The 72089-nt window shown below is 50.0% G+C and overlaps 1 protein-coding gene and 1 pseudogene across 1 annotated transcript; one reads left to right on the plus strand and one right to left on the minus strand.

Moving 5' to 3' along the window:
* The first annotated feature begins 27311 nt into the window (after positions 1–27311).
* Positions 27312–33910, plus strand: LOC147991495 (vesicle-associated membrane protein-associated protein SCS2-like; annotated as a pseudogene).
* An 893-nt stretch (positions 33911–34803) lies between these two features.
* Positions 34804–35439, minus strand: LOC147991496 (uncharacterized). Its single transcript, XM_087538691.1, has one exon. It carries the CDS (start codon positions 35437–35439, stop codon positions 34804–34806), a length of 636 nt encoding a protein of 211 aa, XP_087394817.1.
* Between the last annotated feature and the right edge of the window lie 36650 nt (positions 35440–72089).

A 72089-nucleotide genomic window follows, 5' to 3' on the forward strand; every position in this document is an offset into this window, starting at 1 on the left:
TTACTACACGCTTATCAAAGATGATCCTGAGGCCAGACATCTGCTGGAAGCACATCCGGAGGAACTTCAAGTTCATGATGTCGCTCGCCGTGCCTTCCACCATGATAATGGTGTCATCCACATATTGAAGGAGGGAGATCCCGTTCCCCAACTAGATGCGGGACTATGCCCTTAATGTGGCCCACAACTTTGGCTTTATCTAAGATGGCTGCCAGAGCATCGACAACCATGTTGAAGAGAACGGTGAGAAGGGTTGCCCTGGTGCGCCCCATAGGATGCGGGGAAGTATGGGCCAACCTTGCCATTAATGTTCACCGCGGTCCGTCCCGAGGATACCATTTGCATCACCTGGGAGACCCACCTGTCGTTGAAGCCCTTTCGCAGCAAGCATTCCCAAAGGAAGGGCCAACTGACCGTGTCATACGCCTTGTGGAAATCCAGTTTCAGGAAGACTGCCTTGAGGTGTTTGGAGTGAACCTCATGGAGTGCTTCGTGAAAAACCAGAACTCCGTCAAGGATATACCGACCCTGAATAAATAGCGACTGATCCGGGTGAGTGATCCGGTCGGCAATGGGGCCACCCTAATGGTGTACCCCTTCGCAAGGATGCGGAAGATGACATTAATCACCATAATCGGCCGAAACTGGAGAATATCCGAAGCCCCGGTTACTTTGGGGATGAGGGTAATTATCCCAAAATTCAGCCTAGTAAGGTCAATGGACCCTACAAAGTATTCCTCAAACAGGGCCATCACCTCTCGCTTTATTACCTCCCAGAAGGTCTAGAAGAACTTCACGGAGAGGCCATCCGGACCAGGGGGCGAAGAAGGGTTCATACCGTTAATTGCCGCCCACACTTCCGCCTCAGGGAACGGGGCCGTAAGGGTCGCGTTGTCAGCAGGGGAGACACAGTTGTGGGACGACCAAATATCTTGCGCCAGGGCAAGACCTCCCCGAGGGGAGGAAGAGAATAAGTCTCTCTAAAACTTGTCTACATGGGCTTGGATGTCCTCCGGCCGCTATAGGAGGGTCTCGTTGTCCCAAAGAAGAGGGATGGAGTTACGGCATCGTTGACCATTGGCTATGGCCTGGAAGTAGGCGGTATTGGCATCCCCCTTGAGGACCCAATTATGCGTACCTTGCAAGCGCCAGTAGGCCTCCTCATCCGTGTGGATGACCATGAGCTGGTCTTCCAGGTCGTACCTAAGCATCCACTCCTCGGCTGAGAGGCCTGCAGTATCAACCCGCATATCGAGGGACTGGATGACCTCAAGGAGGGCTTACGCTCGCGTATGTCCCGGCCCATGTTAGCACCCCATCCTTTCATGAATTGCCATGACCGCTTAGCACAAAAGTGCCAATAGTCGACGGCCGAGAGGGCTCGATGGGGGGTATCATGTGCCTCGCGCCACCAGGCGGCCACCACTGCGGTAAACCCAGGTCGGTGTAACCAGAAGGTTTTGAAGCGGAAGCGGGGTGGTAGGGGGGACACTCGTTCTCTGAAGAGAGGAGGAGGGGCATGTGATCGGAACCAATCTGCGTAATCACCCGAAGCGAAGCTAGGGGCAACGAATGTCCCACTCAGGAGAAGTGCAGACCCTGTCTAGGACTGAGAGGGACGGCTCCACTTGTCGGTTGGTCCAAGTGAACCTGGCCCCGACTCTATCGAGCTCGTGAAGACCCATGTCCGTGATGCAGTCGTTGAACATCTGCATCCGGGGGAAGTTGACCAAATTATTGCTCTTTACTTCCTCCGTCTGGATGAGGTTGAAGTCGCCGCCCCCCACTACCGGTTGCTAGGCGGCCACCACCTTCCTACGGAGTTCTGCGAGGAAGGCCTTAGAGCGGCGGTGATCGGCCGGGCCATAAACCGCAATGATCTCCCATTTGAAGTTTAGGGCCCGCTCGAAGATCTCCATGCTAACGAAGAACTCGCCCCGGTCCATGCTTCCGACCTCAAAGGTGGCATCCTTCACTCCTAGAAGGATCCCACCCAAGTGGCCCGTACTCCCACTAGAAGGGAGCCAGTGCCAAGCAAATAGGTCGGAGCTCAGATGCTCGAGCTCTGACAGGGAGAATTCCGTACGCATTGTTTCTTGGATGGCCACTATGTCAATTCACTCGGTCCGCATGTAATCTATCAATTGGCGGCGTCGACCGTCTTGGAGGAAACCGCGGATGTTCCAGAAGAGGGTCCGCATCACGAATCCATCGGGGAGCTACTTGACCCCAAGACTCGTGATGCGCTCTGAGCGCGGAGGGCAGCGGTGCAGGATCGGGTACGACCCTGGATCACCATCGGATCAGCCGCCGCACGCGGCTGGATGCTCGGGGTAGCCCCAGAAGGGGCACCCGAGCAGGACTGCAGGCGGGCGCGGGTCTCGGAAAGACGCCCATCGAGAATATCCCGCATGCAAATTGCCTCAATCTAAACTAACGGGGGCGCGACCTCGCCCCAGAACACAATGGCCGAGTCCGCTACCACCTTTGTGAGGTGGCCAAGTGGAGATGACTCTAGAGCAGAGAACGAACAAGTAGCAGGAGTAGCTGGGATGGATGGAGTACCTGGCTCAAGGTTCCGAGCAGTGGCCCGGAGCTCTGCTCGCTCGGGGATAGGCAGAGCTGGGCTACCCATCGGCCTGGTCGCCTCGATCCGAGCACTGCGCCGAGAGGACGTCACCGGGGATGAGGTCGATCTGCCCCGCCTGGAGTAGGCTATAGTCCGAGGTGGGAGTGGGGGTGCGGCCACAGGGGTGGACACCATAGCTGACTCCCCCCAAGGGCGATGCACAGGGAGTTCAGAGGCAGGGCTGGCAGAGACGTGGGCCTGACGATGACCAGATCCAGCAGGGTCGGCGTCCCATCGGGACTAGGAGGGGGTTCAGTCACCCCCTGGTTCGATGGGGTCGGGATGGCGCGAGGGGTCGCGGGGGCGGGTCCCGGTCCCGCCCCTCCACCTCGGGGCGTGCAGAAGTCACAGGCAAGATCAAGGCGGCGGGGGGGCAAGAGTTGGGGAATGCAGTAATTTCAAAAAATTTCCTACGCACATGCAAGATCTATCATGGTGATGCATAGCAACGAGAGGGGAAGAGTGTTGTCCACGTACCCTCATAGACCGTAAGCGGAAGCGTTATGACAACGCGGTTGATGTAGTCATATGTCTTCACGATCTAACCAATCCTAGTACTGAAAGTACGACACCTCCGTGATGTGCACATGTTCGGCTCGATGATATCCCATGAACTCTCGATCTAGCTGAGTGTCGAGGGAGAGCTTCGTTAGCACGACAGTGTGATGATGAAGCTACCGGCGCAGGGCTTCGTCTAAGCACTACGATGATATGACCGAGGTGGATTATGGTGGAGGGGGGCACCGCACACGGCTAAGACAATGATCAATGTGTGTGTTCTAGGGTGCCCCTGCCCCCGTATATAAAGGAGCAAGGGCAGGGGGGCGGCGGCCTCATAGGGTGCGCCCCAAGGGGGGAATCCTACTCCTACTAGGAGTAGGTTCCCCCTTTCCTAGTCTAACTAGGAGGGGAAGGAAAGAGGAGGAGGGGAGAAGGAAAGATGGGGCCGGTGTCGGATTTCGGGTTCCGGCAGACCCTTGAGGTTCGAACACTGGGGTGCGCACGGAGATTTCGCCTCCTACCTACCTGCACCCCTCCGCCTCGCTAAGATCTAAGCAATGGAAAGAACAACACGAATGACACAGGGTTTATACTGGTTCGGGCCACCATTGTGGTGTAATACCCTAGTCCAGTGTGTGGTGTGGTGGATTGCCTCTTGGGCTGATGATGATGAACAATACAAGGAAGAACAGCCTCGCGAGGGTCTGCTCTTGGCTGGGGCGATGAACTGCTGGGAGGAGTTCAGTCACCCTCCTCCCTCTCTCTCTCCCTTCCTGCTTGCTTTCTCTTGCTTCCTCTTCGCCCCCTTGTTCTATGGGTGGCTGGTCCTATTTATAGAGGCCCTGGTCCTCTTCCCAAATATCGAGCGGGAAGGGAGCCAATAATGGCGGGCTAATTTGAAGGGGGACAGCTAGTACCAGCTATCCTGACAAAAGTAGTCTTCGCCTGCACAAAGCTCCGGTGGTGACTCCGTCTTGGGCTCCACAATGACCTCCGTCTCGCAGTCCTCCTGGTCTTGGTCTTGTTGCACCGAAATGGCAACCTTTGCCTGATGCCTCGGTACTCTGCGGCTACGTTTGCTCCCTTTGCACCAAAGAGGAAAGGAGGACGCTGCGCAGGCTGGCACCCGCCTGGCGCCTTTGGTCATCATGGCTTGCGTCACGGGCACCTCGTGAGGTACCCCTCCTTGATCTCTCCGCCTCCTCGCGAGCCAGCCTGATGAGGCCATGCCTGAGGAAGCTCCGCGTCGTCCGCCCCGCGAGGCTTGGCCCCTCGCGAGGGTCTTGGGTCTGTGTTGATGAAGATGGGCCGTGTTGGGCCCCCCTTTGAGCCACGCCGCAGGACGCAGGCAGGCAAGTCTGGGGACCCCCGTTCCTAGAACGCCGACAGTAGCCCCCGGGCCCAAGGCTCCCGGACTTGGCCGTGTAGGGAGGCGGAAGGGCGAGGGCGAAGCGCCGCGGGCCCTAACAGCCTGTGGCCTTGGGTGCCGCGTGGCGGTTGATTGGACGTGAGCGCCTTAGCAACCGTGCGAGTTGATAAAGGAGCGGCATCTGCTTAGGCTTTGCTTTTTGCTTTCTCCGGTTGCTGCTCAGATCCCCTTTCTTGCGCCTCTCCTTCCTTCCTCCAAAGTTTCTAGATCTACTCCGACCGCGTGACCTAGGAAGCCATGGCGCCTCGTCAGTCCCCGGCCTTAGCTTGGTACTCGCCCGCCCTGGACTCGCCGAACGTGTCGGAGGCGAGCCTTGCCCGGTTGCGCTGGATGGCGGCGGCGCGGGGCATCGACGGGGCGAAAGTGTTCAAGGCCGGCTCCGCCACCCCTGAGGGTCAAGGGAGCACCTTCTATCCGTTCTTCGTAAGTGCCATTGCTGCTGGCCTGGTGCCTCCCTTCTCCGAGTTCTTCTTCTGTGTCCTCCGCCATTACAAGCTACAGGCTCTGCATCTCCACCCCAACTCCGGCCTTCTCCTGGCAATCTTCGCCTATTACTGCGAGGCTCACGTAGGGGTGCGGCCCTTAGTTGCCTTGCTGCGCCACTACTTCTACCTCTGGACTTCTCGCGGTCCTGCTTCCGTGTGCGCGAGCTTCATCGCGTACGGCGGCGCCATTGCCATCTCGAACCCCGGGAAAAGGATTGAGGGCTTCAGGAGCAAGTGGGTCTTGGTGGATGCTGGGCGCATTCACCCTCGGCTGATCTTGCCCACGGAGCAGCCCACGAGCTCCAGCGATTGGGGTCGAGCGGAGCTCGCCAACCCCCGCGCGAAGCTAGTGTTGGAGAAGATGGACGCAGATCTGAGGCCGGCCAACATGGCGGTGGCGAAGCTGACCGGCGCGTCGCTGCTGAGGGAATTCGTGGAGCACCAACTGGCTCCGCTTCGGCTGTACTCACTCCCGATGTGGAGGCCCCATCCGAGCCCCGCGGGCTTGGCCGACGAAGATCTGGCTGCGGTCCTCCAATCTCTGGTCGGGGGCGATGTGGCGAGGTTGGAGGGTGCTCCTACGCCCTTGTTCCTCCGCGACGACTAGGAGCAGGTAGTGGAGTCCATGCCCGCCTTCAACGGGGATGGGCTCGTGCCCATGGAAACTCCCGAGGAACCGGTGGACGTGCCCTCCGACGACTCCAGCGAAGAGGAGGAAGGAGAGGAGCGGGAAAGAGGGCCTGACTCCGAGGCGACTGACGGAGAGTCGAGGGCTCCCCTCCCCCGGCGCAGGTCCCGCATTCTCCGCCTCTCTCCGAGCGATGACGACGAGGATGACGATGAGCAGGACGGTGGGAGCTTGCCCCCGATCCCGAAGAAGGACAGGACCGGGCTGATCTCCCGCGGGCCTGCCCCGGCCCCGGGGCAGACCGCACCTTCTGCTTCCAAGCTTCCCGAGGTTGACCCTTCCAGCCGGCTTTCAGGCTTCAAATTTGGCCGAAGGCCGCTCGAGCTCACTGGCGACGACCCATAAGCATTTGATTCTTGTCTTTACTTCTTATTCTGCTTCTGAAGCTTGATGTCCGCATCTCTTGGACAGGCTGGCGCCCGCAGCAAAGAAGTCGAGGGGAGCTCCTGAGGTTCCATCCATGGCAGCGCCTCTGCCCGCGAAGGAGGGTGACCGCGACGCACGGGCTTCTCCTGCCCGGTCATCCTCGCGAGGCCTGGTTGAGCCAGCTGGGGCGAGCTTGGCCCCCACGGCCCAAGTGACTCCCGAGGTGTCCTTGCCTGCCGCCGCCACTACAGCCGGTGGGGCGCAGCAGACTCCGCCTCAGGATGCTGTGGCCGCGCAGCCGCCTTCTCCTCCTACTCCACCGGCTTCTGTCTCTCCAACTCTTTCTGCCGTTCTGGATCGTGCTGTCACTAAGCTGGACTGACTGCGGCAGGATCTTCTTGGCGCCGACCCTCGCTTGGTGGCCGGGCGCTTGGAGCTGGCTTCCGGATGGCTTCGCTCCGACGCTTCGATTCGGGCGGCGCTGGTCCCGGCCTCGACGGCTTGCGATGAGGAGAAGCGGGCCGTCCTTGAGGCGAAGGCTGCTCGTGACGCAGCCCTGGGGGAGGTGGTCGTCGTCCGTGCTCGCTGCAAGGCGCTGGAGGACGAGCTGCAGGGCCTACGGGACCAGCTCGCGAAAGAGGTCCGCCTTCGCCAGGAGCAGGAAGAAGGTGTGAAGGCTCGCGAGGCGGCCGTCACGGAGAGGGAGGTCAAGCTCAGGAAGCGCCGCGACCGCCTACGCGCGCTGGCGCAGGAGTTGAGGGCGAGGAAGGCCGAGCTGGAAGACAAGGCCCTGGTTCTTGCCGAGGACCGCGTGGCCTTCACGGAGATGGAGGCGAAGGCTCGCTCCTCACTGAGGATGCTTTACGACAGCGGCCAAGAGAGCCCGCTGGCTGGCGCCGAGGACGGCCCCGCCAAGCTGCTTCCCTTCCTGGTTCGCGCTCTTGAAGATGTCGCCCTTGGCCTTGGCCCCACAGCGGAGGCCGAGGCACGTGTCCTGTCTTCTGCAACAATGACGCGGGTGCTCACCCACATCTACCTTTGCGATCCCGACGTCGACCTCGACGTCCTGCTGGAGCCAGTAAGCGGCGAGCGTGCCACTGCCGCTGCCGAGGCTGTGAAGGGTCGCGCGGAGGTTCTGCTGGGGAAGTTCCGGGCCTTCAGCACCAAGCCAAAGCAAGTCGCTGCCGACCCCGCTGCTCCATGAGGCGAAGCCACTCCGCGCTGCTCCACCGCCGACATGTGGCTCCGCTATGGCTCATGTCCTGCTTTTAATTCCTGCACATGTATCATGCCTCGAGGAGGCGTTTAAACTTGCGTTTGGTATCAAGATAACAGTGTGGACTGTAATATTTGCTTTTGAATTCCTTGAATTTACGCTTTTCCTTCCTACTTGCTTATGTTCTACGCCGGCAGAGCCCTGCCCCGGGCATACCTCACCTAGCATTAGCCCCGACCGGAAACTAGGACGGGACCAAAGGAGTGAGGGGCTACGTGACAAGTTAGGCTCCTGAGTCGCGATGCTCAGGAGTCCCCCTTGGCGCACGAACAGCAAGTAGGGAGGTGCGATGTAGGTGGATCTACCGTTCTACGTCTGCAGAGCCCGGCCCCGCGCATACCTCACCCAGCATTAGCCCCGACCGAAAACTAGGACGGGACCAAAGGAGTGAGGGGCTACGTGACCAGTTAGGCTCCTGAGTCGCGGTGCTCAGGAGTGCCCCTTAACGCTCAAACGGCCTTCGTACCTTGGCTCTGCTCGGGGAGAGACGGGCGACGAACCTGGCCCGGGGGGCCTGGCTGGGTGGCGTGCGTCTTGGCGTGACCCAGGCGCAGCCCCCGTGCCCAGCCTCCTCGCGCAGCACTCCCGAGGGGAGGCGTTGCGATGAGGCTAGACACTGAGCTCTGGGCTCCCTGAGGTTGATGCGGCCCAGGGGCCACCCTTAGTTGTTTATCACCAGCGCGGAGCATAGCGCTTCCGTATGTGTACGGGCATAGCCGCTCCTCGGCAGTGTCGTCAGCCAGCGCGGCGCATGGTGCTTCCATTGGTACGTGGGAGGGGGCCCCCTTCAGGAGGAGCCCCCGGGGCGTGTACAGCCCCGCCCTGACACGTGGCTGGCACAGTAGGGCCTGGCGAGGTGTATCTGGGCACCCGTGGGCCAGCGCGGGACTCACGGGGCCCTGCCTCTAGGCGGGTTATGCCTGGCACTGGGCCTTATCTTGTGATGTGTCCCTGCAAATTTTGTTAGATGCCGGCACTCTACGTCCTCGGGTCCCGGCCCTCGAGCTGGTCTCAGCCGTCGCTGGTATGCCAGGTCGCGATGCCGTGGACAAGGCCAGAGGGTGAGGGCTGGAGAGCCAGTAAGAGCCCTGAGTCGCGATGCTCAGGTACCCCCCCTTTAACGTGCAAGCGGTCGGCATGGAGAAGAAGAGGTGCCACGGGCCGGCATCAAATAATCAAGCATGGTGGGTATGACGCATAACCGGAAAGAACTGCAGATGAGATACACGCCGCTGGGCCTGGCCCGGGCGACTTGGGGATCATGCGGCCCGAGGGGCGCCCCCAACAAGGTAAGCTAACAACATGAAATAAACGGGATACATGCCACAGGGACGGACCTACGCGGCCTGGGAATAATACAGCCCTGGGGGGGCGCTCCCAGTTGGAAGTAAAACTTGAAAGATGTCACCTGATGACGTTGAGGACGAAGGGTTGTTGGTGTAGCAGACTCGGTGGGCTGCGGAAGCCGATCCTCACGAGCCCCCAGGCCCAGGGGCCTCAGGAGGCTCCAGAGGCGCTGGTGGCTCCCTGCGGGCCATCTCCGTCTCCGCCAGGGCTGCGAAACGCCTGGCCTCTTGTGCCTCCATGATGCCCCTCATGAGGTAATGGTACGTGACAGTCGCGTTTGGCAAGCCGTAAGGCATGCGAACATAGCTGTGGGGTGGACCTCCGCAGCGCCCCACTCGCGAGGGCCAGAGGCGCTCCAGAGAGGCGACTCGGTTGAGCCCTGGTATGTCGATGCAGACGCGCAGCCCACCATCCTCGCCTGAATGGGGAGCCACTGCTGGTAGAGGGCGGCTGCCTTTCATGACCCTTGACTCCTGTAGCTCCTGAATGGCCTTGCTGACGAACTCCTGAGGGTCTGGCCCTCCTTGCCTTACTCCTTCTTGAGGGAAACATGCTTCGAAACACGCCTCCATGTGGTGCCCAAGCGCCTCCCTCGTGACCCTAGCCAGGTCGGTGGCCCTCCAGGGGAGAGCCCCCGAGCCCTGCCTGAGGAGGACGCCGGGCACGCTTTCCTATGCAATGGAAGGAGGTTCCCCCTGGGCAGGCACGTGCCCAGAGGGGCCTGCCTCCTGAGGGACCGGGCCGGACAATGTCTTCTTCTTGGGGGCAGTCTCGGGAAGCCTCCTGCTTCCGCGATCCGGGTCTTCCAGTGACGCGGCCTGAAAGGCTCGTTCTAGGGAACACACAGCGTCCTTCTCTTCACAAGGCACCGTGATGACTCCACCACTTCCTGGCATCTTGAGGATGTTGTAGCCGTGGTGAGTTACGGCCATGAACTTGGCCAGCGCCGGGTACCCAAGGATGGCGTTGTACGGCAGGCGAATGTGAGCAACGTCGAAGTCGATGTGCTCGGTGCGGTAGTTGTCGCGTGCCCCGAAGGTGACAGGGAGGCGGACCTGCCCAATCGGGACCGTGGAGCCGTCGGTGATTACGGAGAAGGGCTTGGTTGGCTGAAGCTGGCTGTATGGCACTTGGAGATTGTTGAATGTTTCCACGGACAGGACGTTGAGCCCTGCCCCGCCATCGATGAGGGTCCTGGTGACCACCACGTTGCTGATGATTGGGGAACAAAGCATCGGGAGGACTCCGGCTGTAGCCGCACACTTGAGCTGATCTGCTGAGCTGAACGTGATGGCGCATGCCGACCACCTCAGAGGGCGCGTGGCTTCAAGCCCGGGGAGGACTGCATTCAATTCGCAGGCGAACTGCTTGAAGATGCGTTGAGAGGCTGGGGCCTGAGCCCCGCCCAGGATGTAGGCGATCGCGCACGGCTCCTGGAAGCCCTCAGCCCCCTCGTCTTGGTGGCGGTCCTCGTTTCTCCTTTGCCGCGGCAGCAGCGGAGGGAGGCCTGCGTTGCCATGCGGGCGATCCTCGCGAGGCTGATCCCTCCAGTCTCCCTCGCGAGGCGGGTCTTGCCAGCGATCCTCGCGAGGTTGATCACGCCACCCTTGGCGCGGGCCACAGTCTTCCCAGCGTCTTGCGTTCCTTCCTCCTCCTCGTCCGTAGCCCCGGTCACCGCGGTCGGGGTGACGGCCGATCCTTCCTTCTTGCACGGCTCGGAGCTCTTGAGATTCGTTGGTGTTGTGGGTGTGGACGTCGTGGTACACACAGTACCGGCTGCCCTTGGAAGGTTCGGGCTGATCTCTTCCCCACTTGGTGTCTGGTTCTGCCGCGAGCACGGCAGCCCCCTTGCGCTTCACATCCTTGGACTTGGGCTTCTTCTCTTCTGGGTCTGCGGCAGGCAGCTCGAGGAGGGAGAGACGCCCTTCCTCAGCCCTGGCGCACTTGGTCGCCAAGTTGAACAACTCCAAGGAAGTGCACAGGTCTTCATGCATCGCCAGCTCCTCCTTCATCTTGACATCGCACACGCCGTCGGAGAAGGCGGAGATGATGGCCTCCTCAGTCACCTTGGGAATCTTGAGGCGTGCATTGTTGAAGCGCTGGATGTACTTCTGCAGGGTCTCCCCGGGTTGTTGCTTGATGTGGCGCATGTTGCTCACGGCGGGTGGCCGGTCCCGAGTACCTTGGAAGTTGGCGATGAAGCGAGTGCGCATCTCGTCCCAGGAGGAGGTCGTGCCTGGAGCCAAGTGCGGGCCCCATCCTTGAGCGCCATGGGAAACCAGTTCGCCATGACCTTCTCATCTCCGTTGGCAGCTTCGATGCCCAGCTTGTAGAGCTGGAGGAACTCCGCAGGGTCAGCCGTGCCGTCGTAACGAGGAGGCAGGTCTGGCTTGAACTTGCCGGGCCACGCGACGCTGCGTAGCTCGGTGGTGAAGGCACGGCAGCCTACTGTGGCCACGGGAGGCCTTGGGTGATGGAGAGCTGGGTCTTGCATGTCCCCACGCACTGCAGCTGGGTCTTGACGCGCGGGAGCAGGAGCATGGTCGCGACGTGCTGGAGCAGGGAGCACCCTGGCAGCTTCTTGCGGGCGAGGGACTTCTTGGCAGCTCTGCTCTTGCCGCGCTGGCACCTGACGGAGTGGGTTCCGCCAAGGGGCCACGCGCCTTGGAGCCATGGCGCCTTCTTGTGGAGGAGGCGGCTGGGGCGCCGCCGGAGCTTCGTCGCCCGCGCGGGACGGGGTGCGGTGCAGCAGAGCGGACGGCGCAGGAGAGCCCCCTGCGGCGCGGACGAGCTCGGCGACGCGGTCGAGCCATTCTTCATAGACATCGTCGACGGGACGGTAGCGCAGGAGCTCGTTTGCCGCGATGAGCGCAACTCGAGCCTCCATGGGTGCGCGGAGCGCGCGGGACGAAGAACCAACTAGGGTGAGCGAGGGAGTAGCGGTGCGGCCGTCTTGCCGCACGGACGGATGCTGAGACGATGCTTGCTGCTCGTCCCGCGCCGAGCCGGTGGCGGCGTTGACGGCAGGTGATGGGGAACGGCGAGGACACCTGCCGACAGGAGCCATCTGGGCGACGCGGGAAGCGAGAGCGGCCCGGCGCTCGGCGCGGGCCCGACGAGCGTCAGACATGGGCGTGATGGTCGGAGGAGAACGGGGCGGTGGAAGACGAATTCCGGCGCACCCCTACCTGGCGCGCCAAATGTAGGATTTCGGGTTCCGGCAGACCCTTGAGGTTCAAACACTGGGGTGCGCGTGGAGATTTCGCCTCCTACCTACCTGCACCCCTCCGCCTCGCTAAGATCTAAGCAATGGAAAGAACAACACGAATGACACAGGGTTTATACTGGTTCGGGCCACCGTTGTGGTGTAACACCCTACTCCAGTGTGTGGTGTGGTGGATTGCCTCTTAGGCTGATGATGATGAACAATACAAGGAAGAACAGCCTCGCGAGGGTCTGCTCTTGGCTGGGGCGATGAACTGCTGGGAGGAGTTCAGTCACCCTCCTCCCTCTCTCTCTCTCTCCCTTCCTGCTTGCTTTCTCTTGCTTCCTCTTTGCCCCCTTGTTCTACGGGTGGCTGGTCCTATTTATAGAGGCCCTGGTCCTCTTCCCAAATATCGAGCAGGAAGGGAGCCAACAATGGCGGGCTAATTTGAAGGGGGACAGCTAGTACCAGCTATCCTGACAAAAGTAGTCTTCGCCTGCACAAAGCTCTGGTGGTGACGCCGTCTTGGGCTCCACAATGACCTCCGTCTCACAGTCCTCCTGGTCTTGGTCTTGTTGCACCGAAATGGCAACCTTTGCCTGATGCCTCGGTACTCCGCGGCTTCGCTTGCTCCCTTTGCACCAAAGAGGAAAGGAGGATGCTGCGCGGGCTGGCACCCGCCTGGCGCCTTTGGTCGTCATGGCTTGCATCACTGGCACCTCGTGAGGTACCCCGCCTTGATCTCTCTGCCTCCTCGCGAGCCAGCCTGATGAGGCTGTGCCTGAGGAAGCTCTGCGTCGTCCACCCTGCGAGGCTTGGCCCCTCGCGAGGGTCTTGGGTCTGTGTTGATGAAGATGGGCCGTGCTGGGCCCCCCTTTGAGCCACGCCGCAGGACGCAGGCAGGCAAGTCTGGGGACCCCCATTCCAAGAACGCCGACAGTCGGCCCCCAAGCCCTAAACCAATTCGGTTTGGGCCTAGGGGGGCGCGCCCCACAACTCCCTTGCTGCTCTCTATCTTTACCTAATAATAAAGCAAATTGGGTTTCTTTCGTCCGTCATGGCATTTTTCAGAAAACTCCCTCTATTTCAGAGAATTCAACCCATAGTCCTGTTTTAAGTTAAAGCAAATCGTTATTTTCGTATTTACACAAAAGTCCCTATCTTTTCTTGAAATCAAACTGAAAGTGCAACTATCCCTAGGTGGTTTTGGTAATTCATAACAACATACAGCTCATTGAGCTAATGCTATTTCAAGATGATTATTTTAGGAAAGCTCAATGATTGGCATGGCATGGATGTGAAAGTGGAACCCTCAAAATGCTAAGGACAAAGGATTGGCTCAAGCTCAAAAGCTCAAGACTCTTCATTTTATATTTTAGTGATCCAAGATCACATTGAGTCTTTAGGAAAAGCCAATACTATCAAGGAGGGATGAGGTGTTGCTTAATGAGCCTCTTGCTTCATGTGCTTAGTGATATGCTCCAAAACCCTCAACTACTTTCCCATATCCACATATGACCTAAACTCTAAGCCAAACTCGGTCCTACCGATTCTTCCTATCCGGCGCCACTGAGTTTCACTTGTCATAAGCCACTGCCAAACCCTAGCAATTCGGTTCTACCGATAGGGATCTCGGTCTCACCGAGATGGGATTGCAAACTCTCTGTTTCCCTTTCGTAACTTTTCGGTGTCACCGAAAGAGCGAATCGGTCCCACCGAGATTGCAATGTAAATTCAGTGTTTACCCTTTGTAACTTTTCGGTCTCACCGAAAGAGCAAATCGGTCCCACCGAGTTTGCCTGACCAACTCTCTGGTTAGCTAACTACCAAATTCGGTCTCACCGAGTTTGTGTAATCGGTCTCACCGAGATTACGTTATGCCCAAACCCTAACCATATCGGTCCTACCGAGTTGCATGTCTGTCCCACCAAAAATCTCTAACGGTCACTAGGTTTACATTTTCGGTCCGACCGAGTTTGTTGATTCGGTCCCACCGATATTGGAAAACTGTGTGTACCGGTTGGATTTTGTGTGGAGGCTATATATACCCCTCCACCTCCTCTTCATTCAAAGAGAGAGCAATCAGAACACATACACCATTCTAACTCATATGTTCTGAGAGAGAACCACCTACTCATGTGTTGAGACCAAGATATTCCATTCCTACCATATGAATCTTGATCTCTAGCCTTTCCAAGTTGCTTTCCACTCAAATCTTCTTTCCACAAAATCCAAATCCTATGAGAGAGAGTTGAGTGTTGGGGAGACTATCATTTGAAGCACAAGAGCAAGGAGTTCATTACCTACACACCATTTGTTACTTCTTGGAGAGTGGTGTCTCCTAGATTGGCTAGGTGTCACATGGGAGCCTCCGACAAGATTGTGGAGTTGAACCAAGGAGTTTGTAAGGGCAAGGAGATCTCCTACTTCGTGAAGATCTACCGCTAGTGAGGCAAGTCCTGTGTGGGCGATGGTCATGGTGGGATAGACAAGGTTGCTTCTTCGTGGACCCTTCGTGGGTGGAGCCCTGTGTGGACTTGCGCAACCGTTACCCTTTGTGGGTGGAGCCCTCCGTGGACTCTCGCAACCGTTACCCTTTGTGGGTTGAAGTCTCCATCAACGTGGATGTAGGATAGCACCACCTATCCGAACCACGGGAAAAACATCCGTGTCTCCAATTGCGTTTGAATTCTCCAAACCCTTCCCTTTACATTCTTGCAAGTTGCATGCTTTACTTTCTGCTGCCAATATACTCTTTACATGCTTGCTTGAATTGTGTGATGATTGCTTGACTTGTCCTAAAATAGCTAAAATCTGCCAAGAACTAAAATTGGGAAAAGGTTAAGTTTTTATTTGGTCAAGTAGTCTAATCACCCCCTCTCTAGACATACTTTCGATCCTACAAGTGGTATCAGAGCTTTGGTCTCCATTTGCTTTGATCTCCATAGCTTTTGGTGGTCATAGCCTTGGTTGCACAACCTAGGAGAGTATGGCGTCTAGCGAGGGAAATTATCACCGTAGAGGTCCCTACTTTGATGGTACTAATTTTGCTAGTTGGAAGCATAAAATGAAAATGCATATTCTTGGACATAACCCCGCCGTTTGGGCTATTGTGTGTGTTGGTTTGCAAGGTGACTTCTTTGATGGGAAAGAACCAAACCGTGAAGCTAACGCGGATGAGTTGAAGATGTTGCAATACAATGCTCAAGCTTGTGATATTCTCTTCAACGGATTGTGCCCCGAAGAATTCAACAAAATCAGCCGTCTTGAGAATGCGAAGGAAATTTGGGACACTTTGATTGATATGCACGAAGGTACCGACTCCGTCAAGGAATCCAAGTTGGATGTGCTTCAAAGTCAACTTGACAAGTTCAATATGAAGGATGGTGATGGTGTCGCTGAAATGTACTCTAGGCTTGCTCTCATCACAAATGAGATTGCCGGCTTAGGAAGTGAAGAGATGACCGATAGATTCATCATCAAGAAGATTCTAAGAGCCTTGGATGGAAAATATGATACGGTGTGCACATTGATCCAAATGATGCCCAATTACAAAGATCTCAAGCCAACGGAGGTGATTGGAAGAATTGTTGCTCATGAAATGTCACTTAAGGATAAAGAGGAACTTCACAACAAATCAAGTGGTGCCTATAAAGCCTCATGTGAAGCCCCTACATCATCAAGTGAGAAACAAGACTTCAATGAAGAATTGAGCTTAATGGTGAAGAACTTCAAGAAGTTCTACAAGAGTAGAAGCAAAGATAGAAGCTTCAAGTCAAGGTTCTACAATGAAAAAAGATCTTCTAGTCGAGAGCGAAACTGCTACAGTTGTGGAAGACCCGCACACTATTCCAATGAGTGTACGGCTCCCTACAAGAGAATCGAAGATTCTCCAAAAAGAAGAAGCAAAGAATCACCACCAAGAGAGAGAAGGAGTAGAGATGATCGTTATGAACGAAGATACTCATGGAGAAGCAAGGATTCGGAAAGGAAGGAAAAATCATCAAGGAGCTACACAAGACGAAGACATCAAGCTCATGTCGGTGAATGGGTATCCGGCTCTGACTCCGACAGCCACTCCGAGAGAAGTTATCACTTCGACTCCGAAGATACTCAAGATGAAGGTGTTACCGGTTTAGCACTTGTGTCAACCAACTCCTACGACATATTTGACTCACCAAATGAAGGAATTGGAAGATGCTTCATGGCCAAAGGTCCTAAGGTAACACACCCCGAGTATGTTGATTTGAATAGTGATGAAGATGACTTGTTAGGTGATGATTTGATTGTTGACAACTCTAGTGATGAATACTATGATGAAACGTCAATTAATCATGCTAATCAAGATAAAACGAATGACAATGATAAGGAAAAGATTGAGGCTCTAACTGAAGAACTAAACACTCTTAAGTTAGCTCATGAAACTATCTTCGAAGATCATCGAGAACTTTTAAGAGCTCATGAGAAATTACGCTTTGAAAAGCTCAATCTTGAGCAAGAGCATGAGTTCTTAAAAGAAATCATTGATGATCTCCGCAAGAAAAGTTCTTCTGACATTGCCAAGCGTTTACTCTTATACACTTAGATGCCTCAAGTCAAGTCTAGTAACAAGAAAAAGAAAGATTCTTCCTCTAGCAGTAACAATGATCATGCTAAATCCAATATTGTTGCTTCTAGTAGTTCTCTTGATTCCACTAATGATTCTCTTAGCCAAGTTACACTTGAGCAAGAAAATAGCTTATTGAAGGGAATTATAGAGAAATGAGTGTACAAAAGCCTTGCTGGGAGCAAGCAATTCGAGGAAATTGTGCGCAAGCAAGGAATGCACCGGAAGAATCAAGGTGTTGGTTTTGAACAAAAGTTCAATGCCAATGGAGTTGAGTGGGATGAAGATCAATACCCCAAGACAAAGTTTGTTCCTCAACAAGAGAAGTATGATACTTCTTTCAAGGGGACACAAGCTCAAGATAATCTTCCACCACAAGACTACAAGCAAAAAGGCAAGGACAAGCTTCAAGAGGAAATTGACGCATTTGAAGAAGCTCCTAAGACCTTAGTCAAGTGGATTCCCAAGACTACTTCAAGTTCCACTTCATCAAGTACGACTACAACTCCAAGGATTCCCATCAAGATTATGAGGATCCAAAAGAAGAAGAACTAGAGAGTTCTTGAGGGTGACTCCGCCAACATACTTCACTCTTATCATTTTGGCAAGAACAAGTGCAATCAACTTCCACATCCTGCACTAGTTCAAGGAGTCACAAACCCTCTTGTTGTTAAGACAAGGGACAAGGTAACCTAAAAGTTTTCATGGACATCATCTTGTGTGTGCATCACTCTATGTCTATGGATATCCTTGTTTGTTCCTTGTGGGACTAACCCATGTAGGTATTGAAAGTGCAATTCACTCAAATGGATAGCTCCAAGTGATCTACATCAACATTGAGCATCCACATCTTCAACATCTACATGAAGTCATCATCGACAAAACCCAAGGTTAGTTCATCCCTCTTATGGGGGGTATCACATCTAGGGGGAGCTTTACTCTAAGACTTGAGCTAAAGCAACTCTAAAGATGTGAACACAACAATGCTTTATGTAAAAGTGGTAACCCCACTTGAGCTTAAACGATGAGTATGACCTATGATCAAGTGTTCTCACTTGACTCCTAAGTCAATATACTCATATATAGATGACCTAGTCGTCGCAAATTGCTTGATAGTTGCTAGAATTGGTTGTGCATGCCTTGTCACATATTTCATTTGCCATCTTATTGTGTGAGCATGCTGGTTGCATATTTTACTCATTCGAGGACATCCACTTGTTGTTTTGATTGTTTGCTTTTATTTTCTTTTGCCAAGTGGATGGACAAGAATGCCTAAGAACCTCCTCTAGCTATCTATTCTTTTATCATCTCAAACTCTATTCATGGTGCATCACAAAATTTGATCAAGTCAGATTCGAACCACTCTCTGTGAGGAGCGCTCGGAGTCCCCGATTCGTCATAGACTTAAACTTCCAAAACCTCTTTATGATTCTCGGTCTGACCGATACCCCACTTTCGGTCCTACCGAGATCATTAAGTTGATCTAGGTTTTCAATCTCGGTGCAACCGATTTGAACCTTTCGGTCACACCGAGTTTCAGTAACTGCCTGCAGTTATGAATCTCGGTGCCACCGAGTTGTTCCACTCGGTCACACCGACAGGGTCGGGCTATATATAGTCACGGGCAAAATTTTGGAAATTTCTGTGAACCCCTTAGCCCGCGCGAGAGCCTGCTCTGCCAACGTGGTCTCCGGATCGTCTCCTCGCCGCCAGCCGCCTCCAGTCCCTGGTCTCCGTCGCCGTCAATGGGAATTCTACCCTGCCGTTGCCGCCGTAGCGAGTCTCCGCCGAACTAGGGTATGGACTTGATCTTTGTGCTATTCTCCAATCCGATTCTTAGCACATTGTGATCATCATGATTCTTGCCACGATTGAAACACTCCTATCCAGTCAATGCGCTCATAGATTAGGTTTGATTCGAAAATTTTAGGGTTAGGTTTCCGCCGAAACCATCTCGGACCCACCGAGTTGAAAAACTCAGTCCCACCGATTTGGCTTATGCCATTGCACAAGTGAGACTCGGTCTGACCGAGAATTACTTATCGGTGTGACCGATTTTGGAACTCTGTGAAACCCTAGCAGTCTCGGTGCCACCGAACTGTGACTCGGTCTGACCGAGTTCACTAGTTTAGGTTCCAAAACTGCTTCGGCATCATCGAGTTTAAAAATCGATAGATCCGAGATGATTTCAGTGGGAAACTAAAACTAAGTTTTTGGATCATTCTTGTGCAAAAATCTCTGCATTTTGTGATGCTCATCTATTCTACCTCATCTATAAACTATTCACAGGGTCAGCAGTCAGCTTGTTCAACATGTCAGATCAGAGTGACAGCCAGAATGTGTCAGAACAGCAAGTGGTGATGAGTGAGGGCACTAGTCCCTCCAGCTCTTCAGACGATGGCAGCAGAAGTACCCCTAGCAATCTGCCAAAAGCTGCCACTAGACAAAGGAAGAAGAGAACTTCTGATTCTGAAGATGAAGATTATGTGGCAGAGGAAGAGGCCACATCAAAGAGAGTTGAGCCAGCTCAAGGCACAAAGCCAGGACTGAACATCAAAAGGCCAGCAGGCAGGCAGCCTATGTCAAAGGCTAGAGCTTCAACTGAAAAGCCTGCACCCAAAGAGCCAGTTGTTGCTGAAGGCAAGAAGAGGAAGGAAAGGGTCAAGAAGACCGTAGCCAGAGTGCTTGGAAAGGCTTCCATTATGGAAGAGGAAGAGGAAGAAGAGGTTGCTGCACCAGCACCTAAGGCATCCAAGCTAATGGGTGATGCTATCAAATCAGGGGCTACTACATCTAAGCCCAAGGCTGCATCAAAGGTCAAGACAGCACCAAAGAGAAATACAAGGAGCATACCTGCTGCTGAAAAGAACAAGGCCCCAGTGCCTGAAGCTGCTGAAGAAGAGGATGAAGAGAAAGTTCTCAGAAAACTCAAGCCCACGATCCCAGACCACAATGATGCTCATCCTGTGGCTGAGGACATGAAACTCAGGAGAGACTCAGGGCTGAGGAAGTGGAGAGAAGAAGATCCATATGCTTCAAGGAGAAGGACTGCTGTGGATTACAGATTTCACACCAAGGAGCAGCAAGATTTCTATGAGACAGTACTGCTTGACAAGAAGCCCATTGTTTGTGACATGAGATGGGTCGACTGGACCTACATGAAGGAAAATGAGGAACACTACCCTGGAGTGTATGACAGCTTTAGTGCGTGTGGAGTTGCAGACTTTGTTGGGCAGAAGCTCACAAAGTGGAACGAGGAGCTTATCATGCAATTCTACTCCACAGCACACTTCTACCCAGATGGAAGGATCACATGGATGTCTGAAGGTATGAGGTACCAATCAACTGTTGAGGAATGGGCAAAGTTGATCAATGCCCTAGAGGAGCAAGCAGATGACTTGGAAATTTATGCCAAGAAAAAGATGGACCACAACTCAATGTCCAACATGTACAAGGAGATGCCCAATGAAGCTCTTGATACTTTCAAGTTTGGGTCCGTGCACTATCTTCTGTCAGGGTTGCCAACAATCAATTGGATATTGAGGCACACTCTCTTGCCCAAGTCAGGTGATCACAAGATGATCAGAGGCCATGCAATAAACTTGCTACATGTATTTGATGTGCCACAGAAATTCAAGGTCATGAGCCTCATAGTAGAGACTATCAAGAGGACTGCGGCAGATCAGAAGAGGAGCTGTGGTTATGCCCCCCAAATTTAGGAGCTCATTAACTCCAAGATGGGCACGGGCATATACTTGTTGGATAGGAACACTTTCCCATCCGTCTATATTTTGAGGACAATCAAGTAGTCATGACTGAGGATGAGCCATCATCTGCCCAAGCACAAGCCAAGAAGGAGAAGGCAAGGAAGGAGAAAACTACCAAGATGCCAACCCAAGAGGAGGCATCTGAGTATTTCTTGAAAACTAAACAAGAGCAGCTTGGTTAGCTGATTGCATCCACCCTGCGGATTGAGAAAGGACTAGCCACCCTAACTCAGAACCAGGCAAGCTTAGAGAGGATCATGGAACAAAAGTTCTATGACTTGGATGTCAAGGTGACAGAGATTCAGACTGCAGTGGAGCAGCTCCAGGATGACATGCAGGAGAGGAGAGGCAGGACTACCACTGATGCCTTTGCCAGAGTGCCACAAGGTCCGAGGTCGTCTGCCGTGCCAGTTGCTGCCAGCAGAGCCACCACCTTAGCACCAGCTACAGCCTCAGTTCCACCAGCTCCAGCATCTACTTCAGCTCCAACTCCAGCGTCTACTTCAGCATCTACAGAAGCCTTCGTCCTTGGAGTGATCCGGACTCCACCACCACCTGAAGATCAAGCCTGAGCGTCGACTTAGCACTATGCATTTTTCTAGGAACTTTTTGGTAAATTGTTGCCAAAGGGGGAGAAAAATGTATAGATCATAGGCTTCGAGAGAGAGAGTGTTGCTTTTCTCTCTTGCTTTATTTGGTGGTTTTTCGAAGTTGTTTGCTTTTGAGTGCTTGAGATACTATGTCATTGCTTGTGAGACATTGATGATCATGTGTTTGATCATAAGCTACACTTAATGCTTGCTTAATGCTATTATCTTATCTATCTTATGTGATCATTCACTATTCTTGGTGATGAGTGCATGTATTTCATTCTTATCATTTTAAGCGCTCCACCAAGATGTATGTGACATGGAAGAGTAACCCATGACTCTAACTCCTTGTGAATTTGCAGTCCAAAGCAAATTTTAAATATGCACAAACTTAGGGGGAGCTCTTACTTATCACATACTTCTCAAAGCGACAATATATTTCATGCTTATTATCATTTGTCAAAGCTTTGATCTATATGTTGTCATCAATTACCAAAAAGGGGGAGATTCAAAGTGCAACTATCCCTAGGTGGTTTTGGTAATTCATAACAACATATAGCTCATTGAGCTAATGCTATTCCAAGATGATTATTTCAGGAAAGCTCAATGATTGGCATGGCATGGATGTGAAAGTGGAACCCTCAAAATGCTAAGGACAAAGGATTTGCTCAAGCTCAAAAGCTCAAGACTCTTCATTTTATATTTTAGTGATCCAATATCACATTGAGTCTTTAGGAAAAGCCAATACTATCAAGGAGGGATGAGGTGTTGCTTAATGAGCCTCTTGCTTCATGTGCTTAGTGATATGCTCCAAAACCCTCAACTACTTTCCCATATCCACATATGACCTAAACCCTAAGCCAAACTCGGTCCTACCGATTCTTCCTATCCGGCGCCACCGAGTTTCACTTATCATAAGCCACTGCCAAACCCTAGCAATTCGGTTCTACCGATAGGGATCTCGGTCTCACCGAGATGGGATTGCAAACTCTCTGTTTCCCTTTCGTAACTTTTTGGTCTCACCGAAAGAGCGAATCGGTCCCACCGAGATTGCAATGTAAATTCAGTGTTTCCCCTTTGTAACTTTTCGGTCTCACCGAAAGAGCAAATCGGTCCCATCGAGTTTGCCTTACCAACTCTCTGGTTAGCTAATTACCAAATTCAGTCTCACCGAGTTTGTGTAATCAGTCTCACCGAGATTACGTTATGCCCAAACCCTAACCATATCGGTCCTACCGAGTTGCATGTCAGTCCCACCAAAAATCTCTAACGGTCACTAGGTTTACATTTTCGGTCCGACCGAGTTTGTTGATTCGGTCCCACCGAGATTGGAAAACTGTGTGTAACGGTTGGATTTTGTGTGGAGGCTATATATACCCCTCCACCTCCTCTTCATTCACAGATGGAGCAATCAGAACATATACACCATTCCAACTCATATGTTCTGAGAGAGAACCACCTACTCATGTGTTGAGACCAAGATATTCCATTCCTACCATATGAATCTTGATCTCTAGCCTTTCCAAGTTGCTTTCCACTCAAATCTTCTTTCCACAAAATCCAAATCCTATGAGAGAGAGTTGAGTGTTGGGGAGACTATCATTTGAAGCACAAGAGCAAGGAGTTCATTACCTACACACCATTTGTTACTTCTTGGAGAGTGGTGTCTCCTAGATTGGCTAGGTGTCACTTGGGAGCCTCCGACAAGATTGTGGAGTTGAACCAAGGAGTTTGTAAGGGCAAGGAGATTGCCTACTTCGTGAAGATCTACCGCTAGTGAGGCAAGTCCTGTGTGGGCGATGGCCATGGTGGGATAGACAAGGTTGCTTCTTCGTGGACCCTTTGTGGGTGGTTGCTTCTTCGTGGACCCTTCGTGGGTGGTGCCCTGTGTGGACTCGCGCAACCGTTACCCTTTGTGGGTGGAGCCCTCCGTGGACTCACGTAACCGTTACCCTTTGTGGGTTGAAGTCTCCATCAACGTGGATGTAGGATAGCACCACCTATCCGAACCACAGGAAAAACATCCGTGTCTCCAATTGCGTTTGAATTCTCCAAACCCTTCCCTTTACATTCTTGCAAGTTGCATGCTTTACTTTCCGCTGCCAATATACTCTTTGCATGCTTGCTTGAATTGTGTGATGATTGCTTGACTTGTCCTAAAATAGCTAAAATCTGCCAAGAACTAAAATTGGGAAAAGGTTAAGTTTTTATTTGGTCAAGTAGTCTAATCACCCCCCTCTAGACATACTTTCGATCCTACACAAACCACCGTCCGGATTTAAGTCACACCCGAACCATTATTTTACATTTTTCGAAACCCCCTGATGTTTTAGGTAATTCATCCGCGTATCTTATTTAAGTCAAACAAATGGTTTTTAAAAATCATCCATATCTTTTAAACCGTATCTCCGATTTGAACATGTTATATATGAAATTTGATTAGAAAAATATGTAGAATATGAATATGTACCTGTTAAATACTTTTAAATATTATTTTGGAATATAATTGAGTCAAACCAAATGATTTTCTAAATTATCTGTATCTTTTAAACCGTAACTTCGATTTTAACATATTATATTTGAAATTTTATTAGAAAATGTGTGGAATCTAATTATGATGTTAATTTTACCTGATAAATATTTTCAAATATTGTTATGGAAGCAAACTTATAATTTATAGCGCAAGATCCGATTTTTTTCATACCGGGGGCGATCCAGATTGCAAATAAACACACCACTACAACCATATACGAAAAACAAAACATCGATAACTACACATGCATACCTCTGAAAATTGTCGCAGGGGAAAACAACAGATTTCTCATCGCGAGAGTGTGAGAAAGCGAGCGAGCGAGAGAGAGAGAGAGGGAGAAAGAGAGAGGGAGAGGGAGGAGAGAGGCAGAGAAAGACGCCTTAGGATTAACCATATTCAACACATGTTTTTTGTTGTTTTGTGTGAACATCGAGGACATCGCCGACGAGGGTGAGAAGGAGGATAAGAGGCAACACAAATATGATGCCTCGCAAAAATAAAGGAGATGGACCTATTGTGGTATTGAGTGATGGTTGTTGAGTTAAGAGCGTGTGCTATGTTTTCTCTCCCATTGCAATGCACAGGCTCTTTTGCTAGTTTCCACTAAGGCCCATGAAGGCCCACTGACCCCCCGGGGGGTTCCGGTAACTCCCCGGTACTCTGATTTTCTCCGAAATCACCCGGAACACTTCCGGTGTCCGAATATAGCCGTCCAATATATCAATATTTATGTATCAACCATTTCGAGACTCCTTGTCATGTCCGTGATCACATCCGGGACTCCGACCAACCTTCGGTACATCAAAACACATAAACTCATAATACCGATCGTCACCAAACGTTAAGCGTGAGAACCTATGGGTTCGAGAACTATGTAGACATGACCGAGACACGTCTCCGGTCAATAACCAATAGAGGAACCTGGATGTTCATATTGGCTCCCACATATTCTACGAAGATCTTTATCGGTCAAACCGCATAACGATATACGTTGTTCCCTTTCTCATTGGTATGTTACTTGCCCGAGATTCGATCGTCGGTATCTCAATACCTAGTTCAATCTCGTTACCGGCAAGTCTCTTTACTTGTTCCGTAATGCAACATCCCGTAACTAACTTATTAGTCACATTGCTTGCAAGGCTTATAGTGATGTGCATTATCTGTTCCGTAATGCATATATTTACCTTTTGGGGACATGTCTATATCAAATAGAGTACTAAACACACACTCACTACATGTCATCCCAATCTTGGTACTCTTGTGGTTTCTTTTGTTTGCTCTGTCTTGTAGTCATATCTGTTATCTAACCTTGTTTGCTCAGGTTCATTTCCTCCTAAGCCCACTCAAGACCACAAGGTAAGTATATGCATCACACTCATGTGCATGAGGACTTCTTGTTGATGTACATATTGTTTGCAAGAAAGACTCATGAGCATGTAGGTACATTTCCTATATTTACATATTTTGCTCTAATGCATATAGACAAGATACATGTAACACATTGCTTAATCTGTCATACTATGCATTCACATGCTCTTATATTCCATATTTACATGATTGCATACATATAGGGGGAGCCTATGCATGTTACATGTCTCTCCAAAGCTTTACTTCTTATTCTCTATATCTTTATCTAAAGCTTTGATGCATGTTGTCATCAATTACCCAAAAAGGGAGATTGAAAGCACAAGTGCTCCCTGGGTGATTGTAGTAATTAATGTCAACATATCTCTTGTTGGACTAATACTTTCATCTAGCATATGTCAGATAAGTCCAACAGTGGAGTGGCATGGACTAGAGGATGTGGGACCCCTTCAAGATGATGAAGTCAAATGATTGGCTCAAGCTCAAAGCTTAGGACTCTACATTTTTCATTTTAGTGATCCAAGATCACATTGAGTCCATAGGAAAGCTAATACTATTAAGAGGGGATGAGGTGTTGCTTAATGGCTTGGTTGCTCAAAGTGCTTAGTGATATGCTCCAAAGCCCTCAAAAACTCTCTCACTTCCACATTTATCCCAAACCAAAAGTCAAACTCGGCCCTACCGAAACATTCTATCCGGCGCCACCGAGTTCTCTTGACATAGCCACTGCCAGAAACCCTAATCAATTTGGTCTCACCGATGGGATCTCGGTCTCACCGAGATGGGCTTGCAAACTCTCTGTTGCCTATTGCATTAATTTCGGTCTCACCGAAATATGAAATCGGTCCCACCAAGTTTGCTTGGCCAACTATCTGTTTTTCTTATTACCCAAATCGGTCCCACCGAGTTTGTGTAATCGGTCCAACCGAGATAAGGCTTTACCCTAACCCTAGCACATCGGTCCCACCGAGTTGATCATGTCGGTCCCACCGAAAATCCTAACATTCACATTTTGAACTAAATCGGTCCGACCGAGTTATATGATTCGGTCCCACCGAGTTTGGTGATTTGTGTGTAATGGTTAGATTTTGTGTGGAGGCTATATATACCCCTCCACCCACTCTTCATTCGTGGAGAGAGCCATCAGAACATGCCTACACTTCCAACATACATTTTCCGAGAGAGAACCACCTACACTTGTGTTGAGGTCAAGATATTCCATTCCAACCACATAAATCTTGATCTCTAGCCTTCCTCAAGTTGCTTTCCACTCAAATCATCTTTCTACCAAATCAAATCCTATGAGAGAGAGTTGAGTGTTGAGGAGACTATCACTTGAAGCACAAGAGCAAGGAGTTCATCATCAACACACCATCTTTTACCTTCTGGAGAGTGGTGTCTCCTAGATTGGCTAGGTGTCACTTGGGAGACTCCGTCAAGATTGTGGAGTTGAACCAAGGAGTTTGTACGGGCAAGGAGATCGCCTACTTCGTGAAGATCTACCCTAGTGAGGCAAGTCCTTCGTGGGTGATGGCCATGTTGCGATAGACAAGGTTGCTTCTTCGTGGACCCTTCGTGGGTGGAGCCCTCCATGGACTCGCGCAACCGTTACCCTTTTTGGGTTGAAGTCTCCATCAACGTGGATGTACGATAGCACCACCTATCGGAACCACGCCAAAAATCTCCGTGTCTCCAATTGCGTTTGCACACTCCAATCCCATCCCTTTACATTCTTGCAACTTGCACAATTTACTTTCCGCTGCTCATATACTCTTGTCATGCTTGCTTGATATGCATTGTGAATGTTTAACCTTGTGGCAAAACTCCACTTCAACTTAAAAAAAATTAAAAACTGTAACTTTTCTTTCTAAGAGTCTATTCACCCCCCTCTAGACACCTCTTCCCGATCCTTTCAAGCGCGCGCTTGCACCATGCGAGGGCGCCAAGCCTGCTTGGTCTGTCAGCCACCATGCACCGGGCGAGGAGCCGGGGCGCAGGAGGGCCCCGCCGCCTCGCCTCCATGAACAACCGGGCCGAACAGGGTACCCAAGATCTCGGGGACGATGATGGTGGACCGGAGCTGCGGCCGCGGCGGTGCGGGGGAAGGGGAGGAAGGCGGGCGCTCCACGCGGGGCGGAGAGGCCATGGGAGCGTTGGAGTCGGACGAAAACAAACCAGAGAGAGACCCTAGATGCCATGGAGCGCGGGGAGGTGGGTGCCGCCTCTGGAGTGGACGACGGCGAGAGGGGTGGCTGCCGGCGCCGGAGTGGTGACCGGCGCAGCGCGCGGGGGAGAGGGGGTTCGCTAGGGATTTCCCTTTTCTGAACTTGCATGTCCGTCGCCTTCAGCCCCCCATTTCCGACGGTGACGCGAGAAAGGCGAACACACGCGCGCGCGCCGCGGCGGGGATAGATACTTGCGCCGACCTCGAGCCGCCAGCTTCCAGGGCACTCACTAGCGAGCGGTAGGTGGAGGAGCAGCGTGCCACGGCGATGTTTCTCGCGCGCGCGGTCAAGAGGCGGCGATGGCAAGCGGGGAGGGCCTCGTCGAGATCCGCCCCCGCGACCTCCAGTTCCTCTATAAGTATCCAGTTCAGTCCCTTGCTCCTCCTCCTCCCCTACCCTCCCGATCCCTCCGCGGCTGGATGGACGGAGCGTGCCGTAGCGCATAAAATCGGTGGTAGTCTCGGTGCGGCGCGCTTGTGGTTGTGAGTGATGCGTCGGTGCTTCGGTTTGCTCTGCTCATGGCGCGGTGTGCCCCTGATCAGCAGCCAGTCCAACTCCATAGCTGATCAGCAGGTCATGTGTCATTCTTGTCCGTTTCGTGTTCTCTCTCGCTTGTGTTGGACTGGGAAACGAGCGAGTGGGTTCGTGTGAGGTTTTAAATTATAATCAGCAGTGAACTTAAATCAAAATGTAGTTCAGTTTTTCGGTTTGAACCATGTAATGCATCGTTGTATCCGCTAGTTTTTTATTCAAATTTTCTCTCACTGTTTTAGTAATGTTACGGATTGCTTAAATTTCGAGAATTAGTAAGTGCTCCAAAAAAGTTTATACAATAATGTTGCATTATTCTCCTGTATTAATCCAGATGAAACTACAATACTAGAAATAATGGTTAGTTTAACATATTTGCTAAAGCACATCTAGATGTGCTCTAAGTATTGAACATCGTCATATGTCATTGATTTTACGCAAAGATTTGTGCAAGCATTTTCTTTTGTCTTTTTCCTTTTTCTTTCTAGTTTGATTGAGTCACTTAGATATGCAACAACTAGAGCACATCTAGTTTAATTAGAAATTTATGGCCTAACTGTGGGCATTAACATTTATGTAACGTGATACATAAGGAAGCGATTTCGAGATGTAATTCCTCATATGAAGTTGTTACTTTATTAGTAGGTTGTGCCATTTATCTTTCTGGTCTGTGGCTGAGGACAGATTGAAATTTTGGTATGACCAAGTTAGCACCATGGACCAAAAACTATACGGAAAAAAGTTAGTGACAAGCAGTACAATCTTTTATTTGCTAAGGAGCATTTCAGTTAGCGCAATGTCTCGCTGAATCAATCATACATTCATACTAAACTCCATCTATGATGTGTCACCAGATTAAGCCTTCCACTGTAGCTCCTCCGCCCATGTTCCTGGTGGAATTACTATGGCAGCAGTGTGGCCGGTTGTGACTTTTGAAGATGTAGTTTCCATAGCATGAGTGGTGTTCTTAAGTTTGTTGCATATGCTGTGCATTTGGTGAATTGAGATTTCTACATTCCGTGCGTGTTTGTTCACTATACTTGAAGCTGTGTTCATTTTACAATGGATTAAGCTGTCATGGGAGATAGGACTAGGCTAGTTACTTCCGTGTTTATACCAAACATGTTATATCTCTCATTCCATTAGATCTTGCAAGATTGTAACATCCCAATTTTCAATTTGGATATTATCATTTAGATCATGCATTTTTTCACAGTTGTTTTATTTGAAATTCTTGATCTTAGAAACCTTAAGCAACTCAAGGACCAATTGAGAGAGTTGGAGGTTTTCTCAAAAATCCATTTTTGAATTTTCAAAATTGGCAAATTGGATCAAAGTGATTTATTCAAAATATTTTTCCAATTATTTCAAATAAATAAAATAAAGAGAGAAGATAAAAGGACTTCTTCAAAAACAGCAAAGAAATATTGGAAATTAAATTTTGAATAAAAATATATTTTATTTGATTTTATTTACAAGTTTATTTATTTTTATCACCACTAATAATTTTATTTTTATTTTAGGCATTTAGGCCCAGAAAAATGTTCACCTAAGCCCATTTAATTAGGAGGGACTATGTGAATTTTTGTGGGATTTTTAAAAATATATTTATTATGTTTTTCGTATCTCTAGAAAAAATATTGTTTTAAAAAAGTTTCGGGCCGACTGAACTGGGCCGCGCCCAGCCCAGCCGGCCTAGGCCGCCAACGCCATCGTCCCCAAGCCGGACTCCAGTTGGAGACCGCCGCCACCTTGCCTTGGCCCCTCTCCCAAGCCGCCGCACCCCCTCCCCTCTTTAAATAGTGCCCCGACCACCCTCTTTTCCTCAACAGCCGTAGCCACCGGACTTAGCGCCGTCGCCTCGCCTCACTCGCGCTGCACCGCTTGCCGCCGCTCGCGCCACCGCCGCACTTCCGAGCCGCCACCGGCGACGACTGCCACCGCCGCCCGCGCCAGGCCCCGTAGCTGCCGGATATCCGCTCACCGCCGCCGGATTTCCCGCCGACGTCGATCCGCCGTGGACCGGTAAAACCGCCACCCCGGTCCGATTCGTTTTTTAGTTTCGGTTTTTCTTTTAGAACTCGATTTATTATTTTTTTTAGTTATTTAGCGAATGTTCGTTCGTTTAGGTTCTGTAGTGAACAAATTCATTAGATTTGTTTCGGTAGTGAACGTTCGTTCGGTAGATTTTTCTTTTTATTTTAGTTTTCTGCCAAGGACCTAGATGCGATTACTTTTCTTATAGATTAGCCCTTGTTTTTCAAACGATCACAACTTTTTGCTCATTTATCCAAATTCGATGAAACCAATGCCGAATTCTTCATTATAATCCCCTCTATCCAGATAACCAACTTAACAATATTTTTGAAAGTTTAAAATTTGATTTCAAACAGATTTAAATTTGAACTTCTTTTGATCATAACTTGAGTTTCGTAACTCCGATTTGGTTGATTCTTTTTGCAAATCGAAGCTCTTGACCTAAAATTTCTATTAAGATCTAATCCACATAATTTAGGTACTGTTAGAAACTTTTTTCTATTTGAAAATTCTTATTCGCTTAATTCTGAGTTTTCTGAATCTTTTTCTTCGGTTTTCATTGCATCTTATGCTTGAGTGCTTATGTATGCTATTGTTTGTCTATGATAGATTTTCCGGAGTGTGAAGCTTGCTACTATGAATCTCTAGGGTTTTCCGATCGTCAACAAGGCAAGCTACACTTTGATCATACCCTTTTATACCCAGTTTTTATGCATTAGTTTCAACCCTCAAAGATTGCATGAGTAGGATTGGGAACATGTGGTTATGCTATGTAGTTCATGAGGTAGGAACCTATTACCTTTGATCACCCCGGGAATATACGTTATGCTCGTATTGCTTAGCCATGCTCCTAGACGGGGATTGGTATGTGAGAATCATGCAAGTTGTGAGAGTTAATAACTAAGGATAACTTAAGATGGAAGCTCTAATACACATCTGGGTGGAATGGTTGCGGGCACCTGGAGAATCTAGTGTTATCCTAGGAGATCCCGGAGTACCTGTGTGATCATCCTATGGAATACCACCCAGGCTCAAAGGGGTCATATAATTCTTTATGCGTAGAAACTTCTGTGTGCAGCCACAAGACATTATGGGCTCTGGCATAGTTGAGTAAGTTGTGTGGCCTCTTTCAGTGGTGGACTAGCAGATGTAGGGGGAAATAGGTTTACCGGTCTACCCAGAGTAAAGAGTTAATTCTTCATGAAGATCGTGTCTCGATCTTCTGATCATGGAAGTGGTTGAGTCTTGTGGGGAAAAGTGCGCAAACTCTGCAAAGTGTACAAACTAATCATGATTAGCCGTGTCCCCGGTCATGGACAATTTGGATATCTAGAAGTGAATTATTTGTTGATCTCATCATTCTGTTTAATGAAATTGTTGGGTTAATATTTTGTACTTAGAAATTTGGGATTGAGTTGGAGGAACTTTTATTATATGGATAATTTAACTTGGTAGTAAATAAAATTTATACCTTTGTTGTAGGAAAAAAATAGCTTTATGCAAAAACTTAACTTAGAGCCTCCACCAGCCAGATATGCATGTAGTGATAGTTGTTATTCATCATTGCTCTATAGTGTGATCTTGCCAGCATATTCCATGTGCTGACCTACACGGCTGCAACATCTCATGTTGCAAAATTTTCAGACAAGGAGTAAGGTGCGATAGGTCGTTGTCGTGCACTCAGCTTTTCCATGGAGTTGGATGGACTCATTTATCTTCAAGCAGTTATTTAATTTAGTTGGCCTTCAGCCCTATTTATGTAATAAGTACTCTCTATGAGACTCTCGGTGTAATAAGTGTGTGATTGAACTCTTTTATAAATCCTCGAGTACTGTGTGTGTCAGCATACCGATCCAGGAATGACACTTAAGCACAGAGACTTCGATCCATTGGGATCGAGTCGCTACAAAGATGATCTGAGTAAATGCCTTCTCCGCCAATGACAACATATATTTAACTAACTACACGTGATTCTGTTAGATCTTGCACTAAATGGGAATGTGTTGCCTTTTATTCTTCCCTGTATTAGGAGTTTGGGACTGTGAGATACCGAGGTCCCATCCCCTTATCCAAATTGATCTGTTGCATGTGCACGGTGAACGTTTGAAATGAAACTTTATTTTCTCCATTGGAATTACCGTACCATTTATTTTTATTTATGTAGTAATCTGGATGCATTCTTTACATATTTTTTATATTATATCTTTTTTTCTTATTGACAGTTGAGGTGAGAAGCAAAGTTCATGTTCTGTACATCTTGTGAACAGAACAGATGAGTATGTTGCATTCTAGGTTGGCATGCAATTTGTACTTATATTTATGTTTATGTGTGGCCTTTTTGTCATAATGGTAACATATGATGCACAAATATGCTGGACAGCTGTCATCTAGCTTTTGCACTTAGTTATTGCATAGATATACAATCAGCAATGCACTAGTTTATTACTTTAGTGATCTAAACGATCTTATGTTAGTTTACAGAGGGAGTACTTGACATAATGAAGAATACAATACATCATAGCATCTATTACTGATCGGACATTTTGACCAGGTTAAAACAACTTCCCCAAAAAGATATTGTGTTCTACCAAATATTGGAGTTATTCTTCCAAGGGCAACTATAGTTTTATAGTTGTGTGTAGTCTTCCACTGGCCGATCGACTGGAAGGTCTGATTATTTTGAATTTTTTTAGCACTATCTTGTGTGTAGTTCTAGATTTACACATCAAATTATTAGTGAGCAGTGAAAAGATGAATGTTATCAACATGTTATGGTTGAATCAAAGTATTGAAATCCCTCATGGTACAGACCTTCGAGTACAAAGAGAAAGTAGGAAACTAAAGAACTTGCATAACTTATTGTGGGAATGGAAGATAATTCTTAATGCTCTTAGGAGATGCATTTATTGACTCCTAAAGAATACCATACGATATTAATTAGTTTTCAGTAACAAGATTATGACATTTATTGGACTCCGAAGATTACATATGAAATTAACTGATTCTAGTACTACATCATTGGACAGTAATGGTTGCAAAGCACCAACTTATGTAACTCAAAGTTGATATAGTTCTAAATACTGATAATGGTGGTTTACCAAATTCAAAATTGATCCCAATCAGATATTGTGCTCCTGATGTATCCTCCTTTTGTCTATAGATGATCTGAGTGTATGTCATTAAAAATAATTTTCTGCCCCTTCTCGTGAAATTGATAGATATAATAGCAACTTAGAATCATATCTACCATCACAAATTCTCTTGTCTACTCATGTGATTCATTCATGATCAGCTGGCTCTTGGTGTATTACTTCTTGTATTGATCCAATGGAGGAGATAAGCTTGCTTTGAGGAAGAGAGAAAACATATTTTTAGTGTTCATATTCTTTGGTTAATTTTAGGTTTTTGTAGCTTAAATTACACTTGCTTTTAAGTATATGTTTTGTTAACTTCACTTCCAACTGAATTGTAGTTACTATGCAAAACAAAAGACTACTCCACCAGGTATACAAATAAAAGACAAGTTTCTTGTGCAAACCACAACTTTTCCTTCTGGTATAACTGATTAAGGCATCCATCCTGCTTTTTTAAGTTCTCGCTACACAGTAATTTATGTTCTGTTTGTGATGTTGTCTTTGCATCTTCCATTCCTAGTTTTAATCTGCTTGCTTTCCTCTATTCCTGTTGTAGTTCTCCAAAGAAACCATAAGATATGTCGAGGAGAATAAGCCAAGAGTTGTCCATGTTGGTGCAACTCGGCCTGAAGCAGAGCAACTCATCAGTGGAATTGTGCCAAGACTGTCATTGAGGTTCCCGTGGGAAAAGAGACATTGAATATTGTGAATGGAGTACCTAATGTGGCGAACCAAGTTCCCTTCCTAAGAGAATCTCCAGCTATTTTGAATGAAATTCCTGTCCCTGTAAAAGGAACTCCCGCTCTTTTGAGAGATTTCCTTGTCCCGTTGAAGGAAGCTCCAGGTACTTCATCAAAACCATCCATTTGAAAGGAACTCCTATTAGTATTGTAGAAACTCAGTTTTCTTCAATAGAAAGGAATACAACCTTAAAAGAAACTCCTACTATTCTGAGAGATTTCACAATCACACTGAAAGAAGCTCCAACTACTTCAGCAGAATATGTTACTCATTTGAATGGAACTCCTACTGATTCTGTAGAAACTCAATTTTCTTCAACAGAAATAAATATGTCCTTTAAAAAAGCTCTTGCTATTTTGAGAGATTTCCCAGTCCCATTAAAGGAAGCTCCAGCTACCTCAGCAGAATCAGATATCCATTTGAAAAGAACTCCTATTGTTTCTGTACAAACTTAGTTTTCTTCAACAGAAATGAATATGGCCTTTAAAATAACTCCTACTGCTCCGAGAGATTTCCCAGCCCCGTTGACAGAAGCTCCAGCTGCTTCAGCCGAATCTGTTATTCATTTGAAAGAAACTCCTACTGATTTCGTAGAAACTCAATTTTCTTCAACAGAAATGAATACGGCCTTAAAAAAATTCCTCCTGTTCCTAGAGATTTCCTAGTTCTGTTAAAAGAATCTCCAGCTATCCCAGCAGAATCTGCTATCCATTTGAAAATAACTCCTACTGTTTCTGTAGAAACTCAATTCTCTTCAGCAGAAATGGATACAACCTTAACATATGTTCGTGCTCCACAAGAAGTTTCTTTCTTAAGTGATATACTACTTGTCAACACAGAGAATCTTCATCCATATCACGTAGGTTTCGAATTCTCACTTATGTTGCATGTCCTTTTTCCTTTGCTTACCAAAAAAGACTTTCGCCCTGCTTTATAAATAAAGCAACAATCGAGCACAAAGTTATCAAGGTACCAACCAACCAAACACACACACACACAAAGCCACCACAGGCAGGTCCGACGAACACACACAGATGAAACCCAGGTTCAGCTGTGGCCACAGCACAACAAGCCCAACATCGGCGCACGACACACACAACAAACACAACAACGGTGGTGAGGTGGAGAAGATTTAATCTGGCTCCGGTGGTGGTGGGGGAAGCGGTGGGGCCATCCGGAGAGCCATCAAACGAAGCTGGGTGATGATGGAGGTGATGGCGTCTCACTCCCGGGGACGGCTAAGCGGCCGCCAAAGCTGCAAGTAACCAGACCATTTCAACAAAGCGTCAGTAGCACGACGAAGAGGAATGCACTGAATCACAAGCTTATTCCTAACAGCCCGCACCGTCTAGGTTAGCACCCCGATGATCAGCCACCTAATGTGGCGAACAGAGGGAGCTAACGCCTGGTGTTCCACAAAGAGAGAGGGGAAGTTGTTGTAGTCCCAGCTTCCACCCACTATTTTGCGGAAACTACTCCATAGGAACTGCGCGGACAAGCAGGTGAAGAAGATATGGTTTGAATCCTCTTCAGGCCCGCAGAGCGGGCACCGCCCATCACCTGGGCCATTGCGTTTCAGGACCTCCATGTCGGATGGGAGGCGGCCGCGAATCCATTGCAACAAGAATATCCTAATCTTCAAGGGGAGCGGGATCTCCCAGATGGTGGTGAGCGCCCCATGACCCATCGATGGTGCGATGGCCTGGTATAGAGACTTAGTGGAGAATTGCCCAGATGGCTCTAGACGCCACCTGGCATGGTCATCTTCTAACTCAAGATCAGGCTCATGTAGCGCGATGCATTCCAGCAGCTCATGCCAATCAGCATTCTCAGCAGGGCCAAACGCTCTCCGGAACACGAGTTGCCCTAAGTCAATAAGGGCCGTCGCGATCGAGATCCGCAGGTCAAACACGATGGAGAATAGGTCAGGAAAACGGGTCGCGAGGGGCAAGTCCCCAGCCCATCTATCGAACCAGAACATCATGGCGGTGCCCGATCGAACCGCAATCGAGGTGCCGATGCGGAGGATAGGAAGGAGCTGAATGATGGATTGCTAGAACTGGGAGCCTCCAGACCGCTGTCAGAACGCGAGAGGCTGGCCACGAAAGTATTTCTGCTGAATGAGGTGAAGCCACAGGTCACCCTCTCTGTTGGCAATCTGCCACAACCACCTCATTAGGAGGGCTATGTTCATGTGTTTGGAGGACATGATCCCAAGACCACCCTGGTCTCACGGTTTACAGATCTCCGACCAGCGAACCATGTGGTATTTCTGCTTATCTCCCTCGCCGGCCCAGAAGAAGCGCCCCTGAACTGTGGCAATCTCATGATGCAGAGTCTTAGGAAGGCTGAGAAGCTCATGATGAATGTCGGTGTTCTAGGAATGGGGGTCCCCAGACTTGCCTGCCTGCGGTCCGCTGCGTGGCTAAGCCAACAGGCCATACGACCCATCTTCGTCAACATGGCATCCAAGACCCTCGCGAGGGGCCAAGCCTCGCGAGGCGGACGACGCAAGACCTCCTTTGGAGTGGCCTAGTCAGGTAGGCTCACGAGGAGCGGAGATATCAAGGCGAGGCAAACCTCACGAGGCTCTCGTGACGTGAGCCATGACGATCGGCACCAGGCGGGCGCCAGGAGGGTGCCAGCGTGCGCAGCGTCCTTGTTTCCTCTTTGGTGCTAAGGAGTCCTGCGCAGGCGAGGAGTACCAAGGCATTAGGCAAAGGTTTCCATATCGGTGCAACAAGGCCAGGACCAGAAGGACGGCAAGACGGAGGTCATCGTGGAGCCCAAGACGGCATCACCACAGAGCCTTTCATAGGCGGAGACCGCCTTTGTCAGGATAGCTTGTACTAGCTGTCCCCTTCAAATTTGCCCGCCGTTGTTGGCTCCCTTCCCGCTCAGTATTTGGGAAGTGGACCAGGGCCCCTATAAGCAGGACTAGCCACCATCATAGGTAGGGAGGATCATTTTTTAGACCATCTAGAACCACACAAGTTAGCCAGGCACAAGAACACCTCAACCTTAGGAGGCTATTCTTCCCCTTGTATTGTTCATCATCAGCCCTGGAGGCAATCCACCACCACCACACTGGAGTAGGGTATTATACCACAACGGTGGCCCGAACCAGTATAAATCTTGTGCCTTTCTGTGTTGCGAGTTCGTCGAGTTCATCCGCGAGATCTTAGCGAGCTAGGGCGTAGATCGGTGGGAGGAAAAGACATCGCGCGAACCCCAGTGTTCGAACCTTAAGGATTTGCTAGAACCCCACAACCGACATTTGGCGCGGCAAGTAGGGGTGCGCCGTAGCTTCCCTTCCATTAGTTCGTCCATCCGTCGCCCCATCGTCGGGCTGCCCTCACCGCCCACGTTGCTCAGACGACCCCCATTGGTGGGCCACCTCGTCGTTCTCCGTCTCCCGCCGCCAATGCCGCCACCGGCCCGGTGGGGAATGAGCAGCAAGCGTCTTCGCTGCATCCTTCGGTACGGCAGGACGGTCGCACCGCCACTCCATTGCTGACCCCGACCGGATCTCTGTTCCATGAACGCCACGCTCCCATGGAGGTGCGGACCGCACTCCTCGCCGCAAACGAACTCCTGCGCTACCGCCCAGTCGACGACCTTTATGAGGCGTGGCTCGACCGCGTTGCCGAGCTCGTCCGCGCCGCAGGGGCTCCTCGGCACTATCCGTCTCTGTGCCTCACCCTCAGTCGGCCACGGGCGACGAGGCCCGAGGCGTGCCTCCGCCACCCCAGCCCAAGGACGGCGCCTTGGCACCATGGCGCACAGCCCCGTGGTGTGATCCACCACGCCCGGTTCCCGCGCGCGATGAGAGAAGCTGCCAAGAAATCCCTCGGCTGCGAGGAGCCGCACCCGCGCTCCCCGCACCGCCTCGTCAAGACCACGCGCCGCCCGCGGTGGCGCAGCGCGGACCTCATCAAGACCAAGCTCCACCTCTGAAGTGGGCCCCAATAACTATGGCCAGTTGCCGCGCCTTCACCCCCGAGCTGCGCAGCATCGCTTGGCCAGGCAAGTTCAAGCCGAATCTGCCTCATCGCTACGATGGCACCGCCGACCCCGCGGAGTTCCTGCAGCTCTACGAGCTGAACATCGAAGCAGCCAACCGCGACGAGAAAGTCATGGAAAACTGGTTTCCCATGGCTCTCAAGGACGGGGCCCGCTCCTGGCTCCTGAACCTGCAGCATGGCTCGATCTCCTCCAGGGACGAGATGCGCGACCACATCATCGTCAACTCCCAGGGCACTCGCGACCGCCCGCCGGCCGCGGGTGACCTGCGCCGTATCAAGCAACAGCCAGGGGAGACCCTCCAAAAGTACATCCAGTGCTTCAACAACACCCGCCTCAAGATCCCCAAGGTCACGGATGAGGCCATCATCTCCGCGTTCTCTGACGGCGTCCATGACGTCAAGATGAAGGAAGAGATCACTATCCACGAGGAGCTCTGCACATCTCAGGAGCTGTTCAACCTGGTGACCAAGTGCGCAAGAGCTGAGGAGGGGCGCCTCTCTCTCCTTGAGATGCCAGCCGCGGGCATAGAGGAGAAGAAAGTCAAGGCCAAGGACGTGAAGCGCAAGGAAGCAGCGGTGCTAGCGGCGGAGCCCGACACCAAACGGGGCAGAGATCAGCCCGAGTCATCCAAGAACAGTCGACCATTCTGCGCCTTCCACAACCTAAACACCCACAACACCAGCGACTGCCAAGAGCTCAGATCCATATGAGAAGGACGGTACGGTCGACGCCCTGAGCGCAGCGACCGGGGCTACAGCCGCGGAGGAGAATGTGGAGGCGGACGCTGGGACGACCGTGGCCCGCGCCAGTAATGGCGTGACAAGCCTCATGAGGACCGCCGGCAAGACCATCCTCGGGAGGGGCCTGGAGGGACTAGCCTCGTGAGGATCGCCCCCAAAACAATGCCGGTCTTCCCCCACTGCCGCCACCAAGAAGGAACGACAATCATCATCAGGACGAGGGGGCTGGGGGCTTCCAGGAGCCGCGTGCAATCGCCTGCATCTTGGGCGCCGCCCAGGCCCCAGCCTCTCGGCGCATCTTCAAATGGTTCGCTCGCGAGGTGAACGTAGTGCTCCCCAAGCTTGAGGCCACGCGCCCGCTCAGGTGGTCCCAGTGCGCCATCACTTTCAACTCGGCAGATCAGCACAAGTGCGCGGCCACCGCCGGCGTCCTCCCGATGTTGTGTTCCCCAGTCATCAGCAATGTGCAGGTTACCAAGACCCTCATCGATGGCGGTGCAGGGCTCAACGTCCTGTCCGTCGACACATTCGACAACCTCCAGGTGCCATATGAGCAGCTCTAGCATACCAAACCTTTCTCAAGAGTGATCGGCGGCTCCACCACACCGATAGGGCAGGTCCGCCTACCTGTCACCTTCGGCACACGCGACAACTACCCCACCAAGCTCATCGATTTCGATGTCGCCCACATCCGCCTGCCGTACAACGCCATCCTCGAGTATCCGGCCCTGGCCATGTTCATGGCGGTCACCCACCACGGCTACAACGTCCTCAAGATGCCTGGAAGCGGCAGGGTCATCACAGTCCCATGTGAGGAAAGGGATGCAGTGTGCTCCCTCGAGTGCGCCTTCCAAGCTGCAGCAATCGACGACCCCAACAGCAGAAGTGAGGGCCCTCCGAAGGCCACCCCCAAGAAGAGGCAGCTGCCCCGTGCAGGACCTCAGGAGGATGTTGTCGTAGCGGGAGCCTCGGCAGGATTAGCGCCCGTCCCAAGGGCGCCTCCCTCCATCACATAGGAAGGCGCGCCCAACGCGCTCCTCGGGCAGGGCTCGGGGGCTCTCTTCTGGAGGGCCTCAGGCCTTGCCAACCTCACGAGGGAGGCGCTTGGGCACCACTTGGAGGCATGCTACGCGACAAGTTTTCCTCAGGAGAACATAGGGCAAGGGGTGCCCACCACTCAGGAGTTCATCGCCAAGACCACACTGGAACTGCAAGACGTAGGAGCCATGCGCGACGACATCCGCTCACAGGGCGCAGCGCACCACCCAGGCGAGGGTGCCGAGCTGCGCGTCTGCATCGACATCCCAGGGCTCAACAGGGCCGCATGTTAGGAGCGCTTCTGGCCATCGCGTGTGGGCTGTTGTGGGGGCCCGCCACATAGCTACATTCGCATGCGTCTCGGCTTGTCCAGCGTGGCGTCGGCCTATTAGCGCAACATGCGGCATGACCTGGCGGCTCAAGAGGACAGGTACCGCGCCGTCCTGCAGGAAACGGAGACGGTCTTCGGGGAGCCTCCTGAGCCTCCCGAGGCTCAGGGCTCCGGTGGCTCATGAGGAGTCCTCTCTTCGACGCACGCCTTCAGCTGCACCAACTCTGCTTTGTCTACAGAACCAGGTGACATCTTCCAAGCTCGTTTAAGCTAGGAGCTGCCCCTTGGGCCGCATTATTCCCAGGCCACGTGGGTCCGTCCCTGCGGCATGTATCCCTTTTTCTCATGTCTTTCGTTTGCCTTGCTGGGGGCGCCCTTCGGGCTGCATCATCCCCAAGCCGCTCGGGCCAGACCGAGTGGCATGTATCTTCCTACATTTATCCAAGCTGATCTGCCTTCCCCGCTTAACCTACCTACGGTTATTGCCTGCTCGATTGCCACCCGCCGCGGATACATTCACCCCGTGCAATTTTCTTGCGCGTTAAAAGGGGGGCTCCTGAGCATCGCGACTCAGGAGCTCTTACTGGCTCTCCAGCCCTCACCCCCTGGCCTTGACTACGGCATCGCGACCTGGCATACCAGCGGCGGCTGAGCTCGCTCGAGGGCCGGGACCTGAGGACGTAGAGTGCTTGCACCTAACCGTCTTGGAGGAACACACAGTCACCAAGACTCAAGACCAGGCGCAACCCGCCTTGAGGTAGGGCCTCGTGAGTCCCGCGCTGGCTCACGAGTGCCCAGATACACCTCGCAGCCCTACCGTGCAAGCCACGTGTCAGGGCGGGGCTGTACACGCCCCAGGGGCTCCTCCCAGAGGGCCCCCCATCCCACGCACAAGTGGAAGCACCATGCTATGCGCTGGCCGTCGACACTACCGAGGAGCGGCTATGCCCGCGCACAAGCGGAAGCACTATGCTCCGCACTGGTGATAAACAACTGAGGGCGGCCCCATGGTCGTACCAACCTCAGGGAACCTAGAGCTCACCGTCCGGCCTCACCGCAACGCCTCCCCTCGGAAGAGCCACGCGAGGGGGCTGGGCACAGGGTTTGCGCTCGGACCACACCCAAGCGCACGCCACCCAACCAGGTCTCCCGGACCTAGGCGTAGCACGCCCCTCCCGAGGCCTCGGCGAGGGCAGGTATGGAAATTGTTTGCGCGTCAAGGGGGACTCCTGAGCATTGCGACTCAGGAGCCTAACTGGTCACGTAGCCCCTCACTCCTTGGTCCGTCCTGGTCTCCGGTCGGCCCAATGGCGGTTGAGGTATGCGCGGGGCCGGGCCCTGCCGACGTAGAACATTAGTCTATCCTCGCAAACTCTCCCTATAAGCTGTTTGCACGTCAAGGGGGACTCCTGAGCATCGCGACTCAGGAGCCTAACTAGTCACGTAGCGCCTCACTCCTTGGTCCGTCCTAGTCTCCGGTCAGCCCAATGGCAGTTGAGGTATGCGCGGGGCCGGGCTCTGCCGACGCAGAACACAAAGCGAATAGGAAGGAAATCACAAAATCTCGAAGAAAATATTACAAACACATTGTCCCCACACATTGTCTTCACGATATCAAATGAAAAGTCTAAACACCTGCCTGAGGCCTAATGCATGTTGCAGGAATGAAACAGGAGGGTAGCCGCAGGTCACCCCCGGACGCCGCCATCACCTGCGGAAGGAGCTACCTCGTGAGCGATGCTGTCTTCACCTTCACCTCCAGCCGTAGGATCAGCGACATCACCAGACAGAGGAGCGGAGACAAAGCCGTGGAACTTTTTCAGCAAGGCCTCCACCTGACCTTGCACGGCTGTGGCGACAACGTCTTATTGGTCTTCAGCCACAGGCTCCAGCAGCTCGTCAAGGCAAGCGCTGGGGTCGCGAAGGTGCAGGTGGCTGAAGATGCGAGTCAACGCAGCTGAAGACAGGACGCGAGCTTCCGCCTCCGCCATAGGACCGACGCCATCAACGACTTCCTCGAGCGCCTGCACCAAGAGAGGAAGCAGCCGGGCCCGGCCGTCCTCGTTGGCGGCCAGGGACTTCCCCAGGCCGTGCTCGTAGATTGTCTTCAGTGCCTTGTGGGACCTCTTCTCGATATCGGCAAAGGCCGCACGGTCTTCGGTCAGGACTCACGCCTTGGTGTTGAGCTCGGCCTCTCTCGCCTTCGCCTCCCACTCCAGCTCTTCCAACCGGTTGCGCTCGGTGGCCTGCGTCCGCCCCAATTCCGCCAGCTCAGCATCGTGGTTCTTCACGGTGTCCTCCCGGGCCTTCATTTCCTCCTCCTTCGCTTGGTGGCAGCGTGCTTCTTCAGCGTGCTTGGCGCGCAGGCCCTGCAGCTCGTCCTCCAGCACCTAGCAATGGTCGCGGGCGGCCTCGGCGTCTTTCAACGCCATCTCATAATCGGCTGCGGCGTTGGCGGCACTCTGCTTCTCCTTCTCAGAAGCCGCAACAGCCTGGCCCAGTGCCGCGCAAACCGCAAGGTTGGAATGGAGCCAGCCTGAGGCCAGCTCCAGGTGCTCGGCCACAAGGCGTGGGTCTGCGCCCAGGAGATCCGCCTGCAGCCGGTTCATCCCCAAGAGATCATGAGGGAGTCCTGGATTAGGGGGTCTCCAGACAGCCGGACTATATCCTTTGGCCGGACTGTTGGACTATGAGAATACAAGATTGAAGACTTCGTCCCGTGTCCGGATGGGACTCTCCTTGGCGTGGAAGGCAAACTTGGCAATACGGTTATTTAGATCTTCTTCCTTGTAACCGACTCTATGTAACCCTAGCCCCCTCCGGTGTCTATAGAAACCGGAGGGTTTAGTTCGTAGGACAACAACAATCATACCATAGGCTAGCTTCTAGGGTTTAGCCTCTACGATCTCGTGGTAGATCAACTCTTGTAATACTCATATCATCAAGATCAATCAAGCAGGACGTAGGGTATTACCTCCATCGAGAGGGCCCGAACCTGGGTAAACATCGTGTCCCCCGCCTCCTATTACCATCCGCCTTAGACGCATAGTTCGGGACCCTCTACCCGAGATCCGCCGGTTTTGACACCGACATTGATGCTTTCATTGAGAGTTCCACTGTGTCATCATCATAAGGAGGGATGGCTCGTCTCGTTGTCAAGAACAACATCACCTCTGGGGGAGCCCTGGCTGTAGGCCAAACTCTCCGACTAGGCGGCTTCGTCATGACCGCCCGCTCGGCCGCTGCGCCGACGATGACTTCTCGGGTCATCGAAAATAGCCTCCACATCAGCTCTAAATTCACCGAGCAGATGGATCCAATGGAACTCTCCTCTTTTAACGAGCTCTTGGATCGCATCGCCGCTCTGGGAGTCGCTACGGACTATGGTCGGATTGGGCTTAAACTCAACCAAAGGGAGATTAACTCTTCGCGGTCACCCATCAGATAGCAGTGGTGGAGGAGCAATGCGGCGATTCTCCCTCTGTCCTGAGGACGAACTATGTCCGGATTCCCGAGCTCTCTGAGCTGGATACCCGCCCACGGGAGGACATCGCCCTAACCCTGAACCTAGAATCAGGCTGCATGCCGAACCTGCGGGGCAACATGTCGGAGCCCGAACATCGAAGATCAGAAACTCCCCCACCCCGGGGTCTCAGATTGGGTCCAGGTCTGGACTTAAATCCACCCACCCACCCAGATATAAACAATCTTTCCCACATTGGGCAAGAGCCCCAAGAGACAGTACATCACTATTGGGCCAGATTCCTCCTTGTAATGAACAAGGTCAAGGACTGTCGCGAGGAAGACACAATTTCATTCTTTTGCAACAATTGCATGGACAAGGGAATCGTCAACGCCATAAGTCGCCATGACATAGCACACTTCGCTGACTTGGCGGCCATAGTACAGAAGTACTGTGCGATGGAAAGCGCCTGGAAAACTCAAACAAAATTCTGGGATAATCCGGCTCTCACAAAACACCCAGTCCGAACTAAAAGGGTGCACTCTCATAAGTCGCCTGACTCAATTACAAAGAAGCAAAAGCCCACTACAGGGCATGGAACCGTATTGGAGGGATGGCCTAACGGGCCCTGCAAAATTCATAGTACAGTGGATACCATACCAACACACAACCTTAGAGCATGTTGGGTACTCTGGCAGGTGGCCAAGAGTGGCGAGGATCTCCTCATTCAAAACACCGCAGAGCACCATCCCGTGGATAACAATACAGTATTGAAAGTCTTCGAGACCTTCGCCTCAAATAATAGGCATAAGCGAGCACTCTGCAGCCTTGCCGAAGTCTGCCACGTGGCAGCAATAAATCCATGGAGCGACACGGCTATCACCTTCAATGCCAGTGACGAACCTAAATTACGAACAACCCGAGCACCAGCCGCCTTGGTCCTCAGTCCAATTGTGGACGGCTTTCGGCTTACTAAAGTGCTCATGGATGGCGGCAGTGGATTAAACCTCATTTATGAGGAGACTCTTCAAAAAATGGAAATAGACAGAAACCGTATTGAGCAAAGCAGCACGACCTTCCGAGGAATCATCCCCAGTCGGGAGGCATGTTGCGCTGGGAATATCACACTAGATGTGGTATTCGGCACTCTGGAGAATTACAAGTCCGAAGAAATTACATTCCAAGTGGCCCCGTTCAGTAATGGATACCACGCCCTTCTAGGGCGGGAGGCATTCACGATCTTTCTAGCCATACCCCATTACGGGTACATGAAGCACAAAATGCCTGGGCCCAACGGAATCATCACTCTAGCTAGTGATCTGGACATAGCACTCCGTGCCGAGAAGAAAACAGCCACACTGGCCCTCGAGGCATTATCCGAAGCCCTTGCGATGGAGGAATTAACTGCAGTACGCTCCACAGTGGACAGGGACAACATGATACTCGACAAAAGATCCAAGTCCACCTCTTTTAAACCAACGGATGAAATAGTCAAATTCCAAGTCCATCCAACGGACCCCACAAAAACAACACCCATCGGGGCATAGTTAAACCCCGCTGTAGACGCCACACTACGGGAGTTCCTGCGCGAGAATTGGGACATATTCGCCGGGCATCCTTCAGACATGCCAGGAATCCCACGCAGGCTGGCCGATCATAGTCTTAACATCCTAAAGGGATTCAAGTCGGTCAAGCAGACTCTTCGGCGTTTCTCCGAACCTAAGCAACATGCCATGGGAGAGGAGCTAGCCAAGTTACTGGAGGCCAGATTCATTAGAGAAATAAAACATCCGGACTGGCTAGCAAACCTAGTTATGGTACCAAAGAAGGACAAATCCTGGCGCCTATGCGTCGACTTCAAGGACCTTAATAAGGCTTGCCCAAAGGATCCCTCCCTCCTCACATCGATCATATTATCGACGCCACCGCAGGACATGACTCATTGTGCTTCCTCGACGCATACTCCGGTTACCACCAAATTAAGATGGCGGAGTCCGATCAAGCCGCAACGGCATTTATCACTCCATACGGCCCCTTCTGTTTTAACACAATGCCCTTCGGGCTCAAAAACGCCGGTGCAACGTATCAACGCATGATTCAAACATGTCTGGAAAAGCAGATCGACAAAACAGTGGAGGCATACGTAGACGATGTGGTCGTTAAAACCAGACACGTCGACTCCTAAATAGATGACTTGAGGCTCACGTTCGACAATCTACGAACATATGACATTAAGCTCAATCTGAAAAAATGCGTTTTTGGCGTACCCGCCGGAAAGCTCCTGGGCTTTATCGTCTCGAGTAGAGGAATTGAAGCAAATCCGGCTAAAATCCGAGCTCTGTCGTAGTTGGCTATCCCAACTGACCTCAAGCAAATCCAGAAGTTAACTGGATGTGTGGCGGCCTTAAGCCGCTTTATCTCCCGATTAGGAGAAAAGGCACTCCCCCTTTATCGCCTTCTTCGGTGCACCGAACACTTCGAGTGGACGAACGCAGCCATGACCAGATTGGAAGAAATAAAAGCCATCCTGGCCACCAACCCAATCTTGGCCGCGCCAAATGTCGGCGAACCAATGCTGTTATATATAGCGGCAACTCACCAAGTTGTAAGGGTAGTGCTCGTCGTCGAACGAGAGACGGACAGACATAAATTCCCACTTCAAAAGCCGGTATATTATGTATCCACTGTCCTCACTCCATGCAAATCACGGTACCCACATTATCAAAAGATAGCATACGCGGTATTCATGGCATCCCGAAAATTATGACACTACTTTCAGGAGTGTTCAATTACGGTGGCCTCAGAAGTACCACTCAACGACACAATAAACAACCGCGATGCCACGGGCCGGATTGCCAAATGGGCTATCGAGCTCCTCTCGTTCGACATAACATATAGACCACGGCGAGCCATTATGTCGCAAGTACTGGCTGATTTCCTCGCCGAGTGGACATAAGCCGAACTCCCTAAAGAGTACGTCGCGTACTCCAATTGGATCATGCACTTTGACGGCTCTAAAATGCTGGCTGGTCTGGGGGCGGGCGTCGTCCTGACGTCCACCACTGGAGATATAGTCCAATACGTACTCCAAATACTATACACATACTCCAACAACGCATTCAAATACGAGGCCCTGTTACATGGTCTTTGGATGGCAGTTTCCATGGGCATTCAACGCCTGGATGTGCGTGGGGACTTGAACCTCGCAATATCTCTAATAAATGGAGACTTTGATGCCAAGGATCCGAAAATGGTGGCATATCACAATGCCGTCCTCAAAATGTCAGCTCGATTCGAGGGGCTTGAATTCCACCATGTGGCTTTGAAAAACAATCAGGCAGCGGATATCCTCGCCCGTATCGGTGCTAAGCACGATCCTGTCCCACCTAACATCTTCTTGGAAAGGCTGTTTAAGCCATCCGTGGTATGGGAAGGGGACACCGGTAACAATAGTCCAGACCCGACCACAACACTAGATACCGAACACTCTGACACAATCGGAAGCTCTGCCATCGAAATAACACCTTTAGCCCACGTGATAATGGCCGTCATCGCCCCGTGGACAGAACCATTCCTGGCCTACCTAACTATGCAGGAACTACCCAACGACCAAAATGAGGCACGCTGCATAGTGCGGCGATCTAAAGCCTACAAGGTCCACGAGGGAGAGCTTTATAAGAAAAGCACTATCGGAGTCCTTCAAAGGTGCATCTCCAAAGAGGAAGGGCAGAAGCTTTTGGCAGAAATCCATGCTGGACTCGGCGGCCACCACACCGCAGCGCAGGCCCTTGTAAGCAAGGCCTTCCGTACAGGTTTCTATTGGCTGACGGCCCGAGCAGATGCACAGGATCTGGTCCAACATTGCGTTGGTTGCCAGCTTTTTGAAAACCAAAGCCATATGCCGCCTACTGCTCTCCAAACAATCCCCATTACTTGGCCCTTTGCGGTCTGGGGGCTTGATATGGTCGGACCCCTCAAAGGGGGAACCCATAAGAAAAAATACTTACTAGTCATGGTGGATAAATTCACCAAATGGATAGAAGCCAAACCCGTTAAAACGGCTGAATCCGGACCGGTGATAGACTTCATATCTGGGGTTGTACACCGTTAAGGCATCCCCCACACCATCATCACTGACAACGGCATGAACTTTACAGCTGACGAGGTAAAACTTTGGTGCATCAACATGGGCATCAAGCTCGATTATGCTTCTGTCTATCACCCGCAAACTAACGGTCAAGTCGAGCGAGCAAATTGTCTTATCATGAGCGGCATCAAACCCAGATTAGTGCGGTCCTTAAAGGAATCAAACATGCACTGGGTAGAGGAGCTCGACTCCGTACTATGGGGGCTGCGGACCATGCCGAATTGCACTACCGGATACACACCGTTTTTCATGGTGTACGACGCAGAGGCGGTTCTGCCTTGTGACATAATTCATGACTCACCATGAGTGCGCATGTACGAAGAAAAAGAGGCCGAGCTCGATCGGCAGGACAGTTTGGACGCCCTGGAGGAGGAGCGTGACGTGGCAAAAGCCCGTTCCGCATTCTATCAGCAACATGCTCAAAAGTATCAAAGCAGAAAAGTATGGACCAAAACCTATAACGTTGGCGAACTAGTTCTACACCTGTCGGAGAAGAAAAAGAACAAGCTCAAGCCCAAATGGGAAGGTCCCTTCATTATTGACCAGGTTTTGACTGGTGGAGCATACCGTCTGCGGGATGCATCGGACAATCGACTCGAGCCAAACCCATGGAACGCAGCCAGACTCCGAAGATTCTACGCCTAGTGCTGGACTCTATGTTTGTCTCCTTACCCCAGTCAATTTTTTGCATATCCGTTATTTGTCTTTTCTCTCTTTCTTCCTTTTTCTTCTTCTCAAGGCCTTAAAAGGCTAACTTGTGTCTTGACTACACAATCTTGATGCGCTAACCGCGCTCATTATACCTGGGGGCTTCTTATACAGAAGCTTAATATAACTATTTTTCTGGGCTTTATGCCCCACACATGTGTTACTCTTCCACATGTACCTTTTTTCGCCATTATATGCATCGATATGACTTAAGTTTTGGCCAAGCTGGGTTGCCTGGCTCTTGTATTTATGCCCTACGTTCCCGTTAATTCGGCTAGGGCATAAGGGGAGCACCTCTGCGATTGTTACTGCCGGGTCAGCCGGATGTGTACCTCAGACTGGGTGAAGCTGAAAGCTAGTGTTCTTAAGGGAATATTCGGTTGGTGAACAAAAGATGACTTTTATTTATTTTGATACATGCCCCCAGATGTTTGTAGCCTGCGTCTCTTTTCGTAGTTCAGACATGCACATTAGGGCATGCGTACCCAGGGAAAGGAACCCTTAACGGAACTATTCTCCCTGGAAGATGTTTCTTACTATCCATGTAATATAACATAGCTAGTTGGGTACTTGTCTGTTCAAGCACTTATGACCCCTACGCATGGTTTCCACGCATACCCCGGTTCTTACATAACCGAGCGGGTATTCGGATACACTCTGGATGTAGGATCGAAAGTATGTCTAGAGGAGGGTGATTAGACTACTTGACCAAATAAAAATCTATCCTTTTCCCAATTTTAGTCTTTGGCAGATTTTAGCTATCTTATCACAAGTCAAGCAATCTTAACACAATTCAAGCAAGCATGCAAAGAGTCTATGAGCAGCGGAAAGTAAAGCATGCAACTTGCAAGAATGTAAAGGGAAGGGTTTGGAGAATTCAAACGCAATTGGGGACACAGATGTTTTTGTCGTGGTTCCGATAGGTGGTGCTATCGTACATCCACGTTGATAGAGACCTCAACCCACGAAGGGTAACGGTAGCGCGAGTCCACGGAGGGCTCCACCCACGAAGGGTCCACGAAGAAGCAACCTTGTCTATCCCATCATGGCCATCGCCCACGAAGGACTTGCCTCACTAGCAGTAGATCTTCATGAAGTAGGCCATCTCCTTGCCCTTACAAACTCCTTGGTTCAACTCCACAATATTTGTCGGAGGCTCCCAAGTGACACCTAGCCAATCTAGGAGACACCACTCTCCAAGATGTAACAGATGGTGTGTTGATGATGAACTCCTTGCTCTGGTGCTTCAAATGATAGTCTCCCCAACACTCAACTCTCTCTCACAGGATATGGATTTGGTGGAAAGAAGGTTTGAGTGGAAAGCAACTTGGGGAAGGCTAGAGATCAAGATTCATATGGTAGGAATGGAATATCTTTGCCTCAACACTGAGTAGGTGGTTCTCTCTCAGAAAATGTGTATTGGAAGTGTAGGTATGTTCTGATGGCTCTCTTCTCGAATGAAGAGTGGGTGGAGGGGTATATATAGCCTCCACACAAAAACTAACCGTTACACACAATTTACCAATCTCGGCGAGACCGAAGTGAAAAACTCGGTCGGACCGATCTAGCAAACCTAGTGACCGTTAGGCTTTTTGGTGGGACTGAGATGCAACTCGGTAGGACCGATATGGTTAGGGTTAGGGCATAACGTAATCTCGGTGTGACCGATTACACAAACTCGGTGAGACCGATTTTGGTAATAAGCTAACCAGAGAGTTGGTCAGGTAAACTCGGTGGGACCGATCGCTCGTTTCGGTGGGACCAAAATGTTACGAAAGAGTAACAAAGAGTTTACATTGCAATCTCGGTGGGACCGATCGCTCATCTCGGTAGGACCGAAACGTTACGAAGGGAAACAGAGAGATTACAACCCCATCTCGGTGTGACCGAAATCCCTATCGGTGAGACCGATTTGCCTAGAGTTTGTGGCAGTGGCTATGACATTTGAAACTTGGTGGCGCCGGATAGAAAAAATTGGTAGGGCCAAGTTTGAATTTTGGTTTAGGTCATATGTGGATGTGGGAAGGTAGTTGAGGGTTTTGGAACATATCACTAAGCACTATGAAGCAAGAACCTCATTAAACAACACCTCATCCCTCCTTGATAGTATTGGCTTTTCCTATAGACTCAATGTGATCTTGGATCACTAAAATATAAAATGTAGAGTCTTGAGCTTTGAGCTTGAGCCAATCTTTTTGTCCTTAATATTTTGAGGGGTCCACATTCCTCATCCATGCCATGCCATTCATTGAGCTTTTCCTGAAATATTAATCTTGGAATTGCATTAGCTCAATGAGCTATATGTTGTTAGGAATTACCAAAACCACCTAGGGATAGTTGCACTTTCAATCTCCCCCTTTTTGGTAATTGATGACAACATATAGATCAAAGCTTCGACAAATGATAATAAGAGTGAAAAAGATTGTCGCTTTGAGAAGTATGTGAAAGGCAAGAGCTCCCCCTAAATTTGTGCATAGTTTATGGTTTGCTTTGGACTGCAAATGCACAAAGAGTTAGGCTCATGTGTTACTCTTCCATGTCACATACATCTTGGTGGAGCGCTCAAAATGATAATAATTAAATGCATGCACTCATCACCAAGCAAAGTGAATGATTATATAGGGATAAAAAGATAATGTCATCGAACAAGCATTAATGTAGCATATGATCAAACACATGATCATCCAAGTATCACATAGACAAAAGGTATCTCAAACAAGCAAAGCAAATAAAGTTCAACCACCAAAGCAAGAGAGAATAAAAAGCAACGCTCTCTCTAGAAGCCTATGATGTATACATTTTTCTCCCCCTTTTGGCAACAAGTTAACAAAAAGTTCCTAGAAAATGCATAGCACTAAATCGTCTCCCAGGCTTGGTCTTCAGGTGGTGGTGTCCGGATAACTCCAAGAACGAAGGCTTCAGTCGAAGTGGATGGAGCTGATGGAGTAGGTGCTAGAGCTGGTGGCACTGAACCTGTAGCTGGTGCAGATGACGTGGCTCTGGTGTCTGGAACAGGCACTGCAGCAGACCTCTAAGCTCTAGGCACTCTGGCAAATGCATCAGTGGTTGTCTTGCCCTTCCTCTCCTGCATATCATCTTGAAGTTGCTCCACAACAGACTGAATCTCAGTTACCTTCACATCCAAGTCATAGAATTTTTGCTCCACGATTCTTTCCAAGCTCTCCTGGTTTTGAGTCAGGGTGGCCAAACCCTTCTCAATCCTCAGAGTGGATGCAATCAGGTAGCCAAGCTGATCTTGCTTGCTCTTCAGGAGATACTGAGATGCTTCTTCAGTAGTTGGCATCCTTGCAGCCTTATCAGCTTTTGCCTTCTCCTTCTTGGCTTGTGCGTGCATAGAAGATGGTTCATCCTCATTCATAACCATAGTGTTGTCCTCGAAGTCTGGATAGATAGGCATGTGCTCCTTGTCCAGCAGATATGTACCAGTGCCCATCTTAGAGTTGATTAGCTCCTGGATCTCTGGGGCATACCCACAACTCCTCTTCTGATATGCAGTTGTCCTCTTGATAGTTTCAACTATTAGGCTCATGACTTTGAACTTCTGTGGGACATCAAAGATGTGAAGCAAGTTAATTGCATGGCCTCTAATCATCTTGTGATCACCTGACTTTGGCAAGAGAGTGTGCCTGAGGATCCAGTTGATGGTTGGCAAGCCTGACAAAAGGTAATGTACAGATCCAAACTTATGTGTCTCAAGAGCAGCATCTGGGATCTCCTTGTACATGTGTGCCATTGTGTTGTGATCCTTCTTCCTATTGGCATAGACATCCAAGTCATCTTCACTCTCTTTTGGGGCATTGATCAACTTCGCCCATTCAGCAACCGTGGACTGGTACCTCATACCTTCAGACAACCAGACAATCCTTCCATCTGGGTAGAAATGAGCTGTGGAGTAGAACTGCATGATGAGCTCATCATTCCATTTTGTGAGCTTCTGAGCCACAAACTCATCGACTCCACAAGCCTTGAAACTGTCATGTACACCTGGATAGTGATCCTCATTCTCCTTGATGTAGTCCCAGTCGACCCATCTCATGTCACACACTATGGGCTTCTTGTCAAGCAACACTGCCTCATAGAAGTCCTGCTATTCCTTTGTATGGAACATGTAATCCACAGCAGTCCTCCTCCTGGTGGCATATGGATCAGAATCTCTCCATAGCCTCAGACCCGAGTCCTTCCTTATCTTCATGTTCTCAGCTACTGGATGAGCATCATTGTGATCTGGGATTTTTGGCTTTAGCTTCCTCAATACATGTGACTCATCATCTTCTTCTTCCATTTCAGCTTCAGGCACTGGGGCCTTGTTCTTTTCCTCAGCAGGGATGTTCCTGGTGCTCCTCTTCGGTTTTGGCTTTGGAGCTGGAGCAGCAGCCTTTGGAGCAGTCTTAGGCTTAGATGGAACAACCCCTGCCCTAATGGCATCACCCATAGGCTTCTGAGCTTTGGGTGCTGGTGCAACATCTTCTGCCTCTTCCTCTTCAGAATCTCTCATGATTGAGGATCTCCCAAGCACTCTAGCAGTGGTCTTTTTGACCCTCCCCTTCCTCTTCTTCCTTTCTGCAGCAGCCTCTTTGGGTTCAGATTCCAAAGGGACTTGAATAGATGCTCTGGCCTTAGACATTGGAATTCTCTTTGCAGGAACCTTTTGCTTCATGCCTGGCTTGGTGGCAGCAGCAGTGCTATATTCCTTCTTAACCACTTTCTTCTTGGAAGTGGCCTCATCCTCAACTGCCACACAGTCTTCATCCTCAGATTCAGTGGTCTTCTTCTTTCTGGCCCTAGTGGCAGCTTTGGGTAAGTTGCTTGGGGTGCTCCTGCTACCATCATCTGAACTGCTAGAGGGACTAGTGCCCTCACTCAGGTGAACCTGCTCCTCTGACCTGTTCTAGCTGTCACTCTGATCAGACATATTGCAAACACTGACAGCAGACCCTTTGAATAGATATAGATGAGATAGAGTGGATGAGCATCACAAAATGCAAAGGTTTTTGCAAAAGAATGAGTCAAAAACTTAGTTTTAGTTTTCCACAGAAAGCATTTCGGATCAACCGATTTGTAAACTCGGTGATACCAAAGCAGCTATTGGAACCTAAACTAGTGAACTCGGTCAGACCGAGTCACAGTTCGGTGGCACCGAGATTGATAGGGTTTCACAAAGTCCTGAACTCGGTCACACCAATTTGCAATTCTCGGTCAGACCAGAAATTCATGTGCAATGGCCTGAGCCGAATCGGTGGTACCGAGTTCCACAACTCGGTGGGTCCGAGATGGTTTCGGCGGAAACCTAACCCTAAATTTTCAATTCACGACTAAACTACGGGGTGTTTTACTGGATAAGAATGATCTCAATTGTGGCAAGATACATGGCGAACACAATGTGCTAGGAATCAGATAGGGATAGCATAGTGATCGAGTTCATACCCTAGTTCGGCGGAGAACTCGCTACGGCAGCAACGGCGGGGATGATTCCCGTTGACGGCGGCGGAGACCAGCGGCAGGAGGCGGCTGGCGACGAGGAAGACGATCCAAAGACCCTGGAGGCAGAGCGGGCTAAGCACGGGTCGAGGAGGTTCAGAAAGTTTTCCAAAATTTGACCCGTGGGTATATATAGCACGACCCTGTCGGTGTGACTGAGTGGAACAACTCGGTGGCATCGAGATTCATAACTGCAAGCAGTTACTAAAACTCGGTGTGACCGAAAGGTTCAAATCGGTTGCACCGAGGTTGAAAACCTAGATCGACTTAGTGATCTCGGTATGGCCAAAATGGGTGAATCAGTCAGACCACAACGCACAAAGAAGTTTTGGAAGTTTAAGTCTATGACGAATCGGGGACTCCGAGTGCTCCTCACACAGAGTGGTTCGAATCTGACTTGATCAAATTTTGTGATGCAGCATGAATAGAGTTTGAGACGAGAAAAGCATAGATAGCTAGAGAAGGTTCTTAGGCATTCTTGTCCATCCACTTGGCCAAAAGAAAAGGAAACCAATCAATCAAAACAACAAGTGGATGTCCTCGAATGAGTAAATTATGCAACCAACATGCTCACACAATAAAATGGCAAATGAAATATGTGGCAAAACATGCACAAACAATTCTAGCATCTATCAAGCAATTGGCGATGACTAGGTCATCTATATATGAGTATATTGACTTAGGAGTCAAATGAGAACATTTGATGATAGGTCATACTCATCGTTTAAGCACAAGTGGGGTTACCACTTTTACATAAAGCGTTGTTGTGTTCACACCATTAGAGTTGCTTTAACTCAATTTTTAGAGTAAAGCTCCCCCTAGATGTGAGATCCCCCCTAAGAGGGATGAACTAACCTTGGGTTTTGTCGATGATGACTTCATGTAGGTGTTGAAGATGTGGATGCTCTATGTTGATGTAGATCATTTGGAGCTATCCTTTGGAGTGAGTTGCACTTTCAATACCTACACGGGTTACTCCCACAAGGAACAAACAAGGGTATCCATAGACATAGAGTGATGCACACACAAGATGATGTCTATGAAAGCTTTAGGTTACCTTGTCCCTTGTCTTAGCAACAAGAGGGTTTGTGACTCCTTGAACTAGTGCAAGATGTGGAAGTTGATTGCACTTGTTCTTGCCAAAATGATAAGAGTGAAGTATATTGGCAGAGTCACCCTCAAGAACTCTTCTAGTTCTTCTTCTTCGGGATCCACACCATCTTGATGGGAATCCTCAAAGTTGTAGTTGTACTTGATGAAGTGGAACTTGATGTAGTCTTGGGAACCCACTTGACCAAGGCCTTAGGAGCTTCTTCAAATGCATCAATTTCCTCTTGAAGCTTGTCCTTGCCTTTTTGCTTGTGGTCTTGTGGTGGAAGATCATCTTGAGCTTGTGTCCCTTTGGATGAAGTAGGATCATACTTCTCTTGTTGAGGAACAAACTTCGTCTTGGGGTATTGATCTTCTTCCCACTCAACTGCATTGGCATTGAACTTTCGTTCAAAACCAATACCTTGATTCTTCCGGTGCCTTCCTTGCTTGCGTACAATTTCCTCGAATTGCTTACTCCCGGCAAGGCTCTTGTAAACACCTTTCTCTATAATTCCCTTCAATAAGCTATTTTCTTGCTCAAGTGTAACTTGGTAATAGAATCATTAGTGGAATCAAGAGAACTACTAGAAGCAACAACATTGGATTTAGCATGATTATCGTTACTACTAGAAGAAGAATCCTTCTTGTTCTTGTTACTAGACTTGACTTGAGGCATGTAAGTGGATAAGAGTAAATGCTTGGTAATGTAAGAAGAACTTTTCTTGCGAAGATCATCATTGATTGCCTTTAAGAACTCATGCTCTTGATCAAGGTTGAGCTTTTCAAAACGTAATTTCTCAGGAGTCCTTAAAAGTTCTCGATGATCTCCTGAGATAGTTTCATGAGCTAACTTAAGAGTGTTTAGTTCTTTAGTTAGAGACTCAATCTTCTCCTTATCATTGTCATTCGTTTCATCATAGTATTCATCACTATAGTTGTCAACAAGTAACTCATCATCACCTAACAAGTCATCTTCATCACTATTGAAATCAACATACTCGGGGTGTGATACCTTTGGACCTTTGGCCATGAAGGATCTTCCAATTCCTTCATTTGGTGAATCAAATATGTCGTAGGAGTTGGCTGACACAAGTGCTAGTTCGGAAACACCTTCATCTTGAGTATATTCAGAGTCAGAGTGATAGCTTCTCTCGGAGTCATTGTCAGAGTCAGAGCCAGATACCCATTCACCAACATGAGCTTGATGTCTTCGTTTTGTGTAGCTCCTTGATGACTTGTCCTTCCTTTCCGAATCCTGGCTTCTCCGAGGGTGCCTTTTTTCATATTGATCATCCCTACTCCTTCTCTCCCTTGATGGTGATTCTTCTCTTCTACTTCTTCTTTTGGGAGAATCTTCTCTTCTCTTGTGGGGAGCTGTACACTCATTGGAGTAGTGTCCGGGTCTTCCACAATTGTAGTAGTTTCGCTCTCGACTAGAAGATCTTTTGTCATTGTAGGACCTTGACTTGGAACTTCTTTCCTTGCTTCTACTCTTATAGAACTTGTTGAAGTTCTTCACCATTAGGCCAATTCTTCATTGAGGGTTTGTTTCTCACTTGACTTGTTATGGAGCTCCTCCTTATCCTTGAGTGACATCTCATGAGAAACAATTCTTCCAATGACTTCCATTGGTTTGAGATCTTTGTAATTTGGCATCATTTGGATCAATGTGCATACGGTATCGTATTTTCCATCCAAGGCTCTTAGGATCTTCTTGATGATGAATTTGTCGGTCATCTCTTCACTTCCTAAGCCGGCAATCTCATTTGTGATAAGAGCAAGTCTAGAGTACATTTTAGCGACACCTTCACCATCCTTCATTTTGAACTTGTCAAGTTGACTTGAAGCACATCCAACTTGGATTCCTTGACGGAGTCGGTACCTTCATGCATATCAATCAAAGTATCCCAAATTTCCTTTGCATTCTCAAGATGGCTGATTTTGTTGAATTCTTCGGGCACAATCCGTTGAAGAGGATATCACAAGCTTGAGCATTGTATTGTAGCATCTTCAACTCATCCGTGGTAGCTTCACGATTCGGTTCTCCCCCATCAAAGAATTCACCTTGCAAGCCAACACACACAATATCCCAAACAGTGGGGTTATGTCCAAGAATATGCATTTTCATCTTATGCTTCCAACTAGCAAAATTTGCACCATCAAAGTAAGGACCTCTACGATGATAATTTCCCTCGCTAGACGCCATACTCTCCTAGGTTGTGAAACCAAGCCTATGACCACCAAAAGCTATGGAAATCAAAGCAAATGGAGACCAAAGCTCTGATACCACTTGTAGGATCGAAAGTATGTCTAGGGGGGGGTGATTAGACTACTTGACCAAATAAAATCTATCCTTTCCCAATTTTAGTCTTTGGCAGATTTTAGCTATCTTAGCACAAGTCAAGCAATCTTAACACAATTCAAGCAAGCATGCAAAGAGTCTATGAGTAGCGGAAAGTAAAGCATGCAACTTGCAAGAATGTAAAGGGAAGGGTTTGGAGAATTCAAACAAAATTGGAGACACGGATGTTTTTGTCGTGGTTCCGATAGGTGGTGCTATCGTACATCCACGTTGATGGAGACTTCAACCCACGGAGGGTAACGGTTGCGCGAGTCCACGGAGGGCTCCACCCACGATGGGTCCACGAAGAAGCAACCTTGTCTATCCCATCATTGCCATCGCCCACGAAGGACTTGCCTCACTAGCGGTAGATCTTCACGAAGTAGGTGATCTCCTTGCCCTTACAAACTCCTTGGTTCAACTCCACAATCTTTGTCGGAGGCTCCCAAGTGACACCTAGCCAATCTAGGAGACACCACTCTCAAAGAAGTAACAGATGGTGTGTTGATGATGAACTCCATGCTCTTGTGCTTCAAATGATAGTCTCCCCAACACTCAACTCTATCTCACAGGATATGGATTTGGTGGAAAGAAGGTTTGAGTGGAAAGCAACTTGGGGAAGGCTAGAGATCAAGATTCATATGGTAGGAATGGAATATCTTGGCCTCAACACATGAGTAGGTGGTTCCCTCTCAGAAAATGTGTATTGGAAGTGTAGGTATGTTCTGATGGCTCTCTTCTCGAATGAAGAGTGGGTGGAGGGGTACATATAGTCTCCACACAAAAACTAACCGTTACACACAATTTACCAATCTTAGCGAGACCAAAGTGAAAAACTCGGTCGGACCGATTTAGCAAACCTAGTGACCGTTAGGATTTTCGGTGGGACCGAGATGCAACTCAGTAGGACTCATATGGTTAGGGTTAGGGCATAACGTAATCTCGGTGTTACCGATTACACAAACTTGGTGGGGCCGATTTTGGTAATAAGCTAACCAGAGAGTTGGTCAGGTAAACTCGGTGGGACCGATCGCTCATTTCAGTGGGACCGAAATGTTACGAAAGAGTAACATAGAGTTTACATTACAATCTCGGTGGGACCAATCGCTCATCTCGGTAGGACCAAAACGTTACGAAGGGAAACAGAGAGATTATAACCCCATCTCGGTGTGACCGAAATCCCTATCGGTGAGACCAATTTGCCTAGGGTTTCTGGCAGTGGCTATGACATTTGAAACTCGGTGGCGCTGGATAGAAAGAATCGGTAGGGCCGAGTTTGACTTTTGGTTTAGGTCATATGTGGATGTGGGAAGGTAGTTGAGGGTTTTGGAGCATATCACTAAGCACTATGAAGCAAGAACCTCATTAAACAACACCTCATCCCTCCTTGATAGTATTGGCTCTTCCTATAGACTCAATGTGATCTTGGATCACTAAAATATAAAATGTAGAGTCTTGAGCTTTGAGCTTGAGCCAATCTTTTTGTCCTTAATATTTTGAGGGGTCCACATTCCTCATCCATGCCATGCCATTCATTGAGCTTTTCCTGAAATATTAATCTTGGAATTGCATTAGCTCAATGAGCTATATGTTGTTAGGAATTACAAAAACCACCTAGGGATAGTTGCACTTTTACCGGACTATCAGGTCTAGAGGTCGAAGCGAACAGTTCCGCCATGGCAAATGATTTACAATCTTGCTAGGGACATTATATATGTCACTTCAAGTACACAGTCACTAAGACTGACTAAATTCTTCTTTTATACCATCCAACAGGCTGTCAAACCTACAATCCTGTTGGGAATACTTTGCGGCTAATTCTAATTGGTCATACACCAAACTGACGGGGATATCTTTCCCATCGGGCCCCACAGGTCCAACCTCAGCCATGTGGTTTGGGTCAGTTTTGGTATATCGCGTCTTCACCATGGCCCAGGCTTCCCTTGCACCTTGTCGGCAGGCTGATATCTTCCATAATCGGAAGCGCCGCCGCGCTCCCTTGAGCTTCTCTATAAGCTCCCCCATGCCTCCTGGCGGGGAGGCGGATGGCTACAAGGCTTGGGCAATACCCTGCATCACCTGCCGAACATGTTCATGCAGTTGTGAGAGCTCTGGTAGAAGACCACCCACAGACTCGGGCATCTCCTCCGCGGGACGACCCGTCAGCATACCTGCAGACATAACTCTGTTAGCCGGCTTCTTTTCCAAAATCTTTCAAAAGTTCGTTCAAGCACTTACTAAAAATGCCGCGTCGAAGCTGCTTATTCTCCTTCACGGAGTCCACAAGCTGGGCTCAGACATCTTTCAGTTCCACACCCAGCTGGATATTGGTGTCCTGGAGATTATTTTTCCCCTGCCTGACCCGCGTAAGCACGCACTCGCCAGCATTTAGTTGTCGATTAGCATGTTGCACATTCTCCGGCACGGCCTCCGGATTCACTCCGGAGTCATCTGCAACATCTATTGTTAGATTTGCATGCATGTCGCATACTATCTGGTACCTGTCATTCTTTGCAATGGAAACAAGTGTTACCAGAGTGGGCCTTCTCGGACTTCTTCAATGCGGCAACCGCGGCCCGTAGCTGGGCTTTGCACTCTTCCAGCTCTTGAGACAATTGGGTATTCTTCTCTTTAAGAACCTGCACAAATAATCATCCTTAAATCAGTTGTGTCAACTGTTTCAAGTCTCAGGGGCTACTGATATATATAATCGTCAGATTTTCTTACTCGTATATCCTTTACATACTGGTCTGTGGCTCTGGCAAGACCGTTTTGAGCAGCACGGATGTACGCGTCTCCTAAGTTGAAGGCATCAAACGCCTCTTGGGAGAAACAAGCATCACAGAGTACGGCCCGTCGACGCCTGTGATTCATGGCGCTCTCCACTTCGGAATTTGTAGTGGATAGTCTGTCCGCATCCTCTGTAGGAGGAGCATTCGGCGTTCGCCCCGTGTTAGCTTCCGCCTCTATGTCCGGCCCTGGAGCCCGACTGGTGGAGGCATGATCGGCAACCTCTCCGGATATAGTCCGGCGAGCATTTTTCCTACTAGGAAACATGGACGTCATTATATTTTAAGAAAGATGACAACCACGGAGCGAAGTTCTGTATCATACCTCGGCGCCGACGTCTCAGTCCTGACCGCCTTCCTTTTTGGCCTACCCGGCTTCGGTGTCCCTTGTTGGCGAGTCACTCCGGGTTCGGCATGGCGTCCCAAGGGCCTTCCCTGTAAAACACCATGTGTACGGTAGGTGAAGTGCATAGAAGGGGATCCTCCTCGGAAGTTTGGACTCCGGTTTTTCTTACATGCGATGCATGGAGTAGCCCAGGATAGTCGGCTATGATGGCCACCATGGCATCATTGCAGCTCAATTGATAGAATGTCCTGTCGATCAGCTCCACAAATATGTCCGGATCCTCTTCGAGTCCGGGATTGAGGGCCCGGTCAGGGTCCTCCGGTTGTGGAGGTGGGCTGTTGACCTCCCTTACAGCTTTTCGCAGTTCCTGCCATGAAACGGCAAGGTGAGAATTTATGATGAAGAATGCGGGAAGGTTGGGAGTAAAAAGTGACAGCTCACCCAACTTGGATGGTTGTACCTGGAGAATCCATCCCGTGGCTTAATACGGGTGAACTCCTCTTCCTCTCCCTTGAACAACCCGGACAGAATTTTTGCTAAAGCAACAATGGAGTCCGGTCCCTCACGCCCGCAACAGGTGGCATCATCTTCCCCGTTAAAGCGCCACATGGGGTGCCCTCGATATTGAAGTGGCTGCACCCCCCGCATTATACATATTGACATAACCTCGATTATTGTCAGTCCTGATTGAGCCAGCACTTTTATCGGGCCCATCAGGTAAAGTACTTCTCGTCATTGAAGCCTGGTTCAGGGGCTACCGAGGGAGTCCTGGATTAGGGGGTCTCTGAACAGCCGGACTATATCCTTTGGCCGAACTGTTGGACTATGAAAATACAAGATTGAAGACTTCGTCCCGTGTCCGGATGGGACTTTCCTTGGCGTGGAAGGCAAGCTTAGCAATACGGATATGTAGATCTTCTTCCTTGTAACCGACTCTATGTAACCCTAGCCCCCTCCAGTGTCTATATAAACCGGAGGGTTTAGTCTGTAGGACAACAACAATCATACCATAGGCTAGCTTCTAGGGTTTAGCCTCTACGATCTCATGGTAGATCAACTCTTGTAATACTCATATCATCAAGATCAATCAAGCAGGGCGTAGGGTATTACCTCCATCGAGAGGGCCTGAACCTAGGTAAACAACGTGTCCCTCGCCTCCTGTTACCATCCGCCTTAGACGCACAGTTCGGGACCCCTACCCGAGATCCGCCAGTTTTGACACCGACAGAGCACGCTCCAGAGTAGTAGCAGGAGCAGAAGAACCTAGAAGTGGAGGTGCAGCAGTGGGAGGAGGCAGCATTGTCACCAGGGCCTGGGAAACCGCGACTTCAGGAGCAGCTGGAACCTCATCGGCCTCGCCAGGCGCCGGCGCTTACGGAGCTGGCAGGGCCACGGGGGCTGGTTCCACGTGGCGATGCTCCTCTTGGCCCCGCGAGGACGACCGGGCTGGGGAGATGCGGGCGTTGCTACCCCTTTCTCTGAGGAAGGAGGCACGAACACCACATCCTCCTTCATCTTCTTCGCAGAAGACGTCGGCCTGATCAACCAAGGGCCAGCATCAGGAAATGAAGAGTGCAAACAGGGACAAGACGAAGCTTGAGACACTTGCTGATCCACCGCGACATACTTCCGCTTAGGAAGCCTGAAGCCTGATAGCATCAGGGCGGAGGTGGCATCGCGAGGCAATAACGACGACCTACCCCTCGTCGGGATGGGGGGCTGCTCCCTCTCCCTTTGGCGGACGTCGGCCTCGGCATCGTCAGGAAGGGCGCGGAGGATCTCGGCCTTGCTCAGAGGGGAAGTCTCCCCACCTCTTCCAGAGTCTTCTCCGGGTCCACCTCCTCTTCCCCCTCCCCGCGGGGCTCGTCATAAGACACCTCCACTGGTTTCGGTGCCGCGGGGGTTCCCAGGAGCGCCGACGGCACCAACACATGTGCGTCAAAGGTCGGCCTGGAGGTGACGAATTCCTCCCGATCCCTGCGTTGGAACAAGGGGACGAAGGCGCTTGGTGGGTACTCCTGGTTGTCCCCGACTATTAGGCACAGAATAGCGGCCAATTCATCGTTAGACAGGGCCCCCGGCCTCAGGCGGTTCTTGTTTCCCTATTCTTCAAGCTCCCACAGGGGGCGTGCACGCGCCTGGAGTGGGGCTACTCGCAGTGTCAAGAACTCCCTCAGAAGCATGACCCCAGTAACCTTCGCCGCCCTCGCATTGCCCGGCTTCAGGTCGGACACCATCTGCCCCAACACAGACGATGCCCGCTCATCAGCAAGCTCTGCCCTGGGCCACCCCCCGTGGAGAGAGGGTGCCATCGTAGGCAATGCCAAACGCGGATCGGCGCACTTGGCGTCCATAATGACCCATTTGGGCCGAATGTTGTCGGCCCTCTTCCCGGTGCTCGAGATCGAGTTGGCCTTGCCGGATGTGATGAAGTTAGCGCATCCGGAGATGTGACCCTCGCTGACACGGAGGAAGAAGAAATGGCGCAGGACCGCCGCGGACGGCATAATGCGCAGGAACGCTTCACAGTAGTAGGCAACGCCTGCAGCCCGTAGTCGTCGAGGACTTCGTAAAAGAAATCAAAGAAGGGAGGAACCAACCCGACGGTGACACTGCTCGAGAAGAAGGGGAAGAAGGTGCTTTCCTTGGGCTCCGGCACGTCGGAGGCAAGCCGGAGCTCGGTCTCCCCCCACTCATTACTTTCGCCCGCCGTCAGCTGGCGCATGAAGGCGAGGCTCTTCTCCGTGACGGAGGGCGCCTCAAGGGCCGGCTCATACCAAGTCGGCACCGAGGAAGCCTTAGCCTTGCGCGGCGCCATGGATCGCAAATACGAGATGAGATTGGAGCGGATCTGGAGATAGCGGTGACAGAGAGCAAGGAAGGGGATCTGGAGCAAGGCGAGGAAGAAGCAATGAAGGCAAGTGCTGCCTGCACCAGCATTTTGTCAAGTCGTGCAGTTGCCGAGGCAGCGTGGGGAAGCGGAGACGCCCACGTCCAATCAACCGCCACGCGTCAACCGAGGCCGCGGGCTTTTGGGGGCCCGCGGTGCTCCATACTTGGCCCTTGGCTTTGCCACGAAGCCAAGCCCGAGCGCACCTTGGGCCCGGGGGCTACTGTCGGCATTCTGGGAACGGGGGTCCCCAGACTTGCCTGCCTGCGGCCCGCTGTGTGCCTAAGCCAGCAGGCCGTACGACCCATCTTCATCAACAAGGCATCCAAGACCCTCGCGAGGGGCCAAGCCTCGCGAGGCGAATGCCGCAAGACCTCCTATGGAGTGGCCTAGTGAGGAAGGCTCACGAGGAGCGGAGATATCAAGGTGAGGAAAACCTGATGAGGCTCTCGTGACGTGAGCCATGACGATCAGCACCAGGCGGGCGCCAGCGCGCACAACGTCCTTGTTTCCTCTTTGGTGCTAAGGAGGCCCTCACAAGCAAGGAGTACCGAGGCATCAGGCAAAGGTTGCCATATCGGTGCAACAAGACCAGGACCAGAAGGACAGCAAGACGGAGGTCATCATGGAGCCCAAGACAGCGTCACAACAGAGCCTTTCGCAGGTGGAGACATTCTTTGTCAGGATAGCTTGTACTAGCTGTCCCCCTTCAAATTTGCCCGACGTTGTTAGCCCCCTTCCCGCTCAATATTTGGGAAGAGGACCAGGGCCCCTATAAGTAGGACTAGCCACCATCATAGGCAGGGAAGATCATTTTTTAGACCATCCAGAACCACACAAGTTAGCCAGGCACAAGAACACCTCAACCTCAGGTTGTTGTTCTTCCCCTTGTATTGTTCATCATCAGCCCTGGAGGCAATCCACCACCACCACACTGGAGTAGGGTATTACACCACAACGGTGGCCCGGACCAATATAAATCTTGTGTATTTCTGTGTTGCGAGTTCGTCGAGTTCGTCCGCGAGATCTTAGCGAGCTAGGGCGTAGATCGGTGGGAGGAAAAGACTTCGCGTGCACCCCAGTGTTCGAACCTTAAGGGTTTGCCGGAACCCCAGATCTGACAATGAATAAGAGTAGGCTGGCAAGGGAAGGGTTAATAAGCATAGTCCGGGCCACCTTCGAGAGCCATCGGCCCTGCCAGGGCTTGATGCGGTGTTGATGCTTCCCGATCGTGGGGCGAAACTCAGCCACCGTGAGCCTCAAATCACTAATGGGGATCCCCAGATACGTCGTTGGGAAGCACCCAAGCTGGCAAGTGAGCCGATCTGTGATGCTCTGCCGTTCATCTTGGGAGTATTCCAAGACCATTACTGCACGCTTATCGAAGTTGATCCTGAGGCCAGACATCTGCTGGAAGCACAGTAGGAGGAACTTCAAGTTCATGATGTCGCTCGCCGAGCCTTCCACCATGATAATGGTGTCATCCACATATTGAAGGAGGGAGATCCCATTCCCCCAACTAGATGCAGGACTATGCCCTTAATGTGGCCCGCAACTTTGGCTTTATCTAAGATGGCTGCCAGAGCATCAACAACCATGTTGAAGAGGAACGGTGAGAAGGGTTTCCCTCGCACGCCCCATAGGCTGCGGGGAAGTATGGGCCAACCTTGCCATTAATGTTCACCGCGGTCCATCCCGAGGATACTATTTGCATCACCCAGGAGACCCACCTGTCGTCGAAGCCCTTTCGCAGCAAGCATTCCCAAAGGAAGGGCCAACTTACCATGTCATACGCCTTGTGGAAATCCAGTTTCAGGAAGACTGCCTTGAGGTGTTTGGAGTGAACCTCATGGAGTGCTTCGTGAAAAACCAGAACTCCGTCAAGGATATACCGACCCTGGATAAATAGCGACTGATCCGAGTGAGTGATCCGGTCGGCAATGCGGCCACCCTAATGGTGTACCCTTCACAAGGATGCGGAAGATGACATTAATCACCATAATCGGCCGAAACTGGTGAATATCCGAAGCCCCGGTTACTTTGGGGATGAGGGTAATTATCCCAAAATTCAGCCTAGTAAGGTTAATGGACCCTACAAAGAATTCCTCAAACAGGGCCATCACCTCTGGCTTTATTACCTCCCAGAAGGTCTAGAAGAACTTCACTGAGAGGCCATCCAGACCAGGGGGCGAAGAAGGGTTCATACCCTTAATTGCCGCCCACACTTCAGCCTCAAAGAACGGGGCCGTAAGGGTCGCATTGTCAGCAGGGGAGACACAGTTGTGGGACGACCAAATATCTTGCGCCAGGGCAAGACCTCCCCGAGGGGAGGCCAAGAATAAGTCTCTATAAATCCTGTCTACATGGGCTTGGATGTCCTCGGGCCGCTATAGGAGGGTCTCGTCGTCCCAAAGAAGAGGGATGGAGTTACGGCATCGTCGACCGTTGGCTATGGCCTGGAAGTAGGCGGTATTGGCATCCCCCTTGAGGACCCAATTCTGCGTACCTTGCAAGCGCCAGTAGGCCTCCTCATCCGTGTGGATGACCATGAGCTGGTCTTCCAGGTCGTACCTAAGCATCCACTCCTCGGCTGAGAGGCCTACAGTATCGACCCGCATATCGAGGGACTGGATGACCTCAAGGAGGGATTACGCTCGCGTATGTCCCGGCCCATGTTAGCACCCCATCCTTTCATGAATTGCGATGACCGCTTAGCACAAAAGTGCCAAGAGTCGACACCCGATAGGGCTCGATGGGGGGTATCATGTGCCTCGCGCCACCGGGCGGCCACCACTGCGGTAAACCCAGGTCGGTGTAACCAGAAGGTTTCGAAGCAGAAGCGGGGTAGTAGGGGGGACACTCTTTCTCTGAAGAGAGGAGGAGGGGCACTGATCGGAACCAATCCACGTAATCACCCGGAGCGAAGCTAGGGGCAACGAATGTCCCACTTAGGAGAAGTGCAGACCCTGTCTAGGACTAAGAGGGACGGCTCCACTTGTCGGTTGGTCCAAGTGAACATGGCCCCGACTCTATCGAGCTCGTGAAGACCCATGTCCGCGATGCAGTCGTTGAACATCTGCATCCGGGGGAAGTTGACCAAATTATTGCTCTTTAATTCCTCCGTCTGGATGAGGTTGAAGTCGCCGCCCACCACTACCGGTTGCTGGGCGGCCGCCACCTTCCTACGGAGTTCCGTGAGGAAGGCCTTAGAGCGGCGGTGATCGGCCGGGCCATAAACCGCAATGATCTCCCATTTGAAGTTTAGGGCCCGCTCGAAGATCTCCATGCTAACGAAGAACTCGCCCCGGTCCATGCTTCCGACCTCAAAGGTGGCATCCTTCACTCCTAGAAGGATACCACCCAAGTGGCCCGTACTCCCACTAGAAGGGAGCCAGTGCCAAGCAAATAGGTCGGAGCTCAGATGCTCGAGCTCCGACAGGGAGAATTCCATACGCATTCTTTCTTGGATGGCCACTATGTCAATTCGCTCGGTCCGCATGTACTCTATCAATTGGCGGCGTCGACCGTCTTGGACGAAACCGCGGATGTTCCAGAAGAGGGTCCGCATCACGAATCCATTGGGGGGCTACTTGACCCCAAGACTTGTGATGCACTCTGAGCACGGAGGGCAGCGGTGCGGGATTGGGTACGACCCTGGATCACCATCGGATCGGCCATCACACGCGGCTGGATGCTCGGGGTAGCCCAGAAGGGGCACCCGAGGAGGACTGCAGGCGGGCGCGGGTCTCGGAAAGACGCCCATCGAGAATCTCCCGCACGCAAATTGCCTCAATCTAAACTAACGGGGGCGCGACCTCGCCCCGGCACACGATGGCCGAGTCCGCTACCACCTTTGTGAGGTGGCCAAGTGGAGCTGACTCTAGAGCAGAGAACGAACAAGTAGCAGGAGTAGCTGGGATGGACAGAGTACCTGGCTCAAGGTTCCGAGCAGTGGCCCGGAGCTCTGCTCGCTCGAGGATAGGCAGAGCTGGGCTACGCATCGGCCAGGTCGCCTCGATCCAAGCACTGCGCCGAGAGGACGTCACCGGGGATGTGGTCGATCTGCCCCGCCTAGAGTAGGCTATAGTCCAAGGTGGGAGTGGGGGTGCGGCCACAGGGTGGTCACCATAGCTTACTCCCCCCAAGGGCGATGCACAGGGAGCTCAGAGGCAGGGCTGGCAGAGACGTGCGCCTGACGATGACCAGATCCAGCAGGGTCGGCGTCCCATCGGGACTAGGAGGGGGTTCACTCACCCCCTGGTTCGACGGGCTCGGGACGGCGCGAGGGGTCGTAGGGGGCGGGTCCCGGTCCCACCCCTCCACCTCGGGGAGTGCAGAAGTCACAGGCGAGATCAACGCGGCGGGGGGGGGGGGGGCAAGAGTTGGGGAATGCAGTAATTTCAAAAAATTTCCTACGCACACGCAAGATCTATCATGGTGATGCATAGCAACGAGAGGGGAAGAGTGTTGTCCACGTACCCTCATAGACCGGAAGCGGAAGCGTTATGACAACGCGGTTGATGTAGTCGTACGTCTTCACGATCACCCGATCCTAGTACCGAAAGTACGACACCTCCACGATGTGCACATGTTCTGCTCGATGATATCCCATGAACTCTCGATCCAGCTGAGTGTCGAGGGAGAGCTTCGTTAGCACGACAGCGTGATGATGAAGCTACTGGCGCAGGGCTTTGTCTAAGCACTACGACGATATGAATGAGGTGGATTATGGTGGAGGGGGGCACCGCACACGGCTAAGACAATGATCAATGTGTGTGTTCTAGGGTGCCCCTACCCCCGTATATAAAGGAGCAAGGGCAGGGGGCCGGCGGCCCCATAGGGTGCGCCCCAAGGGGGGAATCCTACTCCTACTAGGAGTAGGTTCCCCCTTTCCTAGTCTAACTAGGAGGGGAAGGAAAGAGGAGGAGGGGAGAAGGAAAGATGGGGCCGGCCCCCAAGCCCTAAACCAATTCGGTTTGGGCCTAGGGGGGCGCGCCCCACAACTCCCTTGCTGCTCTCTATCTTTACCTAATAATAAAGCAAATTGGGTTTCTTTCGTCCGTCATGGCATTTTTCAGAAAAGTCCCTCTATTTCATAGAATTCAACCCGCAGTCCTGTTTTAAGTTAAAACGAATCGTTATTTTCATATTTTACACAAAAAGTCCCTATCTTTTCTTGAAATCAACGCGCCGTCTGGATTTAAGTCACACCCGAACCGTTATTTTACATTTTTCGAAACCCCCTGATATTTTAGGTAATTCATCCGCGTATCATATTTAAGTCAAACAAATGGTTTTTAAAAATCATCCATATCTTTTAAACCGTATCTCCGATTTGAACATGTTATATATGAAATTTGATTAGAAAAATATGTAGAATATGAATATGTACCTATTAAATACTTTTAAATATTATTTTGGAATATAATTGAGTCAAACCAAATGATTTTCTAAATTATCTATATCTTTTAAACCGTAACTTCGATTTTAACATATTATATATGAAATTTTATTAGAAAAATGTCTGGAATCTAAATATGATGTTAATTTTACCTAATAAATATTTTAAAATATTGTTATGGAAGCAAACTTATAATTTATAGCGCAAGATCAGGTTTTTTTCATACCAGCGGCGATCCAGATTGCAAATAAACACACCACTACGACCATATACGGAAAAGAAAACATCGATAACTACACATGCATACCTCTGAAAACTGTCGTAGGGGAAAACAACAGATTTCTCATCGCGAGAGTGAGAGAAAGCGAGCGAGCGAGAGAGAGAGAGAGAGAGAAAGAGAGAGGGAGAGGGAGGAGAGAGGCAGAGAAAGACGCCTTAGGATTAACCATATTCAACACATGTTTTTGTTGTTTTGTGTGAACATCGAGGACATCGCCGACGAGGGTGAGAAAGAGGATAAGAGGCAACACAAATATGATGCCTCGCAAAAATAAAGGAGATGGACCTATTGTGGTCTTGAGTGATGGTTGTTGTGTTAAGAGCGTGTGCTATGTTTTCTCTCCTGTTGCAACGCACAGGCTCTTTTGCTAGTTTCCACTAAGGCCCATGAAGGCCCACTGACCCCCCGGGGGGTTCCGGTAACTCCCCGGTACTCTGATTTTCTCTGAAATCACCCGGAACACTTCCGGTGTCCGAATATAGCCGTCCAATATATCAATCTTTATGTATCAACCATTTCAAGACTCCTTGTCATGTCCGTGATCACATCCGGGACTCTGAACAACCTTCGGTACATCAAAACACATAAACTCAAAATACCGATCGTCACCAAACGTTAAGCGTGAGGACCTATGGGGTCGAGAACTATGTAGACATGACCGAGACACGTCACCGGTCAATAACCAATAGAGGAACCTGGATGTTCATATTGGCTCCCACATATTCTCCGAAGATCTTTATCGATCAAACCGCATAACGATATACGTTGTTCCCTTTCTCATTGGTATGTTACTTGCCCGAGATTCGATCGTCGGTATCTCAATACCTAGTTCAATCTCGTTACCGGCAAGTCTCTTTACTTGTTCCGTAATGCAACATCCCGTAACTAACTTATTAGTCACATTGCTTGCAAGGCTTATAGTGATGTGCATTACTGAGAGGGCCCAGAGATACCTCTCTGATACACAGAGTGACAAATCCTAATCTTGATCTATGCCAACTCAACAACCACCATTGGAGAAACCTGTAGGGCATCTTTTAGTCACCCAGTTATGTTGTGACATTTGATAGCACACTAAGTGTTCCTCCGGTGTTCGGGAGTTGCATAATCTTATAGTCATAGGAACATGTATAAGTTATGAAGAAAGCAATAGCAACAAACTAAACGATCATCGTGCTAAGAAAATGGATGGGTCAAGTCAATCACATCATTCTCTAATGATGTGATCCCATTAATCAAATGACAACTCTTTGTCCATGGCTAGGAAACTTAACCATCTTTGATTAACGAGCTAGTCAAGTAGAGGCATACTAGTGACACTCAGTTTGTCTATGTATTCACACATGTACTAAGTTTCCGTTTAATATAATTCTAGCATGAATAAAAAACATTTATCATGATATAAGGAAATATAAATATCAACTTTGTCATTGCCTCTAGGGCATATTTCCTCCAGTCTCCCACTTGCACTAGAGTCAATAATCTAATTCACATCGTCATGTGATTTCACACCAATAGTTCACATCTTTATGTGATTAGTTCACATCTTCATGTGACTAATACCCAAAGGGTTTACTAGAGTCAATAATCTAGTTCACATCGCTATGTGATTAATACCCAAAGAGTGATCATGTTTTTCTTGTGAGAGAAGTTTAGTCTACGGGTCTACAACATTTAGATCCGTATATATTTCGCAAATTTCTATGTCTACAATACGCTGCATGGAGCTACTCTAGCTAATTGCTCCCACTTTCAATGTGTATCCAGATCGAGACTTAGAGTTATCTGGATTGATGTAAAAAGCTTGCATCGACGTAACTCTTTACGACAAACTCTTTTAGCACCTCCATAACCAAGAAATCTTTCCTTAGACCTCTAAGGACAATTTTGACCGTTGTCCAGTGATCTACTCCTAGATCACTATTGTACTCCCTTGCCAGAATCATGCTAAGGTATATAATAGGATTGGTACACAGCATAGCATACTTTATAGAACCTAGACTGAGGCACAGGGAATGAGTTTTCATTCTCTTTCTATTTTCTGCTATGGTCGGGTTTTGAGTCTTTATTCAACTTCACACCTTGCAATACAGGCAAGAACTCCTTCTTTGACTGTTCCATTTTGAACTACTTCAAAATCTTTTCAAGGTATGTACTCATTCAAAATACTTATCAAGCGTCTTGATATATCTCTATAGATCTTGATGCTTAATGTGTAAGCAGCTTCACCGAGGTATTTCTTTGAAAAATTCTTATTCACGTATCCTTTTATTCTATCCAGAAATTCAGTATCATTTCTGATCAACAATATGTCATCCACATATAATACCAGAAATGCTACAGAGCTCCCACTAACTTTCTTGCAAATACAGGCTTCTCCAAAAGTTTGTATAAAACTATATGCTTTGATCAACTCATCAAAGCGTATATTCCAACTCAGAGATGCTTGCGCTAGTCCATAGATGGATCACTGTAGCTTGCACACTTTCTTAGCACCTTTAGGATTGAAAAAACTTTCTTGTTGTATCATATACAACTCTTCTTTAAGAAATCCATTAAGGAATGCAGTTTTGACATCCATTTGCCAGAAATGTGGCAATTCCTAACATGATTCGGACAGACTTAAGCATCACTATGAGTGAGAAAATCTCATCGTAGTCAACACCTTGATCTTGTCAAAAACCTTTTTGCGACAATTTTCGCTTTGTAGATAGTAATACTACTATCATCGTCCATCTTCCTCTTGAAGATCCATTTATTCTCAATGGCTCGCCGATCATTGGGCAAGTCAATCAAAGTCCATACTTTGTTCTTTATACACGGATCCCATCTCAGATTTCATGGCCTTAAGCCATTTCGCGGAATCTGGGCTCATCATCGCTTCCTCATAGTTCGTAGGTTCGTCATGGTCTAGTAACATGACTTCCAGAAAGGATTACTGTACCACTCTGGTGCGGACCATACTCTGGTTGTCCTACGAGGTTCGGTAGTAACTTGATTTGAAGTTTCATTATCATCATCATTAGCTTCCTCACTAATTGGTGTAGAAATCACTAGAACTGATTTCTGTGATGAAGTACTTTCCAATTCGGGAGTAGGTACAATTACCTCATCAAGTTCTACATTCCTCCCACTCACTTCTTTCGAGAGAAACTTCTTCTCTAGAAAGGATCCACTCTTAGCAACAAAGATCTTGCCTTTCGTAGCTGCGATAGAAGGTGTACCCAATAGTTTCTTTTGGGTATCCTATGAAGACACACTTTTCCGATTTGGGTTTGAGCTTATCAGGCTGAAAATTTTTCACATAAGCATCACAACCCCAAACTTTAAGAAACGACAACTTAGGTTTCTAGTCAAACCATAATTCATACGGTGTCGTCTCAATGGATTATAAAGTGCCCTATTTAACGTGAATGTAGCTGTCTCTAATGCATAACCCCAAAACGATAGTGGCAAATCGGTAAGAGACATCATAGATTGCACTATATCCAATAAAGTATGGTTATGACATTCAGACACACCATTATGCTGTGGTGTTCCAGG

Source organism: Triticum urartu, chromosome 1A (assembly GCF_056163025.1).
Source record: "Triticum urartu cultivar PI428250 chromosome 1A, HENAU_Tu73, whole genome shotgun sequence".
Taxonomy (NCBI): domain Eukaryota; kingdom Viridiplantae; phylum Streptophyta; class Magnoliopsida; order Poales; family Poaceae; genus Triticum; species Triticum urartu.

Coding starts and splice junctions, on each gene's coding strand:
- LOC147991496 (XM_087538691.1), bottom strand. CDS start 35,439: ATGATGTTCTGGTTCGATAGATGGGCTGGGGACTTGCCCCTCGCGACC.